The sequence below is a fragment of the Poecilia reticulata genome, chromosome 11, assembly GCF_904066995.2.
Source record: "Poecilia reticulata chromosome 11, P_reticulata-male-v2, whole genome shotgun sequence".
Taxonomy (NCBI): domain Eukaryota; kingdom Metazoa; phylum Chordata; class Actinopteri; order Cyprinodontiformes; family Poeciliidae; genus Poecilia; species Poecilia reticulata.
In genome coordinates this window covers 7069744-7141832 of record NC_088840.1, presented here as the reverse complement: position 1 = coordinate 7141832, position 72089 = coordinate 7069744, and the positions used below count along the sequence as shown (strand labels likewise).

The window sequence follows — 72089 nt, the reverse complement described above, 5'->3', positions numbered from 1 at the left end:
GTGGTGAGGTGTTAAACGGTGGTGCTGAGGAAGTCAGAATTGGAAACCATCAATTAGCACATCAAGCCATCACCGAGTTACTTCGTCAAAGATGAAGTTCGGTGCTTGTTTATCATCCTTTACTCCATTTGAAGGTTTTCCACAAGCTCCCAATGGATATAAGGTACGAAATCTACAGAAGTGTTTAATTAAAATTTTAACACCCCATCACATTATTGTAAATGTGTATTTCATTTCAATGGTGCAAAAAGAGGACAGCCAAGAAAAATAGCACTCCACTATCATCTTACCCTTGGATGTTGGGACAAACATAATTTAATAACCACTTCATGCCACGTTCACATGTGGATGACTGATACAAAAATGCTTCATTACCACAGTAGATTGGTTTAAAAAAAAGGCCCTTGTTCTACACTTTGTTTGGTAAAGAAGGTCTGAACACTCGACTGTTGAGAAGTGATTGCTTCCTGGAGGCGTAGCCTCAGTCAAAGTTGGATCCGATTTTACCCAAAAGTTAAGGTATGAAATGCGCTAGCTTGGTCATGAAGTAAGCAACACTAGTAAGCTTACTGGAAACTGCTTGAGGCATAAACAACCGGTGGGGTGTGTAGCCTTGTCGTCTTGGCCAGTAATAAAATGTCTTAAGCATTCTGTTTTTAATTGCTAAATATTTAGAGGCGGACCGAATGGTTTTGTTCACTTTTACGGCTGCTGTTGCCAAACCACATACCATAGCCATAATACAGTTCAAAACTGCAGAGGAAACTCAATGTCGTCGTTCACAACTCTTCCTTCTGTTCGCTGATTGATGAAATGCATCCTGAGAAATCGAGCTCAATGGGACAAATTTCAGACGGAGCACTGAAGGGAGATGAGAATCAGGCGAAACTGTGTAGGAAAGTGACGGCCAGGCTATGACAACGACCCAATCAAAACATTGTGTAATCTTTTGCTATGCTGTGAAGATTCACTCAACTCAGCATGCCAGATGCTTGAAACTGAAAATGAAAGGGATGTTTGTTCAACTTTCTGTTAACTTGAGGGCATTACCAATTCAATACTTGAATTTTGAAGAGAAAAAAAGGGGATTTGATCTAGCATAACACTATGAAGTTTAAAATTATTCATTTGGAAAGTTTTTTCAGCCTCAAATCGTTTTTCAGTTTTACATTTTGCTCAGTTTAAAAAAAAAAAGAGCAAACTATATGGCCCTAATTTAGCTCCATACACATGATATAATCCCCTTCTTTTGCTTTTGTTTGGACTCATGTTTTTTAATATAAATGTTATGAAATAGCAGCTTTAGCATATCAAATCGTTATTTGATCCTCAAGTCTTAAATTGACTTGAGGAGAATAAAAAGAAGAGGGAGAAAAAGAGACTGAGCATATATATTCACCTACAAAAATAGCGCTGACAGACAGAACCAATTCATTATTACCCCCAAAGGTGTACAATCGAGTCAGGCAGGGTGGGTATGAGCTACACAGCATGGAGGTGAGCAATGACTGACAGATTAAAAAGCTCAAAAGAGATATTAGCTCAAGAAGGAGGAAAAAAACTGAGTAGAACTATGAGCAATTTGCTTCAAGCAGTGAGTTGTGCATTTGGTGTCAGTGATAAAATCTGAACAAAATCTTGTTATTGTTACATCTTCCTTCTGCTGTAAGAGGAAATACAAGAAGAAAAACATGTATTATGTAATCCAGATTTTTTCCACCTGATGCCGACCCGATTAAATAAAGAATATTCCACACTGCGTCCCAGATACTTCTCTAGAAATCAACGCTGCGTGAAAACACAAATTAGATTTCATCAGTGATACATGCTCAGTGTTCGCATTCTGATGTGACTTTCTGGAAGTCGCAGCAACAGTTTTTCTTCAAAGCAGCAGAAGTTTCTGCAAGTCAAACATTTATCTGACCCAACACATTCAGCCGGAGGCTTCAGTGCAGTTGTGTGTTGTTCTGGCTAAAGATGAGACACAATTTGCTAAAGTGCCAGGAGAATACTAGGCAATACTGAGTATATCGATACGGCACCATTCACATGCAAAGCAATCCAAAGGGCTTTATGGGAAATTTAAAAGGAGAAGCTTGAAAACGTTGCATCTCTGATCAAAAGCTGCTTCAAAGTAAAAGCTTTCACTCCACATTTAAAGGAGAGGTTCACATTTAACAAGCAACCCAGTAGTCGAGTTATAACATCTATTCTTTAGAAATCAGAGAGCCAGTCGAGTCATGAAATCAGTTTCCTGGTGTTGGTGTGTGTTTATTTCTTGCTTTGATATGACTTGTTGATGCAGCTAAAACTTACAGAAGAAGTTGCTCTGCTGCTTCACAAACTCAGCAACTTTGCTCTGCAACGTTTCGGCTGCTTTCTGAGCTGGTGTGCAGAGGAAGACACACCAGACAGGGGGCGCTGTGACCCAATCTGTTTTCACTCAGAACGTTATCGTAAATGAAGGGCAGAAACAAAAAATACTGCGATTGAAAAACTATGACAAGTGTTTTTGTTTTTAATGGTTCCACAAATTGAAGCTGTGGTTCCAGTACTAGAGTTGAATGATGGAGATTGTAATATCTGGTAGGCATTATTTTTTTTCCTAATTCAAACAGTTATGTGAACCATTATAAAAAAAGAATTGCATGACTAGATCAGACTTTTTATTAATAGTCATCCTCAAAAACAAATCTGGATAATTGCTGTTATTTAGCACCAAATTAAACGTGTATGATGCCACCATATAAAGTTGGCTGGTAACAAATGACTTCCTTAAAATTACAAGATTAATTTTAAAATCAATTAGCTTTAATTGTAAAAGCTTTATCTTCTGCAGGGGATTTTAATCCCTTATTAAAAAAATGAATTACAAGACTTCCAGCTGTGCTTTTCAAAAGTGTCCCTGAGGCTCAAAAAGTACAGAGCATGTTGTTTATATCGTATCCACTGTGTGAAGGGCCAAAGAGATGAGACGTGGTCAGGAGAGATATTCCTGTAAACTTTCAGATAAAAACAGTTTGGTGTAATGAAATTTGAAGCGCAGAGCAGAGTCGATTTGCCAAAATACAATCAAGATAAGTTGATAGAAACTATATTAGAGGAAACTGCATTCGATCGGGTGGCAGGTTACAGGCAACTTCAGCTACGTCAGAATACAGACGAGACGTTTAAGTTAAACTCTAATAACCTCCATATGTGACAATATTACAGCTGTTCATCAAGAATAATCCTTTTTTTCCCAGCAGGTTCATATTGCAATATCGCTCAGCTATGTCTTTTCATAAGTTACGCACGTTAATTTTTGAGCTGTGAGCAGGTTTTAAATCTCTCCCGGAAAATCATTAAAGAAAACGATTTCTTTGTCACACGTATGTAAACGTGAGATTTCACACGGATGGTAGAATAATTCGACATTCTGTCATTTCTGCATTAACGCAGCTCTACTGAAGAGTCGGATCCCAAAGAGTCTGGAAAAGTGAGGAATTTGACTGAAGCAACTTCCTGGATACGTCGGTAAAAAAATGATAATATATAGAGCTTGAAGTCATCTCAGAAAGTCAAACTCAGACTCATCACACATATGGTATAAAAAGGCATATTTTATATCTTTTTACATTGTATCCATACTTCATTTCCCTCCATTTTGCAGCCGTCATATTTAAAATGTTTCCACAGCAGTAATAGATGCCATAAATTCATAGTCAGGTTTTCTTCTGATGCCTTTGAATTTAAATTTAAATCCAGATTAAAAACCTGTTTGATTCAAGTAGCCTTTTTTAGTAATTACTGATGCACTAATTAATTGTACTTTTTATTTAAATATTTTATAATGATTACATTTAGTTACATTCTTCACTAAACCCAGAGCAGGAATTATTAAAAACTTAGAATAAAAAAGGAACTCCTATTAGTTTATCTAGACAAAATGCTCATTTTATCAGATTAAGAACCAGAGAAACCCCCATTAGTTTATAAATTACAGACTACTTATTCTACATGGGAAATCAATATGTAGCTCTATATTTTTACATTTTTGTCTTTTGTTTTTGTGGTTTTATTTGTATTTCCTTCTAATTCATGTAAAGCACTTTGAACTGCCTTGTTGCTGAAATAATCCTACAAATAATCTTACCCAGACTCAATCTGAATCTGGAAATTTGAGTTCGGAAAAATAAATAAATAAATAAACGATGTAATACAATAAGAAGGTGTCGGAACGCTGCAAGTGATTTTAAACGATGCCAACCAGAACAGGAAAGAAAGGATTAGTCACATCCCTGGCAGCCATGGAGAGATGCAGTCAGCTGTGTGGGCAAACATACCACGAGAGTATGTCACACACACAAGCGCGCACGCACACACACACACACACACACCGACTGCAGCAGCCAACGGTCAGCTCGCTGCATATGGATGTACGTCGCTCCAGGCCCAACCGAAGCACAGGAAGCATTCCTGTGTGCTTGTGAATCATAATGAACATGTCGTATTTGGCGTACGCTGTCTGGGTGAGCAGATGGTCCCTCTTCCCCTCATCTCCAGTACACCTGGACCCCGTTCACCAATCAGCACTTGACAAAGTCTGGTCCCTCTCTCTTTCCATGTCTCTTTTTCCTCCTCCTCCTCTTCGTTTTTCTTTTTTTTTTTGTTCTTGTTATTGAAAATAACATGCAATGTACTCACTTGCTGAGGTATGGCCTGATTAGTTTGGTCTGAAAACATGAGACCAGCTGCGCAATTACTTCCCAATTTCCACCGTGTTTCAGGTCATTTCCGTCTCAAGTGGGGATGCTGTTCTTGGTAACGAGGGCATTTTTTTTTTTTTTTTGGTTTTTGTCAGAGATAAAGTATTCATACTGCCTCCAGCCTCAGGGTGCAACATGGAAGGCAGTACATCACAGGGCAACACAAGCCGCGTTTTCAATGACTGTAAAATTGAGCAAATTGACATTTGAAAATAAATTTGTTCAATGGAAACACACCAAATTTGGTTTATTTCACAAAACTGCAATAGAAACACTTTTTTTTTAATCGCACGAGTCACATGATCAACAACCAGATGTTACTACTGGCAGAAACCAAGAAGAAGCCAACAACAGGAAGTAGTCATAGGATCCTGGCGTGACAAGATTTTAATGACTTATCATTATCATTCAAGTGTTTTTAATTGCATTTCTGTTTTAACGGAAGCACCTAAATTGCAAAATTGTTTATTTTTTCAACATTAGCAGAATCTTGACAAAGTTTGGTGCATATTTGTGATGGGAACGCAGCTATGGAGTCGAGCAGATCAGTCAGACCCGGACATAATCCATCCATTTGATTCACACATTCAATTCAATTCAAGTTTATTTCACTAAGTACAGTAAACAATGTCACATGGTAAAAACTAAGCAACCATTGTTTGGAACAATTTTTTTTTCTAGTCACAGGATAATTTGCAAACACGGTCCTTGGTTGAAGCGTTTTTAGAAGACACCAAACATCTAAAAGAGCCCTCAAAGAGTTTGAGAGATTTACATCAAAGTTATAAATGTCTTAGAATGGTCCAGTCAAAGTCCAGACCTAAATCAACTTGAGGATATGTAGTAGGAGGGAAATATGTGTTTTCACAGATCCTCTCTATGAAACATCCTGAGCTCCAGCTACTTTTCAATGAAAAATATGAACACGGTTGATCACTTCTTGTGTTACACGATCGATAACTAACTCACATCCTTTTGTGCTATAAAAATCTTTAATGGCACGACTTCTCAGGGACATCGGATCAAGTAAAACCAGCACATCTCAGTATATTCCAAGATGTCAGCCACTAGCTGTTTATTTTTATGTCTGTTTCAGAAACTCTTCCAGAGCTTCTGTTTCTTTATTCCTGCACACAGGACACCGAGGGACGCTAAGTGAGACATAAACTTGTGCAAAGTCACCATTATCCACACAACCATCGATCCATTAGTCAGCTTTGTGGCACACAGCCTGCCAGAAAGAAAGAAAAAAACGTGAAGAGAAAAGCAACCTGAATCTACAGAGAATCCCGCAGAGATGAAGCTGAACGCGAGAGGCAGCACTAAAGCTCGACAGACGATCGCAGAGCAGCCAAGCCGCCCATCTCCCAGATGGCTCTATCTCAAGCAATCAGGGGGGTGTATGCTTCAAATTGCATGAAGAACTAATGGTGTTTCTGTAGCTGTTAGAAAATCTCTTTAAAAGTCATTATGGCCAAGTCTGTGAGAGAGCGAACAGCAATTAGATTTGGTCAAACTCTGGTCAACTCAGAACGAAAGTGCTGTCTTCTATCTCTGTTTTGTTCCTGAGCTTAAGGAAAGTCTTGTTTTAATTCGATTTCACGTGATCGCACAGGTTTTCTCGAGGATCTCTTAGTAATCTTCTGATTTATGGATCGTTTGTTTCTGGTAGTATCACACCAAGAGATCCTATATCAAGAATAAGCCAGGAGACATAATGAAGGCTTAGGTTTTACCTTGGCACAACGGAGGTAAATTCATCTCTGAAGATAAAACTAGAACTTACTGTCATGTAAGAAAAAACAAACGTTTTGAGCTATTGGAAATGTTAAGTACACCTCCCTCATGAATTGAGAAAGATTTTAAAAGCCAGGTGCCTCAAAGTTATAAACTGATCATCAAAATGTTTCTCCGTCTCTATAATAGTGAGAGTTTTAGCAGCTTCAAAGATGGACGACCTCAGCAGTGACCATCAGACAAACCAGTCACTCTGCAGCCAGTGAGTTACCTACCGCCACCGAGTCCTGGAGTGTTGGATGAGACTCCAGAAAGCTGAAGCTTGGCTAAAGCTGGTCGTCCACAGGACAACGATCAACCGTAGAGCTGGAAATCTGAAATAAACTGAATGAAAAGGATACGAATGAATGTGTTGCAGTTACCCAATCACAAATGTTCAGTTGCAAATGTGCACAAAACTTTAAGTCAATATTTCGATAATGTTGAAAAAACACAATTTCACAATTGCAGTATGTCTATTATATTAGAACAAACGTGAATATGTTTGTTTGCGTGATAAGTCATTAAAAAACACGCCGTGCCATCATCCTCTAATCTACTTCCTGTCTTCTTTCTCATAGTTTCCGTCAGTGACAACATCCAATTGTTGGTCATGTGACTCATGTGATGCGGAAAAAGTGTTTCCATTGCAGTTTTGCGAAATAAGCCAATTTCAGTATGGCCAAAAACAACAACTTTATTCTAGCTGCAAAACTTTTTATCAAAAAACGAGATTTTTCAAAGGTGCAGTGTTTACATTAAGTCAATTTATTTTTGAAATGTCAAATTGCGCAATCATACGGCCAATGGAAACACAGCTATCAGCTGCTGACATGCAAGATTGCTTTGCTGCGAACCTGCATTTAATCTGAAAATCATTTTTATTTAGATTTATATGAGTTTCTTGAGCTTTCTACATTTATGTCTCAATGTTTTAATGCTTACTGAAAGCCTAAACACATTTCTACACTCAATGTATTTTCCTGTCATTTTATAGTTTTTAGTTTCAGGAGATAAAACAGTTCTTGGATTCTGGTAAGGTGAAAGTAGCGGACCGTGCCAGAAACAGAGTTACCAGAAGCAACTTTGACAGTTTTGCAAATTTGTGAGATTTCAGATTGTATGTACCAGTGAAGAACTCCCTCCATTGACGTCCCTCCATTGACGTCTGCCCTCACACCTTTCAGAACAACCCCAGAGGCAGTGATCACTTTCCTTTTCTTCCAGCCTGAGCCCAGAAAACATCGCCAATCTAGTGGGGCCATTTCTTGCTGAGACTATTACAGGTGGTTAGCAGTTGTGCTCGGAAGTAAAAATCCAGGAAATTCTGAGCAAAAAAGAACAAAACGGATCCCAGCAGAGCAGAGCTAAAGCTGTGGGTATCTTAAGGTTCTCAGTCTTTAGAGTTCAAGTGAAGACAAACGGCTACAGCTTGATAACAACTGTTTGTGTTCTGGACACAAATCTAAGAATCCCAGAGGCTAAAGTGAGAGGACTCTTTCTCTTTCTGCTTTTCCTGAGATGATGCAGGTGGAAACTGACACATGGAGACTGATCATTCAGAACCGTCTTGGGTCGTCTCTGTTTTTCCTATAAATTACAGAGACATTCATGTCTGGTGTACGAGGCTCAAGCTGCAGCTGCTGTTCATCACCACCTCCTCCATAAAACGACCCAGTGGTTCAGAAACAACCCGACAGATCAAATTCCCGACTCCAATCATACCTGGTCACTAATCTTCACTGTCATCCACAAGGCATAAACGTATCGCCACCTACAGGCGTTGAGAATAACATCGTTTGTTCTGTTGGATCTGACCGCTGTGTTTGACTCTGTGGATCATGTCTGGGAATCATTGGATATTTTCTCCACCAGGAGTTTCAGCGTGAAGTTGGGGGTCTGATTTATCCTCTTTGGCCTCTTAGACGTAGGGTGTACCACAGGGCTGTACTCCGGGTCCAATGCATTTCATTGTATTTCCATTGGGAGTGATGTTATGAAAATGTTCAAACTCGTTTCATTTATATGCTAAAGATAGTTTTGTTTTTTTTTTACATTTAAGCATTCTGATGTCATGGATGGCTCTTATTGTTTTTTATTTTAGCAAACGTATAACAGAAACAGTTTTATTTGTTGCTAATCATTCCTCTTGCACCTTTTGTGTTGATTGTGCGGCCTTGACCTTTCACCTCAATAGTTGAAATTCCCTTTAGCTTTGATAGTGACGTAAATGGGGAGGTGAAAACCTCGTTTTTGGTTGACTGACAACGTGTTATTGTTCTTGCTAGAAGTAAAGTACTTCAAAGATTGCAATTCAGTTCTTCACATTTCATAAAAATATTTGATTGTCAAAATGAATGAAACTCTTGGATTTGAGACGTAATAAAATACAGTGTGTGTTATTAATTCATGGAGAATATTCTGGAAATGCTCTTAGTAGTTATATTAATGAAGCATTGGGGTCCCGCTGAAGGATTTGCAAAGCTAACTCCGATGTGTTTTGGTAGAAAGACGTGTCTTTGATCTGTCATCTCAGTGACGCGTTTGCTGATTATCAGTCTGGGTAAAACAAGCTAAAGGAAACTGATCTCAATCTGCTGTCGTCTGTCTGAAGGCCTGTTAATTAGAAACAGGGACGATAACGTCTCAGAAACGGCTGCCTTCACTCAATCCTGACCCGGTGTAATTACCGAGTCAAGTTAGTTAGTTTACACCAAAACAAAAACAGAAAATAACTTTTTGTTACATGTGAAATGTGCAAAGAATGAAATGATCAACGATTAAGAGACTGCTGTTTATTCTTTAATCTAAAGATTTTAATCTAAAAAAAAAAAAAAAACATCAACAACTACGTATCGCTTTTTCTAAGAAGTTACAATTACCTTCACATAAAACCCTCAAAAATGCATTTAAATTTGTGGCTAACAATGACAATAATAATTTACTTCATGGTTTTAATTTTTTTACACATACTCCGTCACTTTTAGTGGATTACATTTTTTTTTTTCCGACATCGTCTTTATATGTCGTGACAATGTGCAGAAGGTTCAGGAAAACTTAAAACGAGGTACTTCGACCTGAAGAGAGTGAAACAGTTACAGCTTCTGAAGGTTATAATAAGGATATTGAAGCTTTAGAAGATATAATATCCTGAATCTGGATACTTCTGCTTGTTATTTCACATGTGATAGGATGGAGGGTGTTTGCAGCAAAGGAAGGGTTGTCATGTTGATTAATCATCACACTAACGATGCTTATTCTGAGCTGGAATTTCTTTCACGTCACTTTGTCTTTTTCTTTTTTTAAATTCTTGCCCGAAGACCTTTATGGTGACGCATAAGTAAGGAAATCTCCCAGGTCTTCATTAGAGTTTTTACTCTCAACCTTTGTTGCACAGAGAGCGAAGACAAAAGAAGAAAAGAGAAGAGAAAGAAGAGGTACTTTTTAGACGCCGAGATAAGAGAGAAATTAGAAGCGAGAGCACATTTGCACTTCAAATGGGTTTCTTCCACCCATCTTAAACTGGCATATAGAGCAAGAAAGTACAGGAGTTAAACTGTGTTAAAGGGTAGGCACAATTAGCAGAGGGAGCCAGGAATGTATGGGCAAACGTAATGAGGTGAAATGTCTAAATGTACATGGAGCCGAAGATGTATAATTATTAGTGCAGCTTGACCTGAGAAGCAAAGAGAGACGGTCACGACAGCGAATGCAGCTGAGAGTGTGAGAAAAAAGGAACGATTTCAAACACATACACCAGTCAGACATATAATCTCACGACCAGTGAACGATAAATCGAGCGGCTCAGTTTATCTGTTAGAACACAACGTCCTTTATAGAAATTGTGCGTCTGTGCTGACTGATAGGGATGCTAAGACATCAGCATGGGGAAACCGCACCTGTTGGTCACATCCAGCAATGAAGGAAGATAAGAGAGACTCTCCCACACACAACTCTGTGGATGTGACCAATAGCTGCGTTTCCATTACAAATGTGAGCAAAACCTTATCGATATTCAGCAAATGTCGAAAAAACAAACGCACATGTGAATACGTTTGTTCGCGTGATTAGTCATTAAAAAATAACATGACACACAATCATCCTTCTACCACTTCCTGTCGTCGTCTTCGTCTTTTCTGCCAACAGTAACGTCCGATTGTTGATCACCACTCGCCTGATGCGAAAATAGTGTTTCCGTCTTTGCGGAAACACTAATTTTGATACGCCCCCCAAAAACACCTAATCTTAACCCTTGTATGTAGAAATGGGGTCCAACTGACCCCACACCAGTAAAACTTGTATAATTTTCCATAGTCCTCTACGTTTGCCTCAGTCCTCGCACCCACAAGGGTTAAGTGTGCGTGTGGTTTTTTTATATAATTGCTGTGTTTCCATGAAGTTAATTTATTTTTGTAATTCCAATTCACGCAATTATTCAGTCAATGGAAAAACAGTTCCTGTTTAGATTCCCTCAGACCTCAACTTTCTCTACATCAGCTTTTTCTATTTAGTTAATTAGATCCACCTGTTACTCATCTCACTAATCTCACTAGTAGCTTTTTTTTTATTTAACTTGGTTTGGATCCTTCATGCCTTTTAGTCTTCCTGTATTTAGGTCCTCCGTTGAGCACACACACACTCACACAATGGATAGGAAATGGAAACGGACAAGGTGGTAGATACATGAGTGTGTACACACACACACAGACCCACACACTCTCACATGGTAGGTAGAAAATGGAAACTGACAAGCTGGTTGCAAGTTAGGCAGAAAACTGGACCTTTCTGAAGGCCACATCTAGCTAAATGTTAGCTTACTTAGCTAACTAGTGCCTGATGGATGTGGGAGGGCATCACTTGTGTTTCGCTGCTATGCAGTGAGAATAAAAACATCTTCAGAAGCCTTTCTTGGACAATAATAAACAGTTAAAATGTCCAAAACACAGCAGATACACAACTAGTGTATCAGAGCTTAGCATCAAAAACACTCCAACATTTCCCACACAAATAACAGAACATTCAGTATTTTGTTTTCAGGCTTAATGTTTATTTTACGTTTATTAATAAGAAATCATCTGAACACAGCAGTGGTTAATTAGCTAATTTAAACAATGATAAATAGTTTTTATCATAATCTGTCAGTGTGCCAGTTGCTTTTTTATTGACTGAACCAAAACACACCAAATTCTGCAGCACATCTACTTGTTAAGGTTGTCAAAGTCAAACTAGCATAGCTAACCTACTCCCCTCTCCCTTGATATTTTTTTGCATCAAAACTTTTTCCTGGTCTTATCTAGTTGTTGAAGTGTTGACAATTAGTAGTTAAGCACTGCATCCCGTTTTATTTTATATATCACGCGTACATTTAAGATTCAGCGCATTATGTAGACAACTAAAATCGATTGTCATCAGCTAAGTGTCCATACTCCATTACACGATCCCATGCTTGTTTTCCTTTTCCACTGTTATTTTCTGGTTTAGCAGAATGACTAAAACCTGCTGACGAAGGTCTGTCTCTGGCTTGTTCTCTGAGCAGCTCCTTGTCCGAGCCTTTTAAAGATGATTACCAAGAGCGGGATCAGAGAAATAACACAATGTTGTTAACCTTGTGCATTTTTAATGCCCACCTCTTCAATATTTGATGAGCCAAAGAGGCTTCACAGATATTGCAGCATCAACTGTCAAATGTGAACTTTAAAAATCTCTAAGCTTTGATGTTTCAATCTAAGATTCAGAAAATTATAATGCATGTTTTTTTTTTTTCCTTCTCTAAAAGAATATAGAATATAGTCGGTAACACTGACGCGGCTGTGAGATTAAATGACAAAACAGGGTTAGTAATCAAAAGCTTGCTGAGGGGGAATCATAAAGCTTTAATGCCAGCATCAGCAGTGGCATTAAACCTTAACAGTATCTTATTTACACACTAAGCAGCCAGAGATCACTTAACATTCAGCACGATAGATAAGAACTGTTATTTCCAATGATGACGTTCTGGTTTCTACCCAACGTGAGGCGCTGTGGGGTTCCTGCTGAAACATTTACAACGTGCCAATAACCGATTGACACTGCCAATAAAAAAAGAAGTGCTTTCAAATGACTGATTATTGATGCAGCTGTAGCGTTTCTGTTGATTCATTCAAACAAAACCAGCGATTGTGAATGAGTAACTGGTGGTGGCCGCTTAATCGATCAGTGATCTGTTGTGCCAACAGAGCCGTGTTTGCTGTAGTCTATTGATATCGACGGAATCATTATCTGCGATGAGACAGTGAAGCCGTTCAAACCCTTTTATCTAGCAATCACACAACATTTAAATGTTTGAGCATACATTATTTAGCTCTGTATGCTGTTTGTCTGCTGGGTCAATGAAACGTTATCCACATGTCCCCTGTAGATCATTAACGCCACCCCTCAATGCAAATACTCATAGACGTCAAGTGAACTGGTTCATAGCGACTCAAAAGTCTCAACAGTAGATATAAAGTGCAAAGTTTGTAATTTAATGTTACCGTGTAGCTAAAAACATGAATGCAAGAAGTAGCATCAAGTAAAATGTGACAATTTAAGCTAATTTATGACCTCCGCTTATCCATAAGACCTAAAGGTTTCCATATGGTGACAGACTTTAACATCATCTGCTACAAATTAAATATTCTTTGTCAATGTGTTGCTGAATTGCAACATATATCGGGTAGGATTTAAAAATGAAGGCGTTACCCATTTCCATGAAACATCCCGCAGTGGCAGCGTGTGAGTGGTGGACAAAGCTCTAACCCAGCAAGACATTTCAACCTGTATGCAACTGTTTATGTCTCTGATTAAACTATGCAACCGTGAGGTCCAGGAATCTCTTTGGTCTCATTGCAATTCAGCACAATCGGTCCAATAAGTGTCAAAGGAGCCGTTCGTCCCAACGCAGCGGTTCTGGTGACCGTTTCCTCACACTGGCTATAAAGTGCTTTAACGATATAGCGACTCAACAAACTGGGTGTGGATCTATGCAGGGAACGGTCATGACACCATCAATGCCTGTTTTTGTGGCAGGAAATTCTTCTTAAGATGAAAACGATTAATTCCCCGACAGATTTATTTTTAAAACTAATTTTATTCAATCAAAAAGTTTGTTTCAGGTTTGGAAATTAAATGAGGCTGTATAAATTCAGTTTTTTGTTTGTTTGTTTGTTTTTAACATTCAAACACACCAAACCAGGAAGTGGAGGGGCATGGAAAGCCTATCACAGATGTGATTTAGGAACTCTTTGCTTTTAGACGGTTTTTAAAGTAAGCCAGAAAACTACAATATTCCCTACTGTAACTCCCTCCGAGTTGAAAAATGGACATAAAGCGTTCTTGATATTTACTGGCATTTAATTAGACATAGGTGTCTCTAACGATGCCGTGAGAACTGTACAACCTCACCGCCGTGTTTCGCCATGGAGCTGGTGAAATCTGGGGGGTGCCAATACTTTTTCAAAACCGTCCAGTTTAGGTAACAGAAATATCTTCACTTTGCCTCGGTATGAAAGCCCCAACTTACACCAACAGTAAAACAACTAAAACCAAATGTGAGAATTTTTTCGTCATGTGTATCTATATTTTATTATATAGAAGTCATTTTCATATAAATTAACCCCATCCATTAATAAACACCAAATTCCCCTGAATGCAGTCAGAATCCATCTTCAGAGTGAAAAGCCAGGCGTTTGTGTCTGAACATGAAACGATCTTTGATGGACCTCCACTGGGTTTTTGCTCTCAGCAAAGATGAGAAAAGAAATCTTCACTTTCAAGCAGAAAGCCAGAAGAAAAAGAGGGAAAAACTCATAAAAGTGTTTGTTGCAAACTGTACAATAGGCTGTGCTGTGCTGTGAAGGGTTGATTGTGTTTTTGCTGGTTTGTTTTATTGCTATGGTAATGTCTAAGCCTTGCAGTGGGTTCCAGTATTGGACCTCATTGATTTGTTCTTCCTTTGTTTTTCCAGCCCTCTTCTTCTGCAATTTAGGTCTTTATTGGCCAAGTTTGTGCACACAAACAAGGAATTTAATTCGGTTTTACTTTGCTCTCAATGTAGATATTTTAAACATATATATATATGTTTGGTGGGGAGAAGGGATTTTTTTAAAATGTAAATTTGGTACTTAGAGGGTTACTAAAGAAGAAAACAAGGTTTAATTAGTGCCAACATGCGTAGTGTTGATACCCAGTAGAATAATCGGTGACTAATAGTAATTTGGACTGGTGAGTGTTCATCAGAGAGACAGTCTGGTAGAAGACAGTGTGGAAGTGGACTGGCGTTGTCTTTGCACAGACTCATCACCTCAGCGGATCAGACCAACGACAGTGCTGCCAGGGGTGAACAGTCATTTATATACAGAGAGAAAGCGAGTGTTGCAGGAACATGACCCTGAGGGATGCCGGTGGTGATTGGCGCTCGTGCCAACAAAGAAGGGTGGCATTGTGAGCTAGTTGCATAACGTCTGACCTGATGGCGTTGAAGGTCGAGCTGAAGTCCACTTTAAGATTTTTATTTTGTCTGCATCAATTTTGAAAGGCCTTGCATAAACAAAATTTGTGGCTTAGGAAATGAGTTACATTTACCAATTTGTTGACCAACAAAAGAAATGTGAATTTAACGTTAATAAAGCCAGGCGCCCTCAGGCTGGTCATTTCTAACACGCTGAGAGGAAACCAGAACGAGGAGATGAGGAGACAAACTGAATGAATAAGTAATAAGACTTTCGTCTTGATAGTGGGACACCTGTTGATTCATGAATCTACCGAGGCTGATGCTCCAGAGGGATGAGACATAACAAATCGTCTGAGTGAATGAAAAATAACACCAATGTAAAATTAAACAATCCATACAGAGACTTTAAAGGGCCAGTGTCGTGCTTTCCAGGCACATCGTGCCATTTTATAGCACAACCAAGTAACTATGTTACCTTCAATTGTTATAGAACTGCTGTATTTATCAAAGAAATTTCACTTCCTGATTTAACGCCTTGAAATTGGGCCTCTATCTCTTTAAGAAACTCCTGCTCTTTCTGAAACTCCACCTTTGGGAAGTCATCACAACATCGCTCCTCTATTAACCTTTTGACAACGTTTTTACCAGCAGAGGTGTTTGCTAATTGCTGCTAGCTAGTCAGAAGGAGCTGAGTAGGGGAGGCAGCATTAGGTCAATCCGGTGCAGATGAATGGCTGGAAGAGGAGATTAAAGGATTACTCAAACATGCATGAATGAATCAAAGCAACAATCCAGGTATGTTTCATGAGGGAATAACATTATAACATGATGTAAAGCTAACACAAGTTGATTTTACATAATACTGTTCCTTTGAAAACATATCAAACATCACATTAATGCCTTTTTCTGGAAAAGTCTGTGTCAGATTTCTTGCTATCTCAGTCACATTGCGTGGGAAATGACCAATGCTACTATCCAAATGTCTCCAGAACTACACCTGCATTAAATTAAATAAAGCATTAATTAAAAACAATGATAATGTTCATACTTGAAGCACAGACAATCTGCCATACTTAGCTCAGTATTTTCAGGAAGCAAGAAATGTCTCAGAATAAATTGGTTAAGTGCAAAGGTTATCCATGTGTTGCTTTGGCCTAGTAAAAGTCCAGAAATAAGTCCATAAAATGAAGCCAGAGTTGAAAATTGATATTCATAAAGGCTCTCCAACCACTGTAATAGAAACTTATCTATTTTATAAAGACAAATGGGGGGGAGGGGAATGTCAAAGTGCACAGATGCTAGGCAAAATCTGAAACTGGACTATGAAAGCAGGGTGCAAATACTTTTTTTCTGGAAGGAGCGTATAATTTCATATCCAAAGTCTACAATTTACTGTTCTATTCTGTTTCATTCAGAGTTTTTTTTTCCAAATTTACCCAGTTAGATCTTTTCTTCTCCCCAGTAAACGAGGAAAGAAAAACAATTTCTAGACATCAGCCGACTGCATTTGTGCAGAGACTTCCAGGATTCGCAGTCAGTCCTGTTTTGCTGGGAGGAAACACAGGATGGATGGATGGATGGGTAATTTGTGCTGGTGAGCACAGCGCCCCGAACAGAGCAGAGGTCAACGAGCTCCTCCATGGTTCCATCTTACATCTGTCACTTTGCATGCTTATCGGTCCACTGTCTGCTGTAACAGTTGGCTCAGATTTGTGTGTGTGTGTGTGTGCGTGTCTCCAAAACTTCTCTGATGCATTAGGCAGAGTTAGCTGACAGCCAAGACAAAACTTGAGGTTAGAAGGTCATATTGTTTCTATCTTTGGTTGATTTTATTTATTTTTTTGTATCTTTTCCCCTCCTCACATTATTCACATTCAATCACAATCTTTCCCACGATGCTGTACTACAGCGAGGTTGCCATGACTCCCTGACAGAACGGGACGGAGACAAAGATGTCATGATTCAATTTCTCTGTGGAAGAAATTAATCCGAGGACACCCTATGATACGATGGCCACATGTCCCACAGCTGCTACGTCGACACAGTGTCATCCACGCTCATCTCGCCCAACTTTATCAGAAGTTTTCACTCTGAAAAAAAAAAAAAAAAAAAACTCATCAGCGTCGCCTCGGCAAACATGAGCCAAACATGTTGGCTCAATCTGCTTCGCCTGAAAAGCAGACATCGTTCTCTACGTTTAGCCTCCATTAGAAATTATTTTTGATACTTCAGTGGTTGATGGTAAATTAAAGGGATAGATCAAGATTTTTATTTTTATTTTTTAAAGGAAGTTCTGTTATGGCTGTACAGTGGCGCAGTTGGTAGAGCTGTTCCCTTGCAGCAAGAAGGTTCTGGGTTTGATTCCCGGCTCCGGTCTTTCTGCATGGAGTTTGCATGTTCTCCCTGTGCATGCGTGGGTTTTCTTCGGGTACTCCGGTTTCCTCCCACAGTCCAAAAACATGACTGTTAGGTTAATTGGCTTCTCCAAATTGTCCCTCGGTGTGAATGTGTGTGTGCATGGTTGTTTGTCCTGTGTGTCTCTATGTTGCCCTGAGACAGGCTGGTAACCTGTCCAGGATGACCCTGCCTCTCACCCGGAACATTAGTTGGAGATGGGCACCAGCAACCCTCCTGACCCCACTAAGGGACAAGGGTGTAAAGAAAATGGATGGATGGACGTTCTGTTATAAGGTAATAAGCAACCTCCATTGGACAGATCTCAGCATTTTCATGTAGCACAAGGTTAGCTTGTCCTGGATGTTAAAGCTACGACTAGCTTAGGACCAAAAAAAATGGCAATAACTCAAGTAACAATTTCTCATGTCTATTTTAAGATGCTTTAAACAATCATCACAGTTAATTTGGTTGTTGTTAGCTCAGAAAGTGATAAGTATTTACACAGGAAACAGATAGAAAGCCGTGTCACACCAACATTCTTCCTGTGTGAAACCTGTCCTGAAAACAGAACATGGTAAACTGCAACCAGAGAAATACATAAAAATCAATAACAATAATAAAAAATTTTATCTTTTGTATTTTAGACTCCTTACCTTTTACATCATGTTATACAGCAAATGACCAAGGGATGAGGGCGTGATATGGGAACAAATTCAGTTTACATGATTTTAATAATTTTTTAAGCAAAAAAATCGTATATTGAAATGAATTAAACTTAATACAGAAGTATCACTTTATATGATTTATGTCAGTTGTGCTCTGGACAAGTTTTCTGTCGCTTTCATGCATGTGTGCTGTCAGAGGGGAGTTAGCATTTGCGCGTTAGACCTATTGGCAAACTTTTGAGATAGACGTGCTTTGTCTGGGACTAAACTTCTCCACAGATTCATATTAAAATGTATGCTGGTGTTCACAGGTGGTTTTTAATGAATGGTGCCTACAGGCCCCTCCTACTGCTTCCAAAAAACAATTTGAATGCAGGAAATTATCAGAGATTCTGGGGCAGGATAGCCATTTGGATCAGTCGTTCTCAAACTGTGGTTTCCGGACCACTTGGTGGTCCAAGGGCTATTTCCAACGCTATTAGGACTTATATCTGCACGCCACAGGAATGTAGATCTAGATCTGTGGCTGTTGTGAATCCAATATGAAGGGGAAGAAGAAGTGAACAGCGCTGCGCCCCACGCTGGCTAACTGCATCTTTAACACCTAAAGTTAAATTATTTATGTTGGGCTATCTAGTGGCTGAAAAAAAAGTTTGTTTTTGAAAATGCAACTTAAGTCTATTTTATTCTTTTATTATGCTTCTAAATTACAGATAACCCAGCACTTTAAGTAAAGAACTTTTTTGATTTTCAGTCAATGGAAAGATTTCAGGATCTGTAAATAATTCAAAACATCCCTCGTACAGTTGTTCCTTATGTTATTCTGGCCAGTCACATTTACAAAACAAACCACGCTTCACATTAGGAGGAACAAAGACAATGAGTTTTTGCTTCAGGTTGTATATATTAAGATGTAGTGTTATGCAGGGGTAATTTCAAGTTATTTTGTCTGTGAGTGTTTTTTTAAAATGGAGTGAATGGTCATTGGCCTGAAAAAGTTTGAGAAACGCTGATTTAGACGTACGTTAACGGATCACGTCTTGGCCTCAAACTAGCTTCAGCGCTAAACAACTGTCATTGTGAGACATAAGGATGATTTTAACACCTTACTTTTAGATCCCTCTGAGCTAAATCTGTCTGTACGTTTCAGTCTTCTGCTCCATTTGTGGTGTGAAAACAGACATGGTAAAGGCAACAGAAAACGAAAAAAGGGCATTAACAGCGTTTCTCTTCCAGTGGCGTAGTTGGGAGTGAAATCAGAATAAAAATTACAAGACATTAAATGTGTTTGTTCAAATCAAGTTAAAAAGCTGTGAGGATCTCGATACTTTGTTATCCAATAAGCAAAGGGGCTTTCTGGTTGAGGGAAAAGCGTTCAAAAGAAAAGTCCAGGCTTTCCGTTGGAGACGGTTCACTTACAAAGTCTTCGAAAAGACTGAAAAACAAGACAAAATCAATATCTGTCTCCGTTCCTGAAGCAACCCCTCCCTTAACTCCTCTATCTCTCTCCTCATGTGTTGTTGCCAAAACCTCTGAACATCTGCCCCAGTCGCTCTTTTCTCTCTTTCCCCACCCTCCGCAACACCTTCTTGAGAAATGACCCATTGCCACCATCCGGGCTAAATTGGACATGAAGGCATCTTCAGAGCGACGGTTGTTGTTGGAGCTCATTTTCATCCGCTGACGTCACGACCGCCATCACGTCGACGTCAAGCCAGGCTGACGTCAGCTGCCAGCTCTGATCCGTGCAACCGGGAATGCTAAAATCCACCCACGTATCAAAAGCTGAGGTTAAAAGTTGGAGAAACAGTTTTAGATGTTTTTCATCCGTGTGCAGATGGGAAAATATTGAGTTCCCAAATGTAAACAGCAGTACACGCTATAAATAAAGAAGAATCGGATCATAATCCCTAACTATCTTCTACTTTTTTTTGTTAATTTAGGAAGTTGTACATTTGGGTGAAAAACTGCATAAACTTAAATTGTAAAAAACACCAGAGAATTTTAATCAGGACATTAGAAAGGGAGGAAAACATTTTCTGATCTCAACATATAAACAGACTATGATGAGCATGTAGTAGCCAGCATCTTCATTTCTCAAGCTTCTTACTTTCAGTTTATAAAGAAAAAAAGTACATCAGACCTGAGTGAAATTAGCCACAATTTACATATTCAAATCTTGGGTTTTAAATGATACATTTGAGGCTTTCTTAAGGGTTGAATTATTATAAGGGAAAGAGTTATTATGTTTGAAAGTCAAGGTTTAGATGTAAAAAGATTCTCTGTATTTTGCAGAGCATAGTGGTTTATTTCCATGTTAATATTTGACCAATCTACATCTTAGAAGCAGTCCGACTCAAATGAATTGGTTTGTTTTCTGTAATCTGTAATGATCTGAGGCAAAATTAGTGAATTTTCAACATGATTGAGGTCAGGACTCTAGGTTAGGCTTTTCAGGAACCACAATGTAGCCTGTTCAGTGCTGTCCTGTCAGGAAGTTTTCAGCATGGGACCCAAATTGTCACCATCAAAACAAAGAACACAGGTTAAAATAACAATTTCAACAGTGCATTCATTAAAGTATTCAATTCAAACCATGGGGATTCTAAATTAACCTTAACCTGTACTTTTTGTTATGTCTAAGCTCGTACTGTCATTGTACTAATAAGGTAGGTTTCATCTCAAAATGGCTGGCTTTAAGATGCCAGCTGAATGGGTGTTTGGACACTCCCATGGGAGTCTTTCGACGCCATGTTGAATAACTTTTCAAAACACGACTAAAACACGGCGCACGATGTGCGCGCGATTCGCTGCACGACGCACCACGTTACGCCGCCTGCCATTACCGACAGTTTTAAAAAGTTTCATGAAATTGCAAACATGAGCTCTGGCTAACTGAAAGATGGCTTAAAGTCATAATGTATAATTAAAAAAAATGTTTCATCACTGTAAAGCGAGTTTAAAATTATATGACTGACATTTGTGTGTTTAGCTATTGTGCTTTTCGCAGATAATCGAATGCTAGCTTAAAAAGTGATAGCGGTTTTAGCTATAAAAATATCGCGACACTTCATGTTCTCTGTATTCGAACGTGTCCATTTCGAATGGACACGTAGGGCTTTACAGTACAAATAAGTGAAATAAATGATTTTTTTTTAAAAACGGTGACTCAGGGTGAATGGAATGGGGCTCTCAGATGATTTTGGCAGAGCAAAGTGAAACAGTCTGCATCTCCGCGGCTACAGCTAATTGGTTCCTCTGAGATCCACCTACAGTCACTCACACACATAACGGGATGAGGATATCTTTGCATAAACCTGCACACTAAGGACGTCCCATCCATCTGTCGGGGACTCGTACATGCCGGCGTTCCTGCTCCCGCTGTCCCATCTCTAAACTCTAGAGGTTAAAATTGGACCGACGTGCTGCTGTGTTTGGTCGGTGTCGCTGTGATTCTGAAAGTCCATGGTTCATCCCTGTGTGAACATCCACTTGTTTAATTGCCTCCAACTCGCAGATAGTTCTTTCTGCATGAGGAATGAAGGAGTGCTTTTCCACAGCGGGTGATCTCCATCACATTTATAAATGCCTCGCAGCACTTTTCACAGCATGACGGCCACGCTGGGTCGTTCACTCGCGGCCTGATTAAAATCACCGCGTCACATCCGTACTGTATTTTGTAGTAGCAAATCCATTACAAAAATTAAAAAAAAAAAAAAGGCAGCGCAGACAGGAAGTTGCAGATTGAGTTAAAAGTGTAGCACTGCTGACATCAAGTGGTGAAGTGGCAAAATTACAACCAACTGAAGTAGGAGGTCTGGAAACTGACGTCTGCTTTTATTTGAAGTGATTTAAAATAGTTTGTTGGGACGGGGGGAATGTGCTATGTGCATTGTTGGTTAATTATAAATTTGAACCAGAATGCATTTTTGGATGGGATTTCCACACCAGCAAAAGGAGGAGACTCCACAAAGCAGATGTTGCTAAATTCACAAGTGACCTGAATAAAGGAAAAAGCAACTTGCAGGTTTTGTGCAGGAGAAGCCGTAATTACTAGAGTCAGCTGACCAACCAACCAAACAACAACTCATGCTGAAAATGTCAAAGGTCACAGAGAGGCAGGAAGAGCCTCCATTTATACCCGCAGCACCCATAACTGGATGCAGCAGGTGTGCTCAGTCATTGAGATCAGGCTTTGTTCATCCTGCTACATGATTTGTATAAATAGCTCTTTGCATCAATGTTGAAAGTACACAAAAGAAAGAAAAAGCAATGGGTATTTCAGTAACAATGGCTAATATATTAGGGAAGACTCGATCACAATGTATAATTGAAGCATTTATACAGTATTTAACGGACAGATGAGAAAATTTAATATATTTATTTTTATTAATTAAGGGTATTGAAGACAGGGTGAGTAAAACTTGTGGTTACACCTCAGTCCAGTTGGTGGCGGTAATACACAAAGATTATTAACTGCCAATACATTCTATAGAAGAGGAAACTGAATTTGATGGTTAAAAAGCCTAAACAATCTTTGTTGTTGAATCCTTGTCTATTTATTCAATAATTTAGCAGTATGAAGGGTTTATGAAATAAAAAATATGGCATATTTAATTACAGACCCTGTAATTAACTTAAGAATTTTAATCAAGTTGCCACTAATTTTGTTGCATCAAGTGTTTGTCTACAGCACAATGTCTTTTAATAATGATTTCTTTAATAAAGGTGAAATGTACAAATGTCTATTTCACATTTGCTAAGGAAAATTATTTTGCATGTAAAACGTGTATCAAAATAAAACAAGTATTGTATTTGTGTACAAATAGCACACTTGTAGGATAAAATGGTTGTATCATAATTCAGAAAGACTGTCCTATTTGTTTTTAATTTCTTTAAAATCCTAACACCTGATTCAAAATGCTACAATCACAGTTCCGTTAAGTAGATAACAGACATTAGCATTCATTGATGGCAGAAAGAGGAATCACCAAGTGCTTTATTTTGCATCTTCCACTAGGGGGAGACATCAGCACGACAACATTCACTAGCGAGTTTTTTATAGTGAAGTGTGATGCAAAGTGCAAGGAAACTTAGATTAAACCATGTTTTCTCAAACACTTAATGTAGATTGTGATATTTCCGTATCGTCAATCATTACTTCAACAAAGGTCAGGACAGAAACCAATTTTAACTGCTCCACTAACCTTTGTGGTGCCTTTTGACTCTTCTGGAGGTCGGGGTAAAGCAAACAATGTTATTACCCAAAATTAGGATGGAGGTGTGCACTATACCCTCCGTCCACCCCCTCACTGAAACCAGGGACTGTCCAAACCAGTTTGAGCAAACACAGGGAGTGTTTTTCCTGCCTCAAGCAGGTTTAGTCAGTCATTGTGTTTTGGTTTTGTCCAGGAAAGGAGGAACTGATCACCTCAGGCGGACATAACTCGAGCCGCTTAGGAGAAAAGACAGAAACCAGATTTAAAGTCAAAGAAATACAACTTTATTTAGGCGTAAACAAAAAACCAAAAAGAGAAAATAACCAAAAGAACTGCATAGGAAATGTTTAAAGTCCACAGAGTACAGAGAGAGAGCGGTAAGGCGGCCATTATAATATAGTCTCCTGTGCGTTACCTAGACTCAAGGCCTGGCTTTTGCGCTTCTGTCCCAATCTCTGTGTGTGAGTGTGCGTGTGTGGTGAGAGGTTAAACTGGAACACACACACACACACACACAGAGTGGGCTTTGGATCAGCAAGAATCAGCCTTGGTCGTCTAAATTCAGCTGGCCACGCCGACTCGCCCTGCCTCTTGGACTGAGAGAGGATACATTCAGTGGATTTCTGCTTGGATATTGCAGATGCAGCGCACAAACACGGAGCTCTCTCCGCACCCAAACAGGTTCTGGGAGAGCAGGACATGAGGGGGGAAAAAATATTATAAAAAGAAAAGCAAACCGTCTGGGCAGCGTATTTTGGCTGATGTCGGAGCTCGTTTAGAAACAAACACGACTATTTGTTTCGCAACACCAGACGGCCCCTTCCTCTCCGTCCTGTAGCTCTCCCAGAGCCCCGGCGCAGGCAGAGAGCATCAACAAGAACCCATTTATCCCTTTTCTTCACAAAATACATTCTAAAAGGGCCTATGAGTCGAGTGGTGTGAAGCATTTGTACTTTTTGTCAGAGAAAAGAAAGGTAACAAGGAAAAAAAAACACATCAATAATCAGAGGAAACTAATCAAACTAATAATTTTTTTTGAGCAGATTGAGAAATAATTTCTTTCATAATGTTTAAATGGACACGCAAAAAAAAAAAATTTGACTAGTTCATAAAAGGGAAGAAGTCACTACATTATCACTACGGGACAATTTTTTTTAATGAGACACCTGCAGCACGAGGCTGCTGGGAACAACCTGAGTTTTGTTTTTATTTTTTTCCTGTCTACATTTTTCCTAAACCATTTTTCCCCCCATTCTTTTTTATTTTTTATTTTAGATTATACAATCATTTAAAACAAAAAGGGTGGTCTATGACCTTGCATGTTTCGTCTGGTGCAGCTTTGCGATTCTTCTTTCCCTGGAGACATTTTAAGAGGCCAGAGAGGAATTAATAAAAAAAAATGTATAAATTTGCAGCCCTTACATTCAAAATTGAGCGCAGTTCATTACAGCTCCAGCAGGGGGTGCAATCAACTGACCACGTTTGCTTACGAAGGGGAGATGAATGCTGGTTTTTGTTGGGGACACTTAGCTGGAATTAAAAAGGGGAGATATGTTATTCATTTTGTAAATTTTTACTGCCTTTTTAAATGAATTATAGGCTGTTTGACCACAAATGAATGTAAAGAATGTAAAGATCAAAAACTCTCGAGCCTCTCGGGGACAGAAGCGTCGCTAGCTGAACAGGTTGCGCACTGCAGAGCCTCAACCCAACAGGAAATACAATCGCAAAGGTCAAAAGTTAATTCCAACCAACAAGCTTTTTAAACACACATATACACATCTTTGGGTATACATTTTGTTTGGAAAAACTAAAAACAAAAAAAATCCCAACAATCAGCTACCCACCCTATCTGAGCCTTTCAACACCTATCTGGGAGACATCAGAATAATACAAGAACTTTTAAAGCATGCAATGAAACGAAATACAAACAAAGGTTAAAATACATTTTTCCTCTTTAAGAGTGAAGACCTAAGGATCTTAAAGATAGAATTCTGCAATCTTAATTTAAAAAAAAGTGTAAAAGAAAAAAAAACCTGATGCAACATTGTGTGAACATCTCAGAGTAATACTGAAAAGCAAAAAAAAAATCTCATTGGTTGATGATAGGCGTTGTGTTCAAAGCAGCAGTATTTTTGCAGACTCAGGCTAGCTCATCCTCCTGCCTGGTTTAAAGGGATATTTCGCTTTAGTTTCAACATGTCTGTGAAAATGCAGCGACGAGGCGTGGGCTTGTTGAGGTCAATACACAGAGGTTCATATTTTCTGGTATACCAGGATCAGCACTTCTGTCAAGCAGCAGACTGTGGCTCAGCTAACGGAGCAGATAGCCTGACCAATTACACCTCTCACTGCAGTTTGTTGTGTTACCAAATTAATGTAACATAAGTGATTTTTAAAAGTATAAATGTGTTTTGCTGCTTAATCAAAAAAAAACAACAAAAAAAACGCTACGTACATGTTGTCATTTTGGGTAAATATCTTAATACAATGGTATTTGTACTCAAGACAATCACAGTATGCCTAGTGATGACTAGTTAGTCATCACTACTCCCTCAAAGCCCAGTTAGCTTCAAGGAGTTAGCCTATTAGCAATCTTTGGAATAAAACCAGAAATATCCCTTTAAATGATGAGCCAGCCTGCTGTCACACATTAGGCGTAATCCGACGGGATGATTTGGAGATTACAGACTCATTTCAACCAACATCAAGCATCCTAAAAATCCACACCGATAAGATTGGTAAATTGTGCTGAAATCTGAGGTAAATTCATGTGCGTTTAATGGCCGACACTTTTGAGCTGTTAATTCTTTAAGACCAGTTTTTTCCTTTTAACCCCGCGTCCCTCGGCAACACAGAGACATCTTCCACATGGAAACCTGTATGTTCAACGTCAGTGTGAGGTAAAGGTAAATGGGGCCCAAGGTTAGGGTTAACCCAGTGCATCCAAACCAGAGGAGGATTTATTCTCAGTTGTTCTGATTTTAAACCTTTTGATATAATGGTCCAGTGACACTTCCTCTACAACATCGCAGTCCAAATGCCAATCCTGTTTTGGCACAGAACTCTCACAGGTTGTTTTTGGCACAATGCTCGCATTGGAACGATTCGTTTTGTTGCTGAAAAAAAAACAAAAAAAAAGCAATAATTTAACCAGGCAGGTTACAGTAGATCAGGCAGACACAATAGCTGTTTTCATACAAATTCTGTTTCAACGCTAAACAGTACAACGATCTTTGGTCCTTGTGCTGAACGGTCAAACAAGGAGGTATTGGTGAGGTAAAACAAAATCCTTCAAGAAAGAGTAAAAACTGAGGTATTCAGAAGGAATAATAAATTGAGGTATTCAAAAGTTTTAAATGCACCGTAACCATGAGGGACAAAACTTAAGGTATTTGGAAAGTTGAGGTATACGAGAAACGAAGTGAGAACGTTGAGGTAAAAGTTATCCGACACTAAATCTCCCAAGTTGTGCTGACAAATCATCAATTCAGAGGCAAGAGTCAGTCTGAGGAGGTATTTGTTTTTTTTGTTTCAACGAGAAACTAGCTTACAGATCCTGATATTGTCGAGTGCCTTCAGGGAAACACAAACCAACGGGCGAAGGGATTGGTTGCACCTTAAAGAAACTGTATCGAACAGTAGGGACTGCGGTTAGTTAGTAGAAAGAAGACTAATCGGAGGTGGTACGCTGAGTCTAATCGTGATAAAACTATGGCATTGCTGAATGAGCTTAGGCAACAAACATGAGGGTTTCTCTTTGGTGCGGGGTATTCTCTGTTTTGAGCACCTCTGCGAGACAGAAACTTTCTACACTTGCTCCCAAAGCCAGAGCCTTCGGGACAGGAAGTACTCGGTAACCTGGGACCGAAGCACTCCATTTCTCCAAAGCCTAATGTAAGACAGTGCGATGAACTAAACTCCACGAGTTGTAAGAACGTTAGACTTTTCAAACAAGTTATGTAAAGAAAAGTTTTAAGGGGGATTTTAAGATCCATTAAACGCCACATTTATAGCTGGCCTTTGTGCAGAGATTCTAACTTTGGTTGACTCTAGTAGTTGGTCTGTAGACCTCCATCTTTAGAGGAATCCGTCTACTAACGCGCAATCTGAAGGCGTTCTTTTTGTTTGACTTAGATCTAAGGATAAATAAATAGGGTCGGGCTTTGTGATGATGCCCTCTCATTGGACTGCACTAGATCTTTGGCCCTCGGAGCCAAAGGCCGTGGCTTTAAACCACAATCTAAATCCAAGAGATTGATATATTATCTTAGGCCTGTACTCTGTTGTCATTAATGTCCTCAGGACGGCCATAGCAGGCGTCTACTTCTGAAGGCTTTTTGTCAAACAGCATGCCTCATTTAAAAAGTAGCTTTCACTTCTATAATTACATTTCTATGATAACACGAAGGAACACGTTGAGATCTCTATGGATTCAACTCTTAAATCATTCTGTGGGTCTTCCCGTTCGGAGGAGACCATGCTTTCTTTGCATATTCGTTTTTCTTTCTTCGGCGGAAACGCGACATCGTCCCAGTCTTGCGATATAAGTTTGGGGATCATGATCAAAAGATATCTCATTTCAGGGATCATTTTAGAGCTGATTTTCATACATCTTTTTTCTATTTCTACTCATTAAGAAATTTATTAAATCAGCATTAGTCAGTAAAGCTAGGAGAGCCTGAAAAAAAGAACCGATCGTTCGGACCAGTTCTTACGATGACCTGAGCTAATTTTGATTCCATTGAGCTTGGCATTGCTTCTCACAGTCTTGCTCGGCATTCGTGAAATTACAAACTCCACTAAGCTAAATAGAGAAAAGGGTCAATCTACTTGTCTAAGAGGGGAGGGAAAAAAAAACAAAACACCTAAATCGTCTAAAAACAGGGGAGGACACTACTTGACCCATGTCTTCTTCTCTGAGCCGAGCCTACTGATGAGAATCAACCACACACCCTCTACAGCCGTCTGAGTATTGTCTCAGCAACATTCAGGAGGTTCACGCTTACTCATACTGAAAATGCACAGAGAGAATTCAATGAATCCTGTGCAAATATCAACCCAAGAATCTACTTTTATGTCTCTTAAATAAAGTATAGAGGTAGACGTTTCTTCTTTGTAAAACTTCACGGACTAAAACCTCTGCTCAGTGAGTATGAGTACATTCATAAAGAGCTAAATGAGGTAGGTATGGAGCAGAAGTTACGAGATTTCAAGAAGTGAAAGAATTCCCTGAGATGGATCTTAAAGCGGCGCGCACAGAGAGGACTGAGAGCAGCTACGAGTCCATTTGGATAGGTCCCCATTGTATAAAGTAGACACGTGTTTGGGTGAGTAGTAGTGAACGTGAAAAATGTCTTTAGACTAATCTCAGTCTTCTCTGCACGGCCCCGCCTTTCTGTTGATTGATTCTCTCCTCTCCATTTCCTTCATTGTGGAAAGTTACTGCAAAAAGAGCAAACAGAGGGAGAGAATGCAAAAAAAAAAAAAGATTTTTTTTCTTTTAGAACTTGAGAATGCGGTTGTTTCCAAAGTCAACGACCACGATGATTCCGTCGGGCATCACGGCCACCCCGGAGGGGCGGTCCATCTGTCCGTAGCCACTCCCCTGAGAGCCAAAATTGCATAAAAAGCTTCCGCTGGCCTCGAACACTTGGATCCTGTGGTTGCGGGAGTCGGCCACGATGATGCGGTTCTCTTGGTCCACGGCGACACCCTGGGGGCGTAGAAACTGCCCGTCCTTTGTGCCCTCCGAGCCCAAGAAGCGAGCCGCCTGGCAGTCCGGCCGGATGACCAGGAGCCGGTGGTTGTTGAAGTCGGTCACAACGAGGTGGTCTTCGTGGTTAAAGGCGACCCCTCTGGGGGAGTCAAAGTGTTTCCACAGAGTCCCTTCGAAGCCGTACTTGTTGAGGAAAGAACCGTCGGGGGCAAAGAGCTGCACGCGGTGGTTTCTGGTGTCCGAGACCAAGATTTTACCCTCAGAGTTGACGGCCACGTCCCAGGGATAGTTGAACTGCCCGTTCTTGGTGCCCTTTTCCCCAAACTTCAGCAGGAACTGGCCCTCAAACGTAAACACCTGTCGGGCAGAGATCATGAATTAAATCTATGTGGGTTTGCATGTAGAGAGGAGGAAGCACTGCAGTTCTCTGTACAGCCATAAACTTGTTGGGATGTGAAAGACTAACACAGTGAAAAGATGAGAAGGTTCAGGGGATACAAAATGGCTGACCAAACGTTTTTGGTCCTTCAGGAAATGGAAAAGGTTACAGAAGTTTTTGCCGAACCCAGCCGACATACCTGCACACGGTGATTGTCCTTATCGGCCACAATGATCCGTCTCTGACTGTCACAGGCAACACCGGCTGGACGATCAAACTGACCAGGCCGAGAACCCAAGGAGCCAAACTTATGGTGGAAGGCACCGCAAGGCTTGAAGATCTGTTGACAGAAACTCTTCTTTACCGACTGGCTTTCAACAAGCTGACACTAGGGTTTTTAAAAGATAACCAGTTGAAACCAGTTGACCTGAAAGCTACTAGACTAAGTTCAAGAGTTACATCCTGGCTGGAGAGCCAAACAAAATGGAAACGTTCTCAACAAAATGCATCTCATGTTTAACAACACTGAACTAGTGTTTAGATCAGATCCACATCCAACCCGATCCCAGAGCGCAGGAATTGTGTCTGACCCCAATCTTACTCGACTAATTAACTTTAATTATATGCCCGAGCCCATAGTAAACCAGACATCATGAGATTTTACTGCTTTTGTTTTTTTTTTTTAAGTAAGCAGTGTGACATCTTCCATTTTTAGCCTTTGTTTAACGTCTTTCAGCTCCATCTTGTTGTAACCGCAGGGTGAGTGAAGGGCAAATTTTGTGGGATGTGTGATTGATGGGATCCGATTGCCACTACTGCCTGCCTGGAGATGACGGAGCCGCTGTGCTTGTTATAGTCTGATGAACTTCTGCACCTCATTTTCTGTCTTTCCCCAACATATCTCTATTTAGACTTTAATAAGTAGATTAACACAACTTTACATCTTGGATTCTCGTTTGACTTTCTTTGTACTGAAAGTATTGCAGGTTTACGAAACACATGACAGAAACCCGAACCGGCTCCGTCATAAATCTAAACTCTACACTGAAGCTGCTAAGCTTAAAAACATCAATGTAGCACTGACGTGTTTAGTGTGACGGTAAAGAGAATAATCCAGCAGACGGCTCTACCTGTATGCGATTGTTGCTGCGGTCTGCCACCACAACATATCCTTCCCTGTCCACGCTGATGCCCCAGGGGCGACACAGCTGGCCATCCCCCTCCCCCTCACAGCCGAAAGACGACATCTGGGAGCCGAGGGACCTGTAATTCCGTCTGGACTTGACTGTCACCTTGAAGGGGCTGCCCTGGACGTGCTGATGGCACACCAACACAGACACCAGGTGCTCCCCCTCCATTTTCGGCAGGAAGCAGACAGTATAGGAGCCGTTCTTGCGATCCGTCACCTCCACCGCGGACGGAGAGCCGTCTGCAACAGACATCACCATGGCTGACACGGTGTCACCGCCGGACAAGCACGGCTCGCCGTCATGGTCGTATCCGATGACGGTGAAGGACGCGGGCTTCCCACACAGTACGTTTTTCAGACCTTCGCCGTGGACTTTGGTGACGGGGGCAAAGGCGCTGCTGCTGATCAGGCCCATGGATTGGATGGCTACGTACAGAGCCTGGTTGAGCAAATTCACATATGAAAAGCAAGCAAACCGTGCCATGTGTGCAACTAGACTAATAAAGCTTGTGATTAATGCAGAGTGAGAGATCTAGCGTCAGTCCCAACCTGGTCTGGAGGCGTGAACATGATGCGGTCGTCGTCTTGTGGCTGCATCAGCCCCCTGAGAGTCTTGAGTTCATGGATCTGGGTCAGCATTCTCTCCCTGGCCAGAAGCACGTCCAGGTGGTGGCCCTCATCCAGCATCTGGCTCACAGCAGCAATGGTACTGTCCAGCTTGGTCAGACTCTGGTGGAGTTTCTCCACCTGCAGGTACAGAGTCTTGGCCTTCACCTGACGGATCTTGTCCACCTGGGAACAGAGGGCAGGGTTAGAGATGAGAGACCAGGAGGAAGATTTCAACATCTGCCGTCGCTGAGTGAATTTTGCTGTCAGAGTCAGTACAGCGTAAAGGTATTTTGAGACTCAAAGTGTTAAACAAAGACATTCTTACACCAGATTCTTACAAATCTTCCTTTTCAAAATGGAGCAAAGCTTCATTTTGCTCCACAGCGCCCTCTAGCAGGCAGTTTGAATTACAGCTTTGAAACAAGAAACTAAAGAGACTTTCAGATGCTTTGCCATCGTTTCTGCAAGTTTAAGACTTTTAAATTGAAAATTAAATCAGCTTTATTTACATAGCACATTTTAGCAACAAGCCAGTTCAAAGTGCTTTATATGAAAAACACAAAGAAGTAAACAATAATAAAACAAAAATAAATATTACATTTTGTCAAATTCCACCAAAATCACCAAGCAAATATACAAATATATTTATCAATACTAATCAAAGCAAACTCTAAACAGCTGGGGTTTTAGCATCGATTTAAAGGAACTCTGTTTTAGCTGTTTTGCAGTTTTCTGGAAGTTTGTTTCAGATTAAAGGAGCATAAAAGAAAAGTTTCATATACACGCTTATATACAGAAAAATAAATGACTCAGAGAGCTCAAATATGACATTGAAGTTTATTCATCTTATTTTTATTCAACCTTCCTGGAGTATATAAAAATGCCCCAATGAAAATCCAAAAATGCAGCTGTAACATTCAAATTCATAATGAAGAGAAACGATAACCAAAGGAAATGTAGTTTCATAGATTCTATCAAACAGCAACTATATTTAAAGGTTTATCTATGCTGCACCACAGGAAATCACCAATGACTTGTTAAACATGCAAACAATACATCTTACTATAAATTTTTTAAAAGTAAAATTAACTGCAGAGTAATACAAACATGGCTTTGTCGTTGGAAGTTGCTTCCAGCAGCACAGGCCTCTAGGGGGCAGCAATGAGCAGATCTTACTCCGTTTGTAAAGAAGGAAAGCCAAAGCTTTTGTAAAAGCAAATATTGATCCCCACAGTTATTGTGTAACTGTGTGCCAATATCAGACATTTTTAGATTTTTTTTCTTACAGTTTAGCTTTAATTGAAAGAAGGCTTTCTTTTTAGATATTGTCAATTAACAAGACTAAAGTCCTTTTAGTTTGTGATTCTTACAGATCAATTTTACAAGCTCTTCGAGATAATAAAAATCTTTTTGTTAAAAAGCTCTTACAGGGATTTTGTTATGCATCATTTGTGTGAGAAAATAAAACAGAAAACAAACTTTTAAATGTTGTGTAGCACAGCTTCAAAAAGGAAGGAAAAACTGCATTTCTGATTGTTTAGGAAGCCAGATTGGCTTCCAGTGAAGTCAAAGCATAAAGGCCTAAGAGGGTGGAGGCTGGTAGAACCTGAGCCTCATGGACCGGCCTCTCATTTAACATCCACTGACCAAAAAAAAAAAGTTCAACACAATAGACTGACTGGCTCTTTGTTTCTTTCTGTCCCCTCCCTTTCCAAAGAGGCCAAAAGATCTGAAACATCAATTTGCATCTGTGAGACTAGAATTACATTTTATAGATAGTGAGGACAAAGCCTGGAGTTGAGCTTTGTGACAGATACGCAGCTAGTTGTAGTTCCTGGGCTGAAGAGCAGACGGAGGAGAAGAGTGAGCCGGTGTTGGTTTCAGAGAAACAAAGCACAGACGGAAAAGCCAGACGCAGCTCTTGATATTCTGCCATGTTTTAAAGCACCACTTAAATGTTACAACTTCCCAGGTCAGCAAACGTCTCTTCTACACACTTCCAGATGAAAACACAGTCACATAAGGTATGCCGAGTTCTGTCTGTAGGAACGTTGCTGCTGCAGTCTCACAGTTATGACTTATGTCAAGTTAATGCTGATTCACAGAGAGAAATAGCAGTCAATTTGACACCAAGCATGACAATCACAGAAACTGCTAAAATTGGCAAGCAATTTTGTTAAGGCGATCCCAAAAAAGGAACCACGTAGGATCTGCAAATGGAGTCCAATGTTGCCGTAAATGATGGGGAAAGAACTGGATACAGTCACGCCTGTGGGATGAACCAAAGGTCTGGTTTGAAAAACTCTGGAGGAAAAGTTTACAGTCTCTTTACCGAGATGTTGCACAAAGCACCAGAGTTTTCTCAAGCTGTATGAAGCACTGAGTGAATGTATTGCCCCTCCCCAACCTGCTGCTACATACTTCCCATCATCTGGCTAAAACACTAATAGGTCAAGAAAAAAAAAGTTGGCTGTTTGGAAATATTTCCGGCATGAAAAACACCCATTGCGCTGCCAACCCATCATTAATATGAGTTTGTTAAAGAACTTTTACACCCCATGTTTAAAAAACTGCTACTAAATTAACTAAAAGATCAATTAAAATGTTATTCTCAGCAGTTACAAATTAAAAATATGTGAGCAATACCAGAACTGTTGAGATTTTCTCACTTTTAAAACAGTAAAAATAAATATTAGCCTTCTAGATTAAATATGCTTTTGTTAAGAATTATGCCAACTTGTTTTTACTTAAGGTCATCAAACTGTAAGAATCTCATAGTGAATAAATAATGGTTAAAAGTCTGCTCAGTTGTAACTGAATTCTGCTGTTTAAACACCAAATCAATCCACTTTTGGTTCCATTGAACGCCCAACAGAAATCTATATTGGTAGGAAAATGGATTGTAATGACTTCACCTGGTCGTGAATGAGTGGGTTAATCTTATAGTGTGGTAAGTGAGATTAAAGAGGAAACGGGGTCATTTAAAATGATCCCTAAGACACCCACAGCTCTCTCATGCAGGGGCGCAAAGGTAAAACGATGCAACATCACAGTTCACAACTGAATGACTCTGGTTTCCTTAATATGAACAAAAATCATTTTAAAAATTGCTACTCCATAATCAGCCATGCTGGCAGAATATTTTTAAGAACTTTGACATTGCATGAGGTTGTAAAAGTAAAAAAAAAAAAGTGAATATAATTGTGGATGTTTTTCTTTCATAACTTAACCGTTACAGTGAGAACGGCTGGACAGACACAGTGGAGGAAATTTGAAATTCAAACATGAAGAGATTTACACACATCCTAAGACTATCAAAGAAGAACTGATCAGGCTATTGTAGCAATATTTTCCTTTATAACATTAAGGCTTGTAGTTCTTCTAATCATAAACCAAATAAAGTCCCAGAATAACCAGATTTTTCCAGCTGAATGAGGCAAGAAAACTAAACCTCCCCTATAAGTTGCCGAGCACTGCCAGTCAGCTAGATGAAAGGGTGCCATTACACTTTGACTCAAGAGAAACTATTCCAGTCACAGAATGTAGTCCATATGTGGAAAATAAGATAAATGAACAGCTTATTAGACTTGTGATTGAAAGCATTTTGAAAACAATCTTTTACAACACCACTGGGTTGGTCACACTCATATTCTGCCTGCTGCCTTTAGGCCTTTTGTTTAAATTGGAACTGTTGCATCTTTGTTATAGCGGGTGGTTGTGAGGCGCAGAGCCTGAACCAGGATATGATCAGGTTTTTCATTTGATGCAGCAGGAGCAGCAGCGGTCAGAGCTGAACAAGCGGCCGTGTGAAACACAGAGGAAACATGGCTGCCACCGCTGCAGCGTTAGACACTACGGCCTCTGTCATCACAGGCTAAAAGGAGAGGCTGACATGAGGGGGGCTTCCCCTCCATGTCATCATGACACAATCTGCCTTGTTAAGTCAAATTACATCATAAACAATAAGAATATGTTTAAAAGCTGCATATGAATTTCTTTAGTAATGGGAAATGTGCAGATACTGGATTGTAATGCAAAATAAAATGAGATAATTCGATTTTTTTATGCATTTGTTGAAAAACTTTTTTTTTTTTAAAGGATACAATCACAATTTAGTAAATGCATTTTTGTTAAATGAACTGACGTTATTTTACTGCGGTTGTCAAAAATTACCAGTAAAATCCTGCATGTTAAAGTCAAAATGCATGTAAGAAAATCCAGCCAATATAAAACAGGACAATAGAAAAATCTTTGACTTTTTTATATTTATAGAAAAGTCCTATATCACGAAGTTTCTCTTCTAAACTAATTCAAAATACACTGTTGGATCATCGTTCTTTCATGATAGCTACACAGAAGAAAACAAGAGGCGACGTCTCACTGCGTGGGTTACAGAAGTCATGTATCATCTCAAAACTAAAAAAGTGATTACAGAATTACTTTTATATACTCTTAGCATCATATATTAGCAGTTAGCATGCTATGCTTAGCACAATCTACATGTAACTGATTGTGATGCACTGCTACAGCAAAATATACACATTAAAACAACGTAAAGCAAATCAGAGCTTGAAATAACTTAAACATTTATTTTAAAAAGCTGCACTGCTCTCAGGGGTGAAGAAAAAAAGTCTGAAGAAGAGGGAGAAAAAAAGCAAAAGTTACATAAGATTAAGCTGAATGCATTTTCAGTTCAAACCTGTGAAAACGACACTAATGTCATCGCATGTTGATGCACAAAAAAATAATTGAAAAAAGTAAAAAAAAATTAAGCAAATGTTGTTCTGGACAAATCAAACCTGAACAAATTCATAATTCAACTCACAAAAAACGTGTAACTTTCAGCAGACCTGCTGACTGGCTGATCGCTGCTCAGCTGAACGCCTCACGCTTTGTTTTTTAAACAACCATTAACGTGTAAAATTGCAAAATTGAGCCGGAGTCTCCCTCCTGGTTTTTTAACTCTTCGATATAAACTTGCTGCGATCTTGAGTATTTGCAGATCCGAGCTGGACTAAAAGCCTACAAGCATTTAACTTGGAGCGAAGAAGAACGTTCACCTCTTTGTGCAAACTGGACAGATTGGGGGAATTTAAGGAGCCAGAAAGCCACTTCAAAAGAGGAAAAACAGAGAACATATGGCTTATTCCTGACATGAGGCAGAAGGCTATGAACTGTTTCAATAAGATCCCCTCCTGCCGTGTGGAAGAAGCCTCCCGACGCTGCAGCTTGGCCCAGACCTCCCCCTCCCCGTCTCCATCACCATCACATTCGATTAGCTGCAGCCCCTCCTGAAGCTACCCATATGGTCATCCTTAACAATGAAATTTCACACACAAAGCTGACTCATTTAGCCAACCCCCCTGCCAACCCACAGGAAGAAATTTATACATTTAACGAGATCATTTCCTGTTTCACCACCACACAGGCTCTCCTTCAACCCATTTGGAGAAAAGAGAGAGAAATCCTAAAGATTTAAGGTGGGGAGGAGACGATGCAACTTTCACTCAGGAGGTGATGCAAAGGAGGTCCTCTTAAAAACATGGAGCCAATAAATAAATGTTAAACGTGTAATATTAAAGATTTATATTAGTTAATCTTGTTCCAGAGAGCGGATTGTTCCTCACAGCTTTTAGTGTCGACACATTTCATGTAGGAGTTTTCCACGATTTAAGATTTAACGTCTCTTGGGTTTCCAGTAAAGGTAAAAAATGTTCACTGTTAATGTAAAAGTAAATATTTTTCTACAGTTCTTATTAAACCAGACAGATAGCTGGTTTTCAGTTAATAGTAAACTAACAAAACATTTTACTGAAATAAATAAAAACATAACGGGGAAAAACTAAAGCTACCGCCAACTAAATTGTGTGTTTATAAAAACTAACGTATTGAAATTATAGATATAATATCCTCCGTTTTTGTCTTTATGAATCTACTTATTAAACTTTTGTGAAATTGATTTTATTCCCACACAAGCAGTTTACGCCAGCTGTAGGCAAAATATGGAACTCCATAGTCCTGGCGGCGCCAACGCTCGTCTGTAAAACTTCAATTATTGTTTCATAATAACAAAATAACAACAAAAAAACTGTCAAAAACTGCCATCTTCTGTTGAGTATTAATCACACAATCTGTGGACATAATCTCAATACAATATTTTGACCTTTTTGAATTCTGAACCTAGCAATTAACCAAAGTATGAAAAAACTAAAACTACTACTAAAACTATTAAAACTAAAACTAAATATTTAACTAATAAAAACCAGATGTTAAAATTTAATTGTAGTTAACTAAATTAAAGCAACGAGTCACAACGAAATAAAACTAAACTACAATAAAAAACTCTAAACTATTCTGACCCTGAGGTGGATGAATGATTAGCATGTTAGCATTGTGTATTTGAGTTTCACTAGCAGTATCCGCCCTCCATCATCATTTAGATGGATAAAAAGTAACGAGTAATGCGCCTTTTTCTATCTTAAGCTGCTTAGAATCTCACTGGGCAAAACCAGTGACTAAATCGCTGATTCTACCAAGTCGAAACTGGAACAGGATTAAGTTGGGCGAGGCTTTACTCCCAGATAACCGGCGGCTCACCTTCCACAGCAGCTCACACTCCCTCTCCTCCAGAGCTTTCTTGTGTCTCAGAACGAGAGCCTTCACTTCGGTCTGCACCACTTTGGCCTTGATCTCCACCTGCTCCGCCATGGCCTGGACCTTTTCCATGCTTTGCTAAAAAAATAATAAATAAAAAAAAAAAAAGGAAAACAATTGAAAAATCCAATGAAACAAACAAAAAAAGCCATTACAAGGTAGAGACTTGAAGGTACGTGAAAATGAAAAGACAATCAATAAATTGAAACTGAGACACAGGAAATGCTCATTGGCTTATCTGTTATTTTACACAAAGTATAGATGACCTCCAAAAACAGGAAACGGAGCATCAGGAAACATTAATAGAAAAAAGGAAAACATTTTCCTGGCAAGTGAATGGATGAACACCTGCTCTTTGTTTTGGCTTCATTCCTTCATAACAATCGCTGGTTGGAGGCAGAGAGAAAGGAAACATGGGTTAGGAATGGGAAGTCCCTTCACTCACACATAAAATGATTTACATCCTGCTGTTGGGAAAAATGTCCACTCTTTCTAGAGTAGGAATTTTATTTCAGAAACATAATTAATAGAGGCAGTGTTTAACGTGAGCTGCACCACATGATGTAAAAACCTTAACGAAAATATCCAAAAGAGACATTAAAATGTTCCAACACGCAAGATTAAAAAGAGCAAAAAACATAACAGAAAAATATGAATTAATAATAAAAACAAAAAAAAGACATTTACTGCAATAAAAATCTAAATGAGTCTTCAATGCCCAGGAAAATAATTGTCTTTAAGATAGCTGTTGGCGTTAGCCTCTGGGACAACTAATCTGGATTAGATCAAATGACAACCAGAGAATTTATCTTCCATGTAACAAATGAACTGTTCAAAACAAAAAACCTGAACATGAGTGCAAATGCCAAAAATTAAAGATAAAACACATTTTTGTTTAAAACCTTTTAGAGTGTCAAGATGGAAAATAAACATTCATTTGCTTCTCTTAAGAGTAGTGAAGATTATTTTTTTTCCCAAAGTAAATAATTCATCTTTCTATAAATTGACTTTTTTTCTGTGCTTTTCATTTACAAGTCTATTTCAATGACATGTCGATGAAGAGTCAAGATAAAGAAGCAACTGTAATAAGATAAAAGGTCCACAAAGTTGCCTAAAAACATCAGATGGCAAAATCCTGACTGCGGAGTATTTTTCACAGGTTTCAGGAACGTTTGAAGAAGAGGAGACGTTAGAAAGCCTGAGAAGAGCAAATAAAGAAGTAGCTCAAAATGTGATTTTCTCTACTATAATTAAAAACTATTTAACCATATTTTTAAATATGCAATTTGTGTGAAATTAGGAATAAAAACCTAACATTGTTTTTTGTTTTAATTGCAAAAGCGAACACACAATTTTAAAGTTTACAGAATATTTTAATGAGGCAGGAATTTAAAAGGGAAATGATTTTGTTTTACCAACCTGGATACTGTTTGGTCTTATTTTACAGGCCAACATTAAATAATCAAACTTTAAAAGAGAGGCACCCCTTTTATTACTACCTGATGCAATAAAAAAATAAAAAAAGTCAGGCCGTAGCATTTACGACGCACAATTTGGCCTAAATGAGGAGTATTCTCTTTGTCTCCTTCTGCCCACTGAGTTTTATCAGGGCCTTTTTCCTCTGGCATCTCCTGGGAGGTCACGAGGTGAGCTGGACCTCACAGGCTCCGAGGGGAGGTGGGATAAGGCTTCCTTTGTCATATCTGCCACTGAGATCAAAGGTCACCTAAACCTCTACAGGTCGTGATCCGCAATCCCTGTCTTAAGACGCATACGGCCCACCCCCATCGCACCCCGGCAGGAACAAAGGCGGCCCGGCGGGCTCTTTCTTTCCTCTGGCCGTGTCGCGCGAGATGGCCGGCAAAAGGAACAACTAAATCAGGCAGGAAGGGAAGAAATTAACTGGGAGCTAATATCGCTTGGGACGGGAGTCGTTAGGAACATTTTTTAACTCTCTGCAACTCGACGGTTGTTTGTCTAGATCTTTCCACCAACAGTCATTGTTTGTCACATTTTGTAACGTTACAAACATACGCCTTAGCGCATTTTATTAGGATTTAATGAAGGTAAAAGCGTAGAGCGTAGATGTTCAACAAAAGCTTTCAAAATTGTTTACAAATTAAATTTGAAAAGTGCGGTATGCATCGTTTCCTGCAGCATTTTGTCTCTTCCATTTATCCGATACTCCTTCCAGTCTTTGTGTCGCCATCAACTCTCCCAAAGGAGCACAGCTTGGCGTACAAAGAGCCGAACTAACCAATAAAAAAAAAAAAAAACACACAGCAGAAGCAGAGTTTTGACCAACTAGGAGGTCACAAGTCCCAGGTCAGGGGTCAGGAGAGATAATGGGTGTAGAGTGGACGGAAATTTCCTACCTCAGGGGACAGAAGCGTCTGCCAGTGTTTACATATTATCTGGCGTCAGCGTTTAGTCCCGCAGTGACCTGGATAGAAGTGGACAAACACGCCGAGCGGCTCAAGGTGCTGCCGGTGCGTCTCCTGGCTCACAACCTGAAGCTTCATTTCGTAAAACACAACCTCACTGAAGTGGTCACCATTTATTTTTCTTTTCAAATGGAACCTAAATGTTAAGCGAGTTTTCCTACATGAGGCACTGAAACAGCCGTGTTGTGATATCTGGGAATTTCAGAAGAATCCAACAAACACCCGTAGTGACATAAGCACTCCGGCAGAAAGATACGAAGTCTGACCCGGCCAGACGAGGGGTCAGGCTGAGAAAATGGATAGGTGGGGCACATGCTGCGAGTGCTGGAGATAATGCATGTCCGAATGTCATATGACCTCAGTGGAAAAGGTTGAGTTTCATGTTTTGGGGCGAGTATTTACCAAGGTCACAACTCTGCCCCACCTTCTAGGCAAATTAGATAACGGCCGCGTTTCTGACCTGCCCTGATAACTCTGCAGGTTTCAAGCTCCTTTTCTGAGTCGTTCCTTTTCTCTGTTGTCAGAAATTGTTGATTTAAACTTTACATTTTGGACAAAGATTATAACACTATCTACAAAGAGTAAATTATCAAAATTATGTAGAGTTGAAGTCGTGTCTGAATGTTAAGTTACGCAGAAAATTTCTATCAAGAGTTTTTCTTAAAAACCAGAGGAACTGGTGTTAGTTTTCTGCTTGTGTGTGGATTCTGCTCATTGGAAGCTTTACAAAGCCTTTCTGTTCATGTTAGGCAGTTTATTCGCTCAGTTATTATTGGACTGGATGGTTAAAGTTTGAGGAAACAAAACAATCATTGCATTTTATTCTTTTAACAAACCTGTGTGTATGGGAGAATGGAAACTCATCCGATTTTTCAGCCAACAATTCTAATTTGGTTGTGATGGTCAACCTGACTCCAGCAGCACATTCAAGCTGAGGCTAAAGCCGAGAGTCTCACTCTAGTCGGTTCATGTTTGGTTCTGTTCTGGTCACGTTGGGCGTTTCTCCATTGGCAGTACGTTCCTAACCATGTGGGTGTGAACATAAGGGTACAGCAGCTGTAACCGACGCTCCAAAGTCAATTAGCTCAAGCCGACTGGTGTCAAGTCTCTTAGAAATCTCTCGGTATATTTGTTCGTTTCTCGGTTGCCCCGTCCAGTTGACGGTGTATGTGCTCTTACGCAGGTATTGCCTTCGTTTCTCTTGTTCCTGGACCAATCAACAAATCCAGACTGCTGCTAATTAAATTGCTAGGTCCGGTTTGTACCGTGGCTCCAAAGAACAGGGAAGAACCGCCAGAAACCACAAATGGAGACAAATCTGTCATAGTTAGGGTTTGAAAGGGTCATGCAGGAAGCAGTGTTGTGTTCAAGACCACCTAACCCGAGACCAAGACAAGACCAAGACCAGAGTGTATCGAGACCGAGACAAGACCAAGACTTTTAGGGTCCGAGACCAAGACCGAGGGAAGTCGAGACCGAGTCAAGACCAAGACCAGCGTCCCGCGCTACATGACACAATAAAATGTAACATTTGATCACAATTGCTTCTCAAAATGATCTGAAAGATCCATATCCCCATAAAAGCACCTAGATATTAAATACTTAATACATTTTACCAATATTAAATATTCCATTTCTGTGCTACAATGTGTGATGGTCTCGTGCCATCCCTAAAAACATAACGCCCTGGGCATTTGCCCATATTGCTCATGTCAGAATTCATCACCGTCTCCACCATTAAGCATAGCAATTGAGGCAATGCCCTGACTGTAAATAACGCCCAACTATGAACACTGACCAAGGAGCAAAAGCAAGAAGTAACCAAACAGAAGGTGCTCATTGTGACTGTTTTCACTCTCCCAGTACATCAAGCCAGGTAGTCTGACACCATGGCAGACATTACAGCTGCCACTTTGAATAAAAACAATCAGAGAGCAATGTGCATTTTGTGCATGCTCTTTTGTTCTTGTGTTTTAGTTATTTGTCAATTTAAATATCGATGTACATAATTAAATAAAATAATGCAGTGTACACAGAGCATTACAAGAACAAAGAACGGGTGTTCTGTCAGATCGTCATACACTTGGCACGAACTCAGTGTTCTGTCAGATCAGCATACGTTGTCAGATAGTCGTACGCTTGGCGCATACATGCATACGGTGTCCTTACCATATGATTTTATTTAATCAGCAACGTAGAATCATGACGTAGATCATTATACACTTTGTTATTAACAAATGGTATCCTGACTTAGCGGTTAAGTGGGTTATTGAGTTTTACACGGGCGTGTTTTGTAGTTGTCTGCAGCTGCAGCTAGATCCTGCTTTAAAGACACGTTGAAACCATGACAACGCCTGTATATCTATCTAGTTATCATATTATAAACAATTTAATGACTTATTTTCGTCAACTTGTTGCGTATGCTGAACCGACAACTCCACTGACGGTCGGACTTCTTAATGCGCATGCGCTGGCATATTCACTGCGTACTCACTGCATGTATGCTATCCTGACAGCATATGGCTATTTGACAGAACAACGGCTATATCTGTCAGACACGTCATTACCATAAGATTTCATTTAATCAGCAACATAGAATCATGGCGTAGATCGTCATACACTTTGTTATTAACAGTTGTATGGCATCCTGACTTGGCGGTTTAGTGAGTTTTACACGGGCGTGTGTTGTAGCCGACTCCAGCTGCAGCCAGACCCTGCTTTAAATACACTTTGAAACCATGACAACACATGTATATCTATATAGTTATTGAAAACAATTTAATGACTTATTTTCATCATAACTTGCTGTATATGGTAAACTGACAACTCCTCTGATGGTCGGACTTCTTAATGCACATGGGCAGGCATGGTACTTACTGCATGTGTGCTATTCTGACAGCGTATGGTAATCTGATAGAACAACGGCTCTCAGTGAGTTACACTCCAGTCCTATCTAATAAGTAAAGAGTCGTGGAGAAGAATCAACTTTTTCTGAATGTAACATCACTATATTGCAGACTTTTGGACACAGCGTTGTCCCATATATGCGACAAGTCAGTCAACACCTCCGCACAATAATTCAGGCAGTGAGTGACTTTTTTTTATCACAAATGCTTATGTGTCTCTGCCCAGCTAGCTTTGCTAACATCATGTCAACCGAGTTTACCTTCTTTGAGCTTCTTTTCTAAGTGACAAAAAAAGTTAGACGTTGTCCCCACCGTCTGTGAAAGCGAAGCTGTGGCCATCGGATTTCTTATGATTTATGCAGCGCTATTATATTACTGACAATTAGACATTTTCTGCTGCTGAGAGAAAACCACTGCGCATGTCCTGGAGCGCCGCGTGCGAGTGAAAGGTGGGGAGAGCAGAGGGGAGTAACAGAAACATGTAATTGCTTGGATTTTAATCTGTGCGTTTTGCATCCACTGAAAACAAAGATGTTAATAAATAAACTGGACAGTATGCTGTACGTTTAGTGATATTTTCACAGTTGCGGTCTCGACTGGTCTTGAAATAAAATGCTGAGTCCTCAGCGCCCGAGTCCGAGACGAGACGATCAAAAAATGGTATCGAGACCAAGACCGACTTCAAGTACCACAACACTGGCAGAAAGACCGTTCCTCTCCACCCCCAAATTTTGGAGGTAATCTCTGATAAAACGTCGAAAAGCGGTGGGTCAGGTTCGTCAGAGTATCATCTTACCATCTCTCTGCATTAAGTTGGCCTCCAATGATCCTCGTTTTTCCAGTGAAGGAGATGCTACACCTCACATTCACACCAAGTCATGCCAGGCAGGAAATCGAAGGGTTAATCAGGCATGTTCAAAAGCATCGTTACAAAACATTGATTAGTCTCCAATAAAAACAGAATCTGACATTGTAATTTCATTTTAAACTCTCAGTTTTTTTCCTGTTCCTGTGAGTTGGGATTATTTAAAAAATCAATGTTTCATTTTATTCCTCTAGGTAAGAATATTGTCATGTACTGCAAATATGACCATTTCTAAATTTGGGATTAAAAAAATGTTTTTTACCACTATGTAGCAATTTTGCACAAAACTTACAAATTGAATCAGTGTTAGTGGCAGATCTGAGCACCATCAGCCCTGGATAATACTCCTCCATGAACATATATTATTATTTTCACATATTGGTAAATAACAATCTGCTATATACCAGGAATGGAATTAAAAAAGTTACATTTTAGGAATTTGTGAAGTTGTTCATACAAATGCTAAAATTAAGTTTATATACAATATCTCTATTATTTCTATTGCAATATTTTAAAAATGTTGTTGTGGCAAAGGGAGCACAAAGTGAATGGATCTTTCCAAAGGTGAGTTAGTTTATCTGTATGTTTTAAATGTGAAGCACTAATACTAATCAGATTTTCTGTACATGTTCACAAACAGGCGTTTCATTGTTCTTAAAAAAAACATTTATATTAACCAAATCTCAAAAAACCATGCCACAGAATTTTTTCTGGACATTTTAATTGATTGGAGTTTCAATGCTTTTCCCTTCCTAAGTATTTTCAGACTCTTGTTTCCTAATCGCCTTTAAAAAATGCTAGACTTCAACAGTTTGATTTTCTAGCTGAAGTCATGACGTAAATGTCACCAGACGCAGATAAAAAGAAATGCATGTTATCACGTTAGAGTCAAACCCTTGGAGATAAACGGCTGGCGCCTTTAAACTACAGCAGCCGTCAGCAGAGTGAAGAGCAGTGAGGAAATGGAGACTCCTGCTTTAGCTCAACACCTAAAACTGGAAACTTTTCCAAAAATATTCAGAAAAAACACAAGAAAATGCTGCTCTCCTTCTAAATAGAGCTGCTTCACATATATACATTTCATACTTCTGTCTCGACTAATGATAAAATGCTAAACATTTAGCCTGCTGGTACCAGACTCGACCCATTTGCAGTTTTTCAGTGAAAAGGGAAAAACATGACCGCCCTCCACCCCCTTCTTATACATTCAGATAAAACCAGAATGTAAAGAAAGTTCAAGAAGGTGCAACCTAAACTATAATCATGTAAATGAAGAGGCGTAATTAGTATGCGCGTATGTGTGAGAGTTGGGTGGAGTGAGACGTGGGTGGGTGAAGGAGTGAAAAGGGGAAGGGCAAGTGTTCCACTTCTTTAAAAGAAGTGGGTATTTTTCCTTTCTCTGAAATCCTTTAAATACCTCACCTACCCTCCCCCAGAACCCCCTGTGAGTCTCCTCCCCGTCCTCCCCCTCTGACCCCGAGCCCTGCCCCCGCCGGAATTCAACTCATGCGACCCCACCCCCTTTTTAAGGGCCAGCTGGACACCTCTAACCTCGGGGCTCCCCGGCCGCCCAGTACTGGTCACTCGCTCAGATATGCAAGCTGAGCGGCTCTGATGTCTGCGCACTAGCTGCTAGCTGCTGCTGTGATTTTTAAAGGCACAGCTGCTCCCCTCAGGTCCTGCTTAAAGCGTGGAGGAGATGGATGAGGGCAGCTCTGGGAGCTTTAATCTCGTATGGGAGACCTCTCCTTTGTTAGCAATCTGTTTGGCCTATTTTATTACAGTGCAGTGATTTTAGTGAAGCTATTACTGCTATTAATTTGACTATGTTCTAAATAAATGCGAACACACTGACGTTCCTGTCTGGTGTCGCACACTGCTGATGTTTTTTGGGTTTTTAGTTCATTTTAAACTGTAAAACTAAAATTTCACAGAAACTTTCACATTTTCTGACTGAAATCTGGGCAACTTGGACTGAAAGTTTTATCACAATATTCTGTAGTAATATTGTGATAATGATAAAAGTGAAAAGCACCATTTATTTCTTCTTTTTTAGGTAAGATGAGTTGATGGCGCAGCAGTCAGAGCTCCACAAACACAAATATTTCTCTTGAAAAAACATCTACCAAGTACCTTTAGGACACCAATCACACTTCATAGAAAATATGTCTTAAAGAAGTGGGATTTTTATCACTAACCTGGTCGTAGTATCTGTATTTAATCACAGTTTCAAATTTATTGGGGGGTTTTTATACTTTCAATGGAAAAAAAATCAATAGAAAAAGTAACAGTTTGGTTTCTTTTTTAAACATCATGACTCAGAATTTATTAAGCAACAATGAATCAAAATTCCTATCATGAGGAGGAATTTATCACGATAAATAATAACCGATACGTCGTCTTGGGAGTTTCCTCTGGGGCGACTCAACATGAAGCCACAGCCTTGAAGGAAATGTTGTTCGTTTTCAGTTTTGCACAAATAAACAGAAACCATTCCAGCGTTAAATGTTAAACGGTGCAGTCAGGAAACCGTAGCATGTTGAGAGAAGACCCAACGCGCCCTCACCTGGACAGCCTGTCGTCCCTGCTGAGCGTCTGCCAGCAGCTGGATGGTGATGGCCCTGCAGTCCTGCACGGCGTCCTGCAGGTAGACGTAGGTGTGGCCAATGTGACGGCCCACGCTGCACTCCCGGCAGATCGGCACCGAGCAGGTTTCACAGAAGAACAGGAACACCTGTACAAAAACCAATGCAGGGGGAATTAGTTTCCACTTTTGGGAAAGCGCGACCTGAAGGAGGATCTGTGGGGAAACGTTTGGGCCCCAATCAGTTTGTGCAGCAGAAGAACCTGCTAATTTTATTTTAAAGATTACATGCTACTGTCGCACGGGTTTTATCTACATCTGGTGGCTCTCGTTACATTCACGTTACCTTTATGATTAACAGAAAAAAAACAAAAAAAAAAACAAAGGTACTGAGAAACTAAATTTAAAGTGACAGAGTGTTGGGACTGGCTAAGAATTATTTTTGATACGAAAATTAAGAACACAAGGAAAAAGAGTCATCAGAAAAATAAAAGGTTGTAATCACAGAAAGTAATGTGAGAATGAAGAAGTCGTAATATTTGAGGCATCATAATACTCAATAAAATGTTGCAATACATAAAAAATAGTTGTAATATGAAACAAAAACCCATAACAGAATTAAGTAAAAATATGGAAATAATGTATGATTAAGTCAAAATAATAGCATGAAGTCATAATACTTGAATAAAGTAAATTAATTGCATAAATTTGCTAAAACGCACACAAAAAAGTCATAAGAATAAAGACAAACCAAAGTTATGATACAGGAATAAGGAAATTATTAACAGAATAAAGATGCAAAAATATTATTAGATATTAGTAATATCTACTCAATACAAGTATCTGGCCTACTTTATGATATCAATGACGTTTTACTTCTTGTAATAATATGAGAAGTATTCACATCATGGAGTCCTAATAATACGAGAAGTCATAAAACATTAAAGTCGAGACAAAACCAGAACATAGTTGTAATACTAGAATGCAGAAGTAATTTTACGAGAACTCCTCAGTGAACATTTTTTAATTTATTTTTTAAAATTTTTTTACACAGATGCTTTTGTATTTAAAACTCGGGTGTTTAATGATACAAAACGAACCGGCACCACGACAAACTAAACACCCTGGTCCTCTCCCCCCTCAACTTCCCCACAAACACAAAGCTAATTAAAAAGAGAAGGGCCATGAATGCTAACACAAGTCATCCATATGCATGCGTTGCCAGGGAGCCTCACATCCTCCGCCGCCCCACAGATTGTTTCTCATTCAAAACACAGCCGGAGGAGGAAAACGGGAACCAAAGCCAGATCAATATCCAACATATGACGGCGTAACAGATTCCAATTGAGTTTTACAGGCAATTCCAAATAATATATGTATATAAATGTACATGTTTGATATTAAAATCATTTCCATGTGCAATTACAAACGTTCGATGCATTCCAATTAATTTTTTAACGGTGACTGAGGTTTATTATTCATTATATCTTGAGCCAACAACAAAATGTCTCAGAACTCACTCCCTCCAGCAGTACCTGTGTGTGTGTGTGTATGCGTGTATATGTATGTGAGAACTACACACATCAACCATGTCTGCCTCTAATCACTTGTTGACATTGTCAGAGCTACCGTTTCAAAGCAAACACGGCGGAGGAACTCTGAAATTAGACACATTGTCTGCTTCATTTTCAGCTAAATGCGTAGTTGTGAAAACATTTGGACGGATGAGTGATTGATTATCTCTGTGGCTGTGTGTGTTAATGGGCAGAGTTTATGCAGCCGACCAGATCAATTCTGCATCAGCTGGTTGTAATCATCTAAACGCAGCAGATTTCAATCAGACAGACATTTCTGGCTTTCCTCTCTCAAGTAAAGTGTTTCGCAGGAGCAGATTATTTACACTGGGGGACAGACTCAGGGTTGAATTTTTGTTAATTTCTTATCAGGCTTTTTAATTTATAAACTCATGCACAACATGTTTGAGTGAAGTGTTTACATACATTTCAGTGTAAGGCACAAATCTGACTTTAAATTGTCGTGAAGTGCAAAACATGAACATTTATTTTTTTTAAACTAATTTTAAAAAAGCTTTTCAGAGAAAACATTTAACTAGATTATTCAATTAATCTAAAAATTAGTAAATTAATAAAAATCCCTGCCCTACTTCATGATGTCAAGTCAGACATAATTTGATCAAGCTCATTTTTGACGACAATTTCATTGAGTCGTTATCTTTCGATAAAAATAAAAATCAGCAGATTTTTTTATGTCATGCGTTACATTATTTTATTACGTCAAATGCATTTTGTCGCCATAAGTTTCACTTTGTGGAATATAATCCCTTGATTTTGATAAAAATCAAACCAAAATGAACGACTATGATTTGTATTCAGATATTCCATTAAATTCCAGAAAAACAATTTTTTTTATACTCGTTTTAATTTTTCTACAAGGAATGAAGCCGATTTGATGCATTTTAAGAACCTTGTTGTAAAGAGATTTTATATCAGTCGGAAAATGTTTTATAATTAACTGGTCCCAGCTTAAAAACAAAACAAAAAGTCAGAATCCTTGCAGGGTTTTACAGAGTAAACAAAATAAATAAATAAGCACTTTTAAAAGGCTGACCAAAATTTCCCTGAGGAAACAAACATGTGATTTAACCTTTGCTGTTAAAAACCAAGCCTTGCTGTAAACCCCCCACTGCCTGAATCCGATTGGTTGTAATAGGAGGTTAATTAAATATGCAACGTGCGTCACGTCCCAAAGAGACCCGGGATCAATGGCCTCCAATAGCAGCAGAGCGGAGAGGACGAAGAGGGGCCTGCAATCAATCCATCAATATTGGCGGTTCCCTTGGGGAGCGGTCTAATCTAATGAGTCACACACACAGAGACACACCTCCCCCTTTACTTCACTTCCTCCTCCTCCTCTCTGCCTTCAGCTTAACCTCCTCTCTGGATCCTTTTCTTGCCGACTCTCTGGCCTCCGCCACAGTTTCTGTGCCGCCCCGTCACTCGGCTCGGCCTTCCAGACCAGGACCGGCCCGGTTCGGCCCGTTCCTCCCATCTCCTGAATTCCAGAGGGACACACACACGCACACACACAAAAGGCTGGAATGCTGCTGGGTCGGGGTGGAGGAAGAGGGTGATGGATGAGGAGGCTCGGGGGGACAAATGCTGATCGAATCGGTTTTTAAACGATCAACCAGTGACGAGGATGATAAATCTTCCCAGAAATTATTGCAATAAACGATAATATTGTTGTTTTGAGACAATATTCAACCAATGATGATGCTTTATTAACACCCAATCAAAGAAAGAAAGAAAGAAAAAAAAAGATTTTCTGAAGAACATTTAACACTGAAACTGGAAACATTTCATAAGTCCAAAATAAAACAATAATTAATATGGTTATAAAATCTCGGTAACCAAAACTGCATTGGTGTAGACAGGGAAAACAAACTATTTCTACTGGGTGTCAAATGTTTGCAGCGTTTCTCAAAATGCCGGATTTTCAACACCATTAAAATGTTTTCAAATCCTTAACAGCCATCGCCCAAATGAAAATTATTGCGCTCATTTTAATTTATAATCCTTATTGATTTATTGCTTATTGTGACAGATAAAATAAAAATTTTATCTGATTAGCATTAAAAAAATTTTTTTTAAGTTTTACATCTAGAAAACTGGACAAATCTGAAAATTTCAACCCTATTTTGACTTTTTATTTATTTTCTGATTATGCGATAATAATTCTGTATTTTTCTCCTTTTACATCTAGAAAACAGACAACTCTGAAATTTGACCCCATTTTATAGCTCCAGATTTTGTTGCCAAGCTTAAGGACTGTAATTTTCCAACAAAGGCCAGAAGGACCATGGAGAAAAGTGGCGTTGTGCTTTCACAAACAGCTGCAGGCCCTCGTCAACGCAGCGTCCAGCCTGGGTGTCGTCAACAGCCGGCCGCTCCTCCAGGTGAAACGCGCTCCCCTCTTGGAGCCGTAGATTACATAATACACGGGCATCTTGGAAAACAGCTCAATATTATCGACCCACACAGAATACAGGCTCGTCTCGCAGGGCTTCATAGAAAGGTCCTGTTGTCTCAAAGAGGTTTTTCTCTTCACTTCACATCTAAAGCCGAGTAAAAAAAATGTTTTTTTCTTTCGAATGACGAGATGAAAGTGTCACAGAAAGTCACAGTGCGCACGTGACTCAGAAATGGAAAAACACCCCCCCAAAAAGAAAAAAAAAGAAGAGTGGAGGTGGGCGTGGTGCCGGGCCGTAAATTCCTCAGGAACCACCCTGCGAACGAGGCTTTGAGGCAGAAATGGCTCCTCCAGTCATTTAGAGCAATTGCAGCAGGGAAGCAATCAACAATTTGGAGGGTAATGTGGAGCTGAAGTCACAAATCCTAAACTGACGCTTTTACTACTGGGAGATGGGAAGCAGGTTGTAGCGTTTGCTTAGCGAACCGGAGGTTTCTTCTTTCTTCTCTCTATCCTTTAAAGTCGATTTCATTTGGTTTTCACAACATGAAATGGTTTTATTTGTAAGGGTGGGGAAAAGGGTAAGAGCTTTCTCTAAGTGGCAGCGTGCAGCAACAGCTGGGGAGGGGCAGAACTGCAGCGAGTTAAACTCACTCACCAACTCACTAAAGGAAACAAATGCTGTGAAAAATGTAATGATTTCAACATCATCAAGTCATGATGTGGGACTTATTTCTGTAAAACATCCTAACGGGAGTTTTAATCATTTTTCTTAAACTTTATGCAGTTTCCATGTAAGCAGAATTAATCAATTCATCCAAGACTTCTTCAGTGTTTGTTGTTCTACTGTCCAAAATGATATTTTCTGTTAGGTGTTGACAATCTGGATTCTGTTTTATCACTATATCTTGTGGTGCTATTCTTATCGTAACGACAAAAGTTAAAATAGGAACCATTTATTTCTTCTTTTTTACGTAATTGTATGACTGGCTTTTATAACCCTATAAAGAAATACTACTCTTAAAAGACATTCCCAATTGTAATGCGCTTGTCTAGGACATAGTCGCATAAAGAAGTTTGATTTATATCACAAAATAGAACTTCATTTTTACATTTATTGGTAATCAATGATGCTTTTATTGAACCAACAGTGGAAAGAAAATAGTAAATCTAACAATACAGACAGTTTTTAGAGGGTTTAAATATCATTAATTGGAACTTATAGCAACCATAAATCAGGATTCCTGTGAGAAATGTATTACAATAAATGATGTGATAAATGTCCACCCTCATTTTAGAAATGTTTCGAGTAAAAACTGTTGCATGCAAGTATTCAGAAAGAAAGAAAAAAATCACAATCTTGTTTTATTTTATACGTGTGTATATGAATTAGGTTTGAAATACGTTTCTGTGTTTTTATAGTTAAATGTTTATATTTTTAAAAAAACTGAATCTGCACGGTTTCAGAGAAACCATAGACAGAACCGTTTCACCTCTTCTTTTGTTTTAAGTTATGCCTCAAATTATTAAATGATTTAAACTAATCCTTAAACTACAGCCATAATTGTGATTTTTTTATTTATTTATTTTTTTACTAAAAGTGGTTCCTTCACCACCTGCTGCGGCACTGAAACGAGGAATTTGGAGAGTCAAATCGTGACGGCTGCGAGCGGCCGGGCTTTGTGTTCGCGCAGCAGTTGCATCAGCTCCGTTTCCAATTCCCATCCTCCCCTTCAGCTGCACTGAGAACTGGGGGAGAGGGCACCGGCTCCACTAGCCATTAGCTCGGACCCGCGCTGCATGCGCTGCCTGCGTGAACAGCCGACACAGGCGGCGGTGGGGGGAGGGGCTCCGAGGCAGCGGGTGCTGCGTAATGTCACACTGCAGCGCCAGAAAAACCAGAACTGCTCTGCAAAAAAATATGAATTTGCACTTCAATAAAGAGAAAAATCAAGTTTGACGAGGTCTGATGAAGTCATCTGAACATTTACCGCACCTCCTGCCTTACTTTAGGATGTCTGCGCTGAGTTTTAATGTGCATTTGAATTGCTTAAAAAAAATAATTAAAAATTCAATGAAAATGACTAAGTTGCAATTTTTTATTTTTATTTTTTAAATCTAAGCTAAAAGAAACCAAATCTATCCCCAGCAGCATGTATTCTCCTCTCCAGCTGGATGTCAGCGTCTCGGCTCTGTGGAAGTGACCGAGAAACACGTCAGTCCTTCCTTTGGCTAGCAACCTCTGCATCCACTTATCAGCGGACGCAGTGCTGAGAGACCCAGGCCATTATTCCTACCAGACTGTAAACATGTTTATGGCCGCTGTAAAACCGGCCCCTTTAACATAGGGGGTGTGCAGGGTTTAACCTGCTGTTCACGAGCGACTTCAAATGCTGCAGCGACTGCAGCAGGTTTCAAATATCTTAGACGTTTTGTACGTGTTGATGCTCTGGCGTATTTATCCTGTAAAATACTGCAATACGCTAAAAAAAAATTTTAAGCACGCTTAACTTCCTTGAAGAAATTGTACTTTTATCGTATCGTTTATCGTGATAATTTTCTTGCAGGAATTTTGACTTCTTGTCTCACAATAAATTCCAATTAGTAAAAACGCCTTAAAACTGTCCGTTTTGTCAGGACTATCAGTTTTACTATCGTCACCAGCGTTTGTTCAATAAAAGCATAAATAATAAATTTGCCGTTTACACACTTCTTTAAATGACTGGTGTGCTAAAGAAACAGATTAAAAATGAGAATGCTATTCAAGAGCAGTATTCATTTTTACATAGGAAAAAGATGAACAGTCACTTTTATCATCATCACAATAGTACCACAAGATATCGTCCATATCACCTATTAATTCAACGGAGTTTGAATTAAACAATTAAATACCACAAGAATAATAGTAAAACCTAAAAAATAAGCACACTTGTAAAGTGCAAGACCAATTTAAGTAAAAAATAAAGCCAAAATCTTGAAATGTAGCTGCTTTGAAATCGGCTCCATTTGGCTCAGAAACATCTGAAACAAACATCTGAAAAGTTAAATAAACCTAAAGAGGACATTCCTGGGGGCCGATGTCAGCTGTGAGCATGTCAGGCAGCTGCACTCAAACGTGTTGACGGAAACAGAAACTTTGCTTAAAGCGAGCAGAAGTAAAACTCCAACAATGCAGGAAAAACCTCAACAACAAAGGTCAGTCACCAGCTGAAACCTTTTTCCAGATATTATGAATTAAATGTTATTCCTGCATTATTTCTTTTTCAATCATCTTACTTTCAGACACATTTAGACATGAATTAGTTGTAGATTTTTAGTCCAGGACAACTAAGCTGTCCTACAAAAGAATAAGGGTCGAGTATTTGAGCATCAGAGCTGAAACCAGGACGAAGCCTCTTAAATATCTTCTTCAGACACGATTTAACTCCACTTCTCTGTGGGTCCGTTTCCCCGTCTCGGCCTTGTGGCTCCGCCCCTGCCGAGGCAAACCCCGCTGGCCCGCTGCCACGAATACAACACTCGGGCCTCCTCCTGTCGATGTTTTGAAACTCGGCCAGCCACGGCGCGGGGGGAGGGAGAGCGGGTCCGGGGCAGGGATGGGTGGGGTGAGAAGGGCGGCGGCTGTAAGCCGACGCTCTGATTGGGCCGGACAGCAGCGAGGAAAGAAAACAAACCAGAGTCAGCTGGCCTCCTCATGCAGAGAGCATGCTACTGGCCGGGTGGAGGGGACCGGGGTGGGGTGGGGGTGGATGAAGGAAAAGGAAGGGGCCTCAGCAACAAGGAGGAGGAAGGGAGGGGTGAGGAGCCTGGGAAGGTAATAACAGCCTGATTCATGAAAGAATCGATAAATTGGAGGAGCTGTGTGAATGAAATGTGGAGGCGCTGAGAGGTAACAAATGCCCACGTGTGCAAACACAATGAAGCTATTCTTAGTCGCAGAGCATTTCCCTGACACCGTAAACAACCCGACCAGCTCCAGAAGGCCCAGCAAACCCGTCAGTGTTGATAGGATTACCACACACCATCATCACTATAATAAAACCACTAAACTAAACCGCAGCCTTATGAGTTTTTTAATTTTTTCTGTTAACTTTTCACCCTGGATTCCAGATTTTGAACAGGTTTTAATTTATTCTTAAGACTTCAAAAGCAAACTGCACTCTGTTTAATAATACTGAATAAATAAAATGGTAATCGGCGCCATTAAAGAAAAAGGTCCAATGTTTGACATAGTTTATAAGTTTATCTGCATTTTATTGTTTTTAGTTGTATTTTTTGTTGCTGCTGATTATTTTTACAATTTTTTTCTTCCAAACTGAAGGTGAAGATCAATCGTTTATACTTTAAAGCTGAATTTACTTGGATGGACCACAACAGGTTTTCAGGGGATTTCCAGTTAAAGTGTTGTTTCAATTTATAGAAAGTTGTTTTTATTAACATTTCTTTGAACAGGTTTTAATTTGCTTTTTTTTTTCTTTTACATTCCAATTTGCTTTGCACTTTTTTTCTTTTTTAAACAAAGGCTAGCATTTCAGCTGCTCTCTGCTCTGGTCGCCCCAACCGTCATTGTTGGGGTTATGACCCAGCATATATTAAAACGTTTCTGGGAGGTGGGAAGTTGAAATGTGGCAAAATAACTTTTTAACCAACTACTATGTTGATTGTGTCATTTTGGAATGAAAATCAAAAGACATTTGATTTGAAAGCAAAACTAGCAAAGAAAAGAAAAACTTGGCAAACCGAAACATTTTTTACACCTGGAGTGATGACAATGATCTTCTCCCATTTTAGCTTTTCATCATTGACACAAATGGATGAAACTGGTCTAAATGTGACCCCACTTACTTAACACAAATCAATTGGGCTTTAAAAGCTGGACTGACTTGCGTTAGGTAAACTGTACCTGGAAGCTGTGTGGTGACCACGATGCAGGGTCAAAAGTTTTAAAGTGTTAACAGCACAATTCTGTTGAGTGAGGTCAAATAATGGCCAATTAAAATCCCATTTGGGCCCAACCGCTGAGTAGGAAGTGGCGCAGGTTCCGGTTTCTGAACAACTTCTAAATCTCGTTGTCAAAGAGAATGTGATAAATGCCTTCCTTTGTATCCATAAAATTTATATGGGCAAAAAAAAGGCCTCAAATAGACATCAAAGCCTTCGACGCGCTTGTGCACGCTTCCATTTGGCCCAAATGAAACACACAGGAAACAAGGAACGCTCTCTAATTACTGGGCACATGGTGCACATTAAAACCCTGGAAGTCCAACTTCATATAATCAAAATCTGCTGCCACACACGCAAAAAAAAAAAAAATCCTCTTCAGAGGATAACTACCTACAGATGGGAGATGCAACTGCCGCCACACACTCCCTGAGATACTTCCAGCAGTGACAAAGTGTAACAGCGAGCCCCTTTAACTGCAACAGCTGCTAAATCATGTTGAGGAGGTTTTCTGTATCTATAATGTCCTTTGTCTTTGACAGAAAACAGACAGACCGGACTGATGAGAAAGGCAGGAGTGGACAGAGGAAATGCCCAGCATGTGTGTAAGAATAAGAAAAAGGGAGAAGGGAAAAGAGAACCCAGGAGGTATAAACTCGGGTTACAGGAATTCCTCTAGACTTGTATCAGCGTCGGTGTTGGGTTAGGTTTCCTTACAAACATTCTCCACTGGTGACCTCCGCAGAAGGGGAGTGAGGCCGAGCAAGCAAATGTTTCAAGCGATACCCTCTGACAAAAGAACTAGATAACTGGAGCAGTAAAAAACATGTAAATAAAAAGTGGAATCGCAGAACTGCGGAGCAACACACGTCAACATTCTTGGTCCTCCCCCGGAGAGTCCGACATCTTAAGTTGAAGCTACATAAACCAGGCCCTTCAGGAGACACAAAGGCATTAGAAGGCCATCAAACTGATTAGTTCAACTTCACCTAATCCTTAAAAGCGCTACACATTTTCGGCAGCCATTGCCCAGCAACAGGCTCCCCATCCCATAAAGGCGGGTTGTGAAGCCGTGCACGCAAGTACGACAAGAACAATTTAATCTAAAGCGCTGAGTGACATTTTGTGGGATTAACATATCATTAGGTGTCTCTCAGATGGAGCTGGTGTGTGCTTTGTATGCTGGAGCGTGACATCACAGCAAGCAGAGGGCACACTTTGATGTAATCCAATTTTCCATTTCAACTTCTCACCCAGCGTGGGATGCTCTGCCTGTTCGCGGTCCATATGAGGAGAGGGTGGAGTGGAAAGGTGGCATTTATGCCGCTTCGGTGGACCACTATATTAGCTTGTGTGTCCACATACCTTGGTTTTTATTCTGCTGGAAAAGGGCCCAATAAGTTCAATCTTCAACATGAAACAGTTTCCTCTAATGGAGATTTCTTGCCTATAACTGGACAATAATACACCTCACACTCCAAATAATGCATTGTACAAGAGCTTATTACCATCCTTTACAAACAAGAACCTCTAAAATGAGGCATGTAAACGGGCTTGACCAGAGTTGGTTGACCAGACTCAGCCGGTAGGAGTTGCTTGATAGAAAACAGTGGAGGAATATCTATTGACGCATCTATTAAACAGCTTCTCCATGATTAATACTCTTGCTTGCCTGACCTGTCAAGTTAGGGGGACGGCCATGTCATGCTGTGCCACTCTAATGTTGGATGGCAGATTGGGATATTGTTCTATAACCTTGCCCCGTTTAAAACTTTTTCACCGCTTTATTCCAGACATGTCTGCTGTCTTATTTGGTCTTCATGACGTTACTTGTTCTCTAAAGCTCCTTCTCCATCATCAAGTCTGTCTAGCCAGTTAATGTCTGGTGTGGTACTAGCCAAGTTGGGTGAATCTCCACCAGCACTGTGTTTTTCATTATGTGGCCACGGCTATGGGCAGAAATGTAGCAACATGAGCACACAGGAGCTGTGGTCAACACTCAAATGATTTTTCTCCAGTATTTCTCTGTATGTGTTCATTATGGGTTGATCCGTCCAGTTGATGCTGTATGCACTTTTCCGCTACAGTTGATGAGGTATGGACCTCAAGGTTTGACCGTGGAAGTGTTAGTTTGCAGCTCATCATCTCGGCTAGTACAGTGTTGCAGTGGCTTGAAAATGGGGGTTGAGATGTTGTTGTTCAAGGAGTTAGGAAGTACCGTCTGGTGCCGTAAACCTACAGGTCAATCAACGAATGCGGTCTGCGGCAATGGACCTTACCACAGGGTCCGCCTTTCATTGGCTAATGCCCATTTTACGTCACAGCGCAGCTATCACGTGGGTTACCGGCTCACAAACTCATGCTAATATACACTGTGGACTACCAGACTGACAGTTTTTGCGCCAGGACTCGGGGAAAAAAATGGTTTTCCGTCAGTGGGGTATCTGTACAGGCAATGTCAGGTATCCTGATCGTGTTTGTGGAACTAAAATTCACAGATTTCCAAAATCTGAAACGGAAAGCCTTGCTTGGATTAACGCTTGTGCACGACCGCATTTGCAGCTCAACCGTTGTAGGATCAATAACAACAAAGTGTCTGCTGGCGCAAGTATTATTGCTTTGCTTTCTTTGTGTTTAGTGAATGAAAAAAATAAAGTCAATAAACACATCCATTATGAAAACCTTTTAGCTAAGTACAGCATAATGGCAGTATCGATACAACTTCTACATCCTGAAGCCTGTTTGTTACACAGCCTTACGTTAGCTGAACAGAACAATATGCAATGTTTACCGTATCTGACATACATTAAAGATTTTATTTCACCTGGAAAGGATTTTTACCAAACTGTAATCGTGTTAGCCACGCTAGCACCGAGTACCGTGTATCAGGCGTAGGCACATTCGAACCCTCAAAACCATGAATGTCCAACTCACCCAGCCTTGCAAGAACAATAGGCATCACTGATCTTGTCCACAACTATATTTATGCTGAGGGTGTGAGGATCTGCTGTTTTCCTCATCGACTGGTAGCATTTAGCTGCAACTCGCACAATGTTAGAGGCATCACGTGGTTAAAACATCTTGATGTCGTCCAAAAAAGATGACATGAACTTGTTGGGTCCCTTGTCCATTGTCGTGGCTGATATTTTGTGAAAATCCGGCAGAAATGCTAAACTAATCGACTCAGAAATACTCTGCAGAGTCAGTCGAAACGACAAATCCCATAGAAGCTAAGCGCAGCGAGGAGGTTATTGTGAGACATGAAGTCACGTGGGACTTTCGAGGGGCGTTTCTGGGCGGAGCTTGGTAAGGTCCATACTCAGCTAGGTCAGTCTTGTACCATCCCCAAAGTGGATCCAAAAAACGGCGAAGAGGATCTGCAAATGGAAACGAATCTGGTCGGGGGTGAAGAAAGGATTGAGTAGGGGCTTAATGTTCTCTAACAAACTTTTGAGGCCTTCAGAGAACAGCTACTGAAACTGGACTACACAATGGAGGGTATTGGTTATACTGGATTTTACTTTGAGTTGAGACACACGCTACACATTTCCAATTTTTATTTATATAAAAAAATACTTTAAACTAGTGATCATTTCTTTCCTCTTCACAATGACGCACTATGTTGTGTTGGTCTGTGATTTGCCAACTTTAAAAACTCATATCCATGCTTCAAATAACGTTTAAAACGAGTATTTCAAAAGACCAACTTAATTCTGTCCAAGGATTCATATTTGTGTGTAGAAGTATTTTCCTTAAAAGAGACACAGGCTCCAAGAAGCCTTCCTCTGTGAACAAATTAAGCAAACTTAAACTGAAGAGACTACAGATGGCTAAAAATCAACTAAAACAGAACTAGGTTTTCCTCCACAGACAATGACTTGAACTGAAACTGTTCCAATAGCGGAGGGAAATAAGTTGAAAAGTACAAGGCTTGGGCTCAATTAGGTTTACTTAATCAAAAATAGAAACAAAAACTTGTGAAACTTCCACTCTTCTCTTCACACGCGCCAAATAAAAGCAGCTCAGCATGTGCACCCCCCTTCTTCACACAAAGACTCTGGATTAAGGTGCGAAATAATCAAGATGGAAAGGAAGGTTTACAGCCGAGATGATGTGTAGGTGTGAAGTGGTTAGGGCCAAGGATAAACGAAGCAGGTGTCTCACCATTTATGTCATGATGGAGTCAAAATACTCTCCAGTCTAGGCAGCCTTGTGATGCAGTGCATGAAGAAAACAACATTATGTCATGTTGCTGTTGCTTGTAAGCATCTTTATTCTAACTATCCTGCCTGTGGAGGGTCTTTTTGTCTCAAGATTGAGCCAAATTATGCCTTTTAATGAAATTGTGCAATGCTGAAATAAACATAGCATGGTAGTAACATTAGCTGCCTGTGTGTTGGATATAATATTGTTGTAGTGGGTCTTTACTACCACTCTTATTTTACAATAATGTGATCAACTTTTAGCTACCATCTTTCATTTGATAGTTTATTATATTTATTTTTCCCCAGAAAGTATGACCTGTGCTAGTTTGTAGTGATGCCAATATTGACAAAACATTTTATCATTTTATTGTGAAATTTTGTGATAATAAAAATACATATTAAAAAATTAAGTATTCCCATTTTGAAATAGATTTTCTTTAGCAAACTGGTATCTTGAATAAGCCTTTTTTTAATTGCACACAGTAGCAACTGCACACTGTAAATGCATTTTATTGTATTTAATATTTTATTGACTTATTAGTTTTCCCAAAGAAATGGTAGATACATTTGTTTTCTTTCCATTATGGGAGTTTTCAGATTACATTCATGGGGATTTATTATAAATCAAAATTATTATCTGAATACAATTTTTTCAAGATAATCACAAAATAAATTCTCATTTGTAAGAGTATATGTTGCCAAATAACATTTGGTAAGTGTACAAGAAAGAACGTTTTGTTGTTCTTATAGTACTTTCTTGAAGTGTTCTGATAATAACTAGAACAACAAAGCTGCAAGTGACATTTATTCACTTAAGTTATTTGAATAATGTTCCATTTAACACGTTGCAGTGATTCTTGGAGTGAAAACAACGTAATTTTCAACAGAGTAGCACCTTTCAATGTATGGATCTGTCAAGACTTAGCACATTAAGAAAAATCAAAAAGGTGAGCAAACTGCCAGCTCGATTTGTTCATTTCAGGAGCAACATGAGATAGATTAGAGAGGCGTTTGTGTTTTATCCTTGTCCTGAAACTAGGGGTTAAAATGCCTTTTCAAGTCAACACCTTCAATAAAATGAGATACCTCACAAAAAGAATAGTAACCCATCTGCACACTAATGAGAAAGAGGGCAAACTTGCATCTAATCAGCACCCAAAGAAGAATTGCACTGTGCAAACATAAAGCTGATCTTTCCATCAGAGCGTCAAAATAAATGGGAAAATGTGACGATGATGGACATGGAGATGGTTGACGGACAATGGCCTTGTTTTCTCAGTGCGCACAGGTAGAGAAAGACAAGCCCTCTCCTGTGTCACTCCCTCCCCCAGGGCTGAAGAACAGTGAGTGAGTGAGTGGGAAATGAGGCCCTTACTGGAAAACTGAACCTACCTACTTACTGGCAGTGGACTGGTGATGTAAATGGGAGGGGAAGAACAGAAAAAGAGGCCAGCAAGGGAAAAAAACAAAAAACAAATTAGTAAAGTGGTAATCCAAACTGTCCTTTGTTGTTGCAAGTTGACTCATCATTGTACAAAAAGTAGTTCAAGTTTATCTACTTCCTTTTTTAGCAGATTTTGAACCTCAATGAACTGAGTCTTAGAAAAACTCAATAAAATGTAGAAAAATAAATTCTGTAAAAACACTAGTATTTTAAAAATACTAGTGTTTTTGTTTTCCAAGTTGCGTTTTCAATACAGCTTGGAGACTAGTCATTTTAAATATTACCGTATTTTCCGCAATATAAGGCGCACCTAAAAATCTTCAATTTCCTCAAAAGCTGACGGTGCGCCTTATAATCCGGTGCGCCTTATATATGGACCAATATTCTAGCAACTACGGTAAGCAGCCACCAACTTTATATTCGCCCATAGAAGTAGAAGTGTGCGGTGGTGCATGCTGGGATAGTTGTCAGAACGCTGGTGTGTAATCTATTAATAAAGTTTAACTGACCTATCTACCTACCGACCGTATAGAATCAGGTCGTCTGAAGGTCATTTAGCACCACGTTCTCCACGTACATGTTGTGCGCGAACGAAGAAGCATGACCATCGTCCGGCCACACCCCGGCCCAGTTGCGGAAGGTTTTCCTCGCCGACCGGAGTCGGACTGTGCTGTTGACATTCTCCATCTAGCGGATGCATAACGTAACTCCAGCCTCTACTGTAGCGTCTATTCTATGCCCCTTATAATCCGGTGCGCCTTATAGTGCGGAAAGTACGGTACACCGTATTTATATGGCTTGATAGAATCCACCCAAAAGAGAAATTAAACGTAGAGGCTGTGTAAACTTGGTGTGTACAGACATCATTAAGAAGGGGCAAAAAAATGGCAAAGTGTGAACGGATCTGGAACCAAACATATCTAAGAGGTATTCCAAACAATTTTTCAAATATTTACACTTTCCTGAGAATCAACATTTGGGAAAACTTAATGACGACAGGACACAGCTGGGACTACACAAGTGTGAAGCGCTAGTCAACAACAGAGTCGAGCAGATTTTAACAGAATCGTCAATCCTCATGCTGACACAATAAACACAGAATTTGTTCAAACCTGCTCCTGGCCCGATTCAGGACAGAATGTAGAGGGATGACGCCGACCCATCGCCGTTACTCACTTTGAGCCACAAAGGAATGCATTCAGAGCCGAAACGGCAAGAAGATTAGGTGGGCAGTGCAACTGAGGTTAATTGCAGTGGCCATCGGGTGCAATGGGTCGCCCGACTGTACCTCCACACTGGATTCAAGTGACATGGTCAGGTTAAGTGGTTGATTAATGAATAAACTGTCTAGCAAAACAGGTTCTTAAGATGTTGGCATGCTTTATATTTGTATGTAATAAAGCCATTTTGGGTTAGTTGTACCACAGAGTTTCAAGCTTCATTGTTATAGATGGCCATTATAAACTAGATTGTAAGCTGTCTATTTAAAAGAAAGCAAAACAAAATTAAAATGTAACTGGTAGTTGCAGTAATCTACAACTACCAGTTACCTTTTTAAACTGCTACTACAGTTTAAAAAGGAGGTTTTGTGCATACAACAATGAACCCCAGGCTTCACACAGGCAATACTTAAATGGCACCATTTCTGCACTTCAAAAGATCCAACAATGTTAAGATTACTCTGGAACGGACATTGTTTTCATTTCTACCCCGGGAGGTGACCCAAGCCTTCTACGGTACGTTGATTAAATCAACCGTTTTCTTGGCCCGGTTTCAATTATTTCTCCTTTTTGCCACAAGTTCAGTCCTTCCCCTTAATAGGGATTGGGACGGTCACAAAAGCAACAATCATTTTCACCATACAGTTTCAAATGGACAAAATTTACAAGCTCTTGTAGAGGACAACCCCGAGATAAAAGAGAAAGTTCGACAGAAAAGGTTGGAAACACTTCATCAATCAGAACTGCTTTAGCCGTCCCCTGACCCAATGGTTCAATGTAATCTCTAAAGTGCTGCCTCCCTGTTAGGGCTCTTATGAGGCTTCTGGGAAGAGGGGGAAGAGAACGGGGCAATAGAGCAAGTTTTCATGATGCCAAACCTTCCTGAACCTACTCAAGTCATACAGCACATGTAACTTCATGGTGGGCTGCACCAGTAGATTTTGTGAGTTCCTGTTAACAATGAATGGCATCCTGCTGGGTCGGCAGTGTTTAATTGCAGACCCAGGCAGTGAGAGACACATGCCTCCGTAACTTAATAGATTGTAACCACAGTCTGTTATTGGCAATGTAAAAAATGTTAACACAGCGTTGACTTTTTCCATCAGATTAACTGACTTAATTGGGTGTACATACATCATAAATCTATGCCATCAAATCAGGGGTCCTTCACATTTTTTACGTCAAAATCACCCACTTTTCCCAACCAGACATCTTTTAACCAGATGGAATTTTTTTTTAAAAACCTTAGTTTAAAAAAAAGATTTTTCTGCAAATAAATGCAAAATCTGCTAAATGCAAAGACTTTAAGAAAGATGGATAGATAGATACAAGTATGGATGGGTGCTAGGAGAGACAACTAGCGGTACACCGATTGCAGTATCCTGGCCTTTCACAGATTTTTAAGAACCCTGCCCTGCTGGTTCCAATTCTGAATTGAATTTTTTTTGTCTAAAAAGTTGCTAAACATAGCGACAACATTTATTAACCACGCGCATCCATATCTCCTCTCCCAGATGGATAAATAAATAAATTTAAGATTTACCAATGGATACCAATGGATATAACATTTAGACAATGAAATAAAGATAAAAGTATGAAAATACTTTTTTTGTGCTCCGTTCTCTATAATTATGCTGCATATAATGTACCATGAGGGTCAGATAATGATGTAGAAAAACAGTTGGAATTCATATTGTTGTGATGTTAATACAACGTGTTAGCATTGTATAAACGTTGTATATTGATCCCCATTTTATGCTATCAAACACCAAAGTCTCACAGTAAAAGTCCAATTGTACAACAGTATTTCTGCCACTAGCGCATTCAGATGCAAACTTTCAATGCTGCCAATAGTTTGTAGCTGCAGCTGTGGCTACCTCTCCTATTCTTGGCAGCCATGTTGGATATTGAACTTCAGGTTGTTTGGAAAGCTCAAAGTTGGAATTCAGAAACCATAACACAATGTTGCAGTTATTTCAATCAGGAAGACAGAAACTCAGATTTTTAAGTAGAAATGGACCTGAAAACAATAGGAATAAAATTACCTTCCTTCTTATTCTGCAAAAGAACCACTTAACATAAAAGGATCATCATGTTGCCAAGAATCCCAAGCCCTTCTTATGTTTTACTATTCTTCTTAAGCATATGACAGAAATAAAAACAGGCGGATTTCCTCCTCCCATAACACAGGGTAGTTTGCTTGACCCCAGAACACATGATGCAAAAAAAAAACAAACAAAACAAAAAAAAAACTTTGATTTTCCCTCAACTTGACCCCATTTTCATTTTAAGAAAAATATAGATCCTTACCCAAGACAGGACCTTTAAACATCTCAGAAATGTGTTGTTCAGCTACAGCTGAAGCCTCTCTCTCCCCCTCTCTGCCCAGAATGGATGGTGTGGTACAGATTAACCAGACTCAGATGCGTCTACGCCTAGAAGTGTTTGTATGGATGCAGTGTGTGTGTGTGTGTGCGCATGCATGTGTGTGTCAATATCCAGCTCAACAAACGTGCATGCTTCTCTCCAGGGAACTAGGTGAAGAGCCACTCAGCTCCCTTTGAACCTAAGGCCATATGGCCCACAGTATGGGTTCTTTGCTGCTCACGCTCAGAACCGTAGAAGGGACTAATGCGAGTAAGTTTGCAACAGGTCCTTTTATGTCAATAATACACATCTTGTTACATATCTGAAGAAACCGGTGCCACTCACCTCGCCGTCATGGTTCTGGCAGAAGCTCATCCGGCCCTGGAACAGAGACAGCAGCGCAAAGTTGTTCTGCAAGGACTGGGCGAGGGACACGGACACCCCCGGCTGGCCCGTGCCACTGCTGATGGAGTTGACCCGGCTCAGGTGGAGGCTCTCCCCCAGGGGGTCGATGTAGTGGTCTTTGGTCAGCCGCACCCGCTGGTGCGCTCGCACGCAGTTGTCACAGAGGTACTCCTCGCAGTCGAGGCAGTGGGATGTGGCCGGGTTCTCCTCGTCGCAGGAGCTGCACTGAGGCTCCCCCATGTGCTGCACGTGCAGCAGGCCCCCGTGTGACGGGTGGAACCCGGACGAGCCCCCGATCAGGCCCCCGAGGTGATGGTGACCGTTCTTATTCTGCATCTGATCGTCCGAGCTCACCACCACGTCCAACAGGTTGCTGAAGAGGAAGTTGGAGGAAGGCAGGGAGTCCACTCCGGCCTCAGAGATGGAGACCTTCTGGTCGCAAGTGGGGCAACACAGCTTCAGAGGGTCGCTAGGGCTGCGCTGCCCCTCCAAACACTGCCTGCAGAAGGTGTGCAGGCAGGGCAGGACGTGGAGCTTCTTGGTGGCGTGGTTAGAGGAGACAGAGGTCTGCGAAGAGGAGGACGAGGTAGAGGAGTTGGAGGAGATGGGAGCGGAGGAGCCGCACAGCTCCTTACAGAGCGGACAGGTCTGCAGGTCAGAATCTGGGAAAGAAGCCATCTGCAGCAGAAACACAGCTCAGCTCACAACACATGCAGGGAACAATTAGTTTCCCTGCATATCGGAGGATTTGTCAGCCAGTTAGACTGAAGAAACTGTGGCTTTTGAGGTAGATTCTTGAGGTATTTACAGTCAGTTCCACTGTGCTGAGTAGTAAGTTTTGAATTTGATTTAAATAGTTCAATTAGATGCAAAAAGGGGGGAGGTAATCAACTTTCACAATTAGTTCTTTAGATAATATAAAAAACCCTTCACATCATCTCAGAAAAAAAAAAAAGAATGAGCAAAATGTATAAGAGTCCAGTTTTCCAATGAGAATAAGATGACACGACGCCAAGGACAATGTTGGTGCATGAAAAGTGTCCCCGTTGTTAAATTAACCCTAAAACTGGATGGGTGTTGAAGTCCAGGAAGCTAAATCTCTCCTCCCCCACCGACCAGGCAACATGACTTCAGGGCCACTCAGCAGCTCCCAGACTACAGCCACAGAAACCACGCCGCTCCCGTGTTTCCTGCTGCCCACTCTATGGAAAACCAGTTAAACCAGCTTGGCCTGGCCTCCCCCATTAGAGGTCCGTCCAGAAGGCATCACGCGCGGCCGACGGTCGTTAGGTATTCTCAGCGCGAGCCTCGGAGACAGAGCACGTGAATTATTCATCAAAGCAGGGAGGTCGCAGCGTGCACCGGGTCACCGTCATATCAAAGAACAGCCGCGACGGCTCTCCCGAACAGCCAAAACCATGAGGCAGGACCCGCCGTCTGACCCCCGGAGCCACCGCCGTGTGAATGCGGCTCCGTTCCCGTCCAGCCGTCGGCGAGTATCCCCCCGTCTGGCACTCTGCGTGGAGGAATGCGCAGGGTTTCGCCCCCCTCGACAAGACAGCAGAGAGAGAGAAAAAACGGAGTAGCTAGCTCCGACGGCCCCCTAGTTACCTCGTTTTCTCGCTTGTTGTTGTTGTTTGCAACGAGGCGAATACACACACGTAAAACATAGCGTATGCCCTCTCATGGGCGCGTGTTGCACGGGCTGCAGCTCCTCCAGCCGCTTTTATCACACTGAGGGGAAAAATGGACTCACTTCCGTCCTGAGAGAGGACACAGCAGAGGGGTGTGTGCCACAAGCTCGCTCCCGACGGTCAGAGGGGGGTGTGCCGCATGCTCGCTCCCGACGGCTAGAGGGGGGTGTGAGCTTGTGAGCTCGAGCTTGGTCACGTTGGAAAACGTGCGTACGTGCACGGTTTTGTTGATAAAGTTGGAGGAAATGGTGAAGGACAATGGTTCTCTGTGTGGTCCCGCTTCGCCTGTCTATTTTCCTGTCTATTTTTGCCGTGAAAAAAAACGAGCGATTTAATTCAATTTAGTTCATGTTGTTGTTTTTTGTTGTTATTGTGAGTTAGACAAAAGAAACACGGTGCGGACTCAAATGTCTTTAATTTTATTTCATTCTTCGAATAATTTAATTAAAATTACTGCTCTGTTGACGTTCATGGGTTCATGAGTTTTGAGGCTAGCATGTTAAATTAATTAACAAATTAACTCGTTTTACCCATTAAATAAATAACATTAAAAAATATGTTTCTATTGCTAAACAAAGTGTTTGGCTGGACACTAACAACTGAAAGGCTAAGACAATGTATGATTTTTCATACAATCTCTTAACATCAATCTGAGGAAAATGCACACATACCTAAGAGCAAAGTAAAACAACTAAACATACATATTTTTGGTCTGTGGGAGGAAGCTTTAGTACCTGGAGAGAGTCCATGCTTGCACAGGGAGAAAATGCTCCAGAAAGAAAATTAAACCCAAGACTAACAACTGCATTCCAACCTGAAATGGGATTATTCTTCCAGTGTTATCTACACTTAAGACCCTGTTTGTTTGCTCCTTTCTCTTTGTCAACAAAAACCCCCCAGAGGAAAATCCTTAAATCACATTCTGGTTGGGCTACAATTGACTACCAGAGAAAAAAATGTCAGCTTCTGAATAGGATTAGCAGTAGTGAGGCAACTTTCCATCTGTGTTTTTCCGAAGAAACTAAACCTGGTCGAGTGTGAATACAGATGAATATTATTCACTTTAAGACCTAAAAGTGGATGTTACCATATGTTTTTATTCAATTTGTTACGTGGTAGATTGTTTGTTTACAGGTACATGTAAAACCATGTTATGATTTTTGTAGTTAAATAACTTTAAGCAGTCATGTTAAGAAGAAATACGCCTCCAAAACAACACAAGTGAGTTGTTTGAGAACATGTTTGTCAGAGAAAGACGCATTCATTTTTATATTTCTGGAAACTGAGAATCATTTGCTTCGTTCCAGCATCTGCTGATTTCAGATAAATCCTGGCCATGTTAAAAATAAACTCACGGGGTAAATCTAATTCTGCTGTTTGCGCTTCAATGGAATGCTTCAGGTTATCTCCCAACCATCTTGGATTTCCAAAGGATGCCATTTCATTAGCCATCATCTGATATTTTCCCCTTCATCGATCGATCCCTTTGTCCTACGGTTCTAAAAGCGACATTGTGCTGTAGAATTCATTTGCCAGCATTATTATGTTCTCCTAATGCAACATAAATGCAAAAAAAAAAAGAACTCAGCCACTAAATTTTGCTGCATTTGGTCAAGCTAAAACCACAAACACCAAGAGAAGATACCACAAAGTAGCGCACAGTTCCAAAGCGGAAGGAAAATGATTCACTTTGTAGATGCAGGATTTGCCTAAATTAGGGCTGCGAGTCTTTTGGAGTATCTCTATATGTTTGTCACTTCTAGAAATTAAAATGTTTGTCCATTATTCTTTAGCTCAAGCTAAGTAAGCATCAGTTTTCAAGTCTCGCAACAAATTCTCAACTGGATTTAGATCTGGACTTTAACTAAGCCATTCTAGGACATGTACTGATTTGAGCTGTTTCATTTCATCGTCAGCTCAACCGTTACGGTCATCCCAGTCTTCTTTCTTGCAATGTATGCAGCTCCCCCCATCTTTTCGTCAACCCTGGTGAACAATAAGATCCCCACAGCCTGATGCCGCCGCTACCATGAGTATGGTGTGATCGGGGTGAACCAGTTTTCTGTTGCTCTTTCCAAAAGAATAAACTTTTGGCGTGTATGAGAGTTGTCCATCTGAAGGCATTCAAAGAGCAATAGTATTTATGCTTAAATTAAACTGAAAGAAGCTGTTTGAATCCAAATGCAGGGCACACTATCTGCTATTTTGTGTTGTTGAATCACCCAAAAAATCCAATTAAATACACTTCAGTTTCACTGAAAAACATTACTATTGGGAATGTCTTAGTAGACAAGAACTGTCATGTAGCCTCGCAACACAAAACTGTTAAAAATTGGCAATTAAAAGACTTTCAAGTGCAAACTTGTAGGAATTTAAATTGCCCAAAATCCCCAGTTTATTAAGTTAGAATATGTTTTCATGAGTGAGATCATATGAGACATTCAGCAAACTGAATTTGACGACAGTAAGCTGGGTGAAAAGAGGATGAATGAGCTAAAAATACCAGGCCGCTCATGCCTTTCTACACTGAAACACACACACACACACTTCCGACGTGAATCTGTGCTGCTGCTTTTGTGACCTCCAAGACAAGAAAGCCAGCATTATCCGTTCACATGAAACAAACAAAAACATCAGTTCTGCGATGACACATCCAGGAACGTCGCTGCGAGAGAGGCAAAGGGAGAAGGGAGGATATGATTAAGATGGCACCGCTTGGAGGCAGAAATCTGAAAACGCACAAACAGTTCAGTGTTATTGTGATTATCTCTGCCCCCGGATGACACGCACGGAGGCGCCGGTTCTGCCGCCAGCACGTAATCTGTCTGAATGGCTCCTTAAGAATGTTGGGATTCAGTAAGACTTAGAGCAGCACGTGAAGGTCTGCAGGGCTCTTTTTTATTTATTTATTGTAGAGGAGCAGTCATCTCTGAGCTCATGACTGCCTCACTCAGGAGGATATTTGTAGGAAGTGTGAAATCACTCCCAATAAGACCAGTTTACCTTTGGTGAGGGGATTTACCAGTTTCTACAGCGATGTTGTGGTAACTGTAGGCTTACTGGTGATGAAACCAATCAGGTGCTGAGAAATCAGATGGAGAAACTCAATTTTTACTATGCGGGCAGCTCTGTACTGCCCCCTGGCGGTTATGAACTCCTACATAACCAAGAGCTGCAGCTGTCAATGCCCTCTTTCAATAAAGCAACCTTAATTATTATTGAAATAATGTATTTAGTAGACCCAAATACCAATAATCTAGCTGGTTTCCTGTAGGTTATGATTAATATTATTAATTAAAATATGAGTAATGTTACAAAAAATATTTATTTTGATCGGAACCATTCTATTGTAGCTCTGGGAATCTCAAGTCTTTTGCATTTTTAACACATTTTATTCTAAAGTTTATTTAGTTCAATCCATCGACTATAACCAGCTTCCCTGATTGTAGTTGGTGTGGCGTATCCCCACGACATGATGCTGCCACCTCCATGTTTCACTGGAGTGAATATGGAGGCTACACAAAGTTGTGTAATCCTGTGTGTGTGTGTTAAAACTGTGTATGCAGTCTCAGCCCACATACAAAACTAGGCTAAGACATTCAGTTTTGGTCCAACCGGACAAAAGTACCTTCTTTCAACAGACTGAGCGTCTGCTAGTCCGTTAGAGGTTTTTGTCGACCGTTGCTCTTCCTGTCCAGCCTGTCAGTTCAGTCGGTCATGTCTCTGCAGGTTTACAGTTTTTCTTGTTTTTTAGTCCCTTGGATCCACTGAAAAATGTAAAATACAAAAGCTAATGAGTTCGATGGCAGATATGTTAATAACTCAACAGCAGGCATGCTATCTTATTGTATAAAACCTCAAAAAAAAGAAAAAAACGAAGGGAAAGAGGTGAAGGAGGATTAGTAGAAAAGCAGGAAGGAGGGAGAAAGAAGCAAGGACATGATTAAGTCAAAGACAGAAGAAGCTAAACCAAGAAAAAAAATGAAAGGAGGAAATAAAGGAGGGCTACGCTCAAAATGATGGAATAGGGAACAAAGTCTGGACATCAGAATATTTTCCATACTTTTCCTGCACTGGAAAACATGGAAGTCAAATTCCACACTCACCAGATTACTGATTTACTCACATTAAACTACAAACAGCAGTCTGCAATAGCAGTCTGTCTACTATTTAACTTCTGAAGTCAACTGGATGAATTGGTTTCACATAGGAATATCATAACTTAAAGGTGCTGAATAAAAATAACATTTTGTTCTGTTTTAAAGAAACCAATGAAGTTTATTTGAAGTTGTTCATAAAGTGACAAAAGTTATCAATACTTTTCAAGGCACCAGAGTTCAACTCAAATTTTTACACCCGACAGGGTAAATTATATTTCAGATTAATACAAATATGAGGAATTTCAGTTTTATCAAAACAAAACAATACATCTTGTATTGTCAAAAGAATAACGCACCACAGGATTTATTTACATGTGAAACTTAAAAACACAAATAGTCTCTGGTGTGAACTCACCTGTGAGATCATGGGGAAGGAATTTTTACCCACTCGTCTTCATTAGTTTGACGTTGATGGCATTCTTTCAAAACAACTTCTGTTTTTTCCACAAGCACTTCAGTCAGGCTGAGGTCAAAACTTTAGATGAGTCATCACATCTCGGTCCATGTTTAGACATTCAGATGCAACGTGACGTACAAGAGTCCTGGTTTACAGAGCGAGTGATGATAAACCCAACGTGCCCAAATCATCATCCCTCCACTACCATGTTGTTGAAAGATGCTTGTGCTGACATGATGTTTGATTGTTTTCAAAGTAATGATCTTCTTCTAAAAAGAAGTTACATTTTATCTTGTTCAGGACAGTTTTAAAGTTCATGTCTTGTTCAGATGCAATTTTGTAAACTTAAGCCCGACTTTCTTTGGACAAATTTACCCACCAAGCCTCACCTCTTCGGTTATGACCTTTAACGTGCCGAGGCGTGTAAAGTCTGAAATGTAGCTTTTCAGTCTGACACTGGGTTCAAACCCACTTTCAGGAGAACTGCAGAACATATTTTCCTCAGACATACCTCACATCCTGCGTCATTAACAGAGGTCAAGACCCAACAGTTCAACTTTAACAAGAAGTGGAACTATATTCAGGTAGGCAAGGTTAGAATGAATCCATCCATTTTGGTTATTTTATTTCATGTGAAGAATG

At 40.1% G+C, this 72089-nt stretch overlaps 1 protein-coding gene across 1 annotated transcript; it reads right to left on the bottom strand.

Annotated features, from left to right (window-relative positions):
* Positions 1-23536: 23536 nt before the first annotated feature.
* On the bottom strand, positions 23537-67509 carry trim71 (tripartite motif containing 71, E3 ubiquitin protein ligase). Its single transcript, XM_008421463.3, has 7 exons — positions 65137-67509; positions 46607-46774; positions 37769-37903; positions 31112-31354; positions 30504-31001; positions 29573-29713; positions 23537-29351 (listed from the first exon to the last, which is right to left on the bottom strand). Exons 1-7 carry the CDS (start codon positions 65872-65874, stop codon positions 28779-28781), a joined length of 2496 nt encoding a protein of 831 aa, XP_008419685.1. The 5' UTR covers positions 65875-67509; the 3' UTR covers positions 23537-28778.
* Between the last annotated feature and the right edge of the window lie 4580 nt (positions 67510-72089).

Bases quoted from the DNA above. Each gene is read 5' to 3' on its own strand.
- trim71 (XM_008421463.3), bottom strand. From the start codon at position 65,874: ATGGCTTCTTTCCCAGATTCTGACCTGCAGACCTGTCCGCTCTGTAAG. The intron at 31,355-37,768 runs GTGAGCCGCCGG...CTCTGTTCCCAG, and splicing joins AGTGTGAGCTGCTGTGGAAG to GTGGACAAGATCCGTCAGGT. The intron at 31,002-31,111 runs GTTGGGACTGAC...TTGCTCAACCAG, and splicing joins TGTTCACGCCTCCAGACCAG to GCTCTGTACGTAGCCATCCA.